This window comes from Magnolia sinica, chromosome 5, assembly GCF_029962835.1.
Source record: "Magnolia sinica isolate HGM2019 chromosome 5, MsV1, whole genome shotgun sequence".
In the NCBI taxonomy this organism is placed as follows: Eukaryota; Viridiplantae; Streptophyta; class Magnoliopsida; order Magnoliales; family Magnoliaceae; genus Magnolia; species Magnolia sinica.
In genome coordinates, this window is record NC_080577.1 from 28,256,742 (window position 1) to 28,328,830 (window position 72,089).

Here is a 72,089-nt window from a genome sequence, read left to right on the forward strand (position 1 = left end):
GCCCATTGATGTGGCCAATTTGATATACATTAGCTTTGACATTACTATATGATTGCACGTCTAGGTGCCCATGTCCAAGTTCTTTATCTTCAATATCATTTACTTCCCCTCGCTTCCTCAACTCTTCACGCTCCTCCTCCATCACAAAACATCCCCTCCATGTACGACTACATTCCTTCTCCTTAATAAACTCTTCTCTCTCATTCACTAACTTTTCCTATTTTTTGTTGTGCATGTTCCATTGTATTAATTTCCTGTTTTCTTGATGTGTGTGTGTGTGTGCAAAGAGACAATTTCGGCCGATATGAATCCTATAATCTGATACGCCCAGTATCGTATCATTTTAGGGCCTGGCTGATACAGTCACAGCATTATTTAAAACCTTCCTCAGAAGTCAGAAATCCTTCTTTATCATTTGAAGCAGCAATCTCGTGATGTGCTAGCCTGACACTCATGGAAACTTCATTGTCCAACATTACCCAATTGGACCTCCATACTCCATGGAGTACTAATCAAGTGATAAAATGGATGTTATTTACGGTTTTGGTTTAATGGAGCTAACAGAGTTGAGTCAACTCCAGTGTCTCTCCATTGCCTAATCTCTAATAAACTCAACCAATCATCGTGGCTCTTACCTACGTTTATGCTTTAGCCCCAATCCTTCCATCCCATTCATCCATCGCCACTTTCAAATATCAGCGGGGGAAACTAGGAAATGAGCGGGGCAAACTAGAAAATCAGCGGGGGAAACTAGAAAATCAGCAGGGCAAACTAGAAAATCGAAAAGAAGTGGTAGTATCAACAAGAAGATGTTGTTTTCATCTACATTTATAGTTGGTGAATTGGTCATATTTTCTTTTTCAAGAGAGTTGTCATCTTTAAAGAGGCATGCCTAAACCCTTTTATAAAAACATAATAGTCAGCGGGGAAAACATGAAATTGAGGAGGGCAAACTAGATAATCAGCGGGGCAAACTACAGATTCAGCAGGACAAATCATTAAAATCAGCGGGGCAAAGTAGAAAATCAGCGGGGGATACTAGAAAATCAGTGGGGGAAACTAGGAAAATCAGCGGGGCAAAGTAGAATATTCGTCGCCTGCAGAAATGAATTGAAAAACATATCAAACATAAAATTCATAAGATAAACATAGTGTACAAAATTGGAATCATTTCTAAAAACAATGTAGCATTTCATTAATTTGAGCAAGCTTCATATCAAATATAAATAGAAAATGAGCAAGGAAATACCAAAAATTGGACGGAGACAAACAATCAACATAAGCTATACATTGATCGGAGCTAACAAGAAATTGGAAATTGAACAGGGCAAGCTGGACATTTTACCAAGTTCAACGTTGGCCAGTTTAGTGAACATTTATAGTGGTAGTATCAACAACAAGATGATATTTGCAACTACCTTTATAGTTGGTTCATTGGTCATATTTTCTTCTTGAAGAGAGTTGTCATCTTCAAAGAAGCAGGCCGAAATCATTATGCCCACTGTTTTCATCGCAATATGTATACACCAAAGCCCCATATGTGGAAGGGAACCTAGACATTGAGGGTGGACACCTAGACATTCAGCGGGACAAACCTGAAATTGAACGGGGCAAACTAGAAGATGAGCGGGGGAGACTAGAAGATCAGCGGGGGAGACTAGAAGATCAGCGGGGCAAACTAGAAGATCAGCGGGGGAGACTAGAAGATCAGCGGGGGAGACTAGAAGATCAGCGGGGCAAACTAGAAGATCAGCGGGGGAGACTAGAAGATCAGCGGGGGAAACTAGAAGATCAGCGGGGGAGACTAGAAGATCAGCAGGGCAAACTCAACAAATAATTTCGTAGCTTGAGCCGAAAAATCTAAACATATCCAATGTTCAAATGGACCACACCACAAGAAATTTTGAGTTGAACTTCTAATGTTGATCATTTCTTAGGGGCCACAGAAGTTTTGGTTCAAGCTTACAATTGTGTTTTCTATTAATCCATATATGTATGATCTTGTGAATAGGTTTGATAACAAACAAACATCACTGTTGGGTCGGCTATGGTTTCGGTGGTAGAAATCATTATGCCCACTCTTTCCCACGGTATGATCCACTTGATCTTTTGATATGCTTCGATTTGGGGGCTAGACCCCTCAAAATAAATGAAGAATCGGATGGACTGTGTGGATATATTACATACATTCATTGTGGGCCCAACTGAGTTTACATAGTACAATGGGAACATACTACTAACTCAGTACGCAATCCGATTACGCTTGCTACGCCCCATGATGGTGTTTTATTTGTAATACATCATGTTCATCGGATTATGTAATGTCCATCCGTTTTCATCGCAATATGTATACACCAAAGCCCCATATGTGGAAGGGAACCTAGACATTGAGGGTGGACACCTAGATATTCAGCGGGGCAAACTAGAAGATCAGCGGGGGAGACTAGAAGATCAGCGGGGCAAACTAGAAGATCAGCGGGGGAGACTAGAAGATCAGCGGGGCAAACTCAACAAATAATTTCGGAGCTTGAGCCGAAAAATCTAAACATATCCAATGTTCAAATGGACCACACCACATGAAATTTTGAGTTGAACTTCTAATGTTAATCATTTCTTAGGGGCCACAGAAGTTTTGGTTCAAGCTTACAATTGTGTTTTCTATTAATCCATATATGTATGATCTTGTGAATAGGTTTGATAACAAACAAACATCACTGTTGGGCCGGCTATGGTTTCGGTGGTAGAAATCATTATGCCCACTGTTTCCCACGGTATGATCCACTTGAACTTTTGATATGCTTCAATTTGGGGGCTAGACCCCTCAAAATAAATGAAGAATCGGATGGACTGTGTGGATATATTACATACATTCATTGTGGGCCCAACTAAGTTTACAGAGTACAATGGGAACGTACTACTAACTCAGTACGCAATCCGATTATGCTTGCTACGCCCCATGATGGTGTTTTATTTGTAATACGTCATGTTCATCGGATTATGTAATGTCCATCCGTTTTCATCGTAATATGTATACACCAAAGCCCTATATGTGGAAGGGAACCTAGACATTGAGGGTGGACACCTAGACATTCAGCTGGACAAACCTGAAATTCTGTGGGGCAAACTAGAAGATCAGTGGGGGAGACTAGAAGATCAGCGGGGCAAACTAGAAGATCAGCGGGGGAGACTAGAAGATCAGCGGGGCAAACTAGAAGATCAGCGGGGCAAACTCAACAAATAATTTCATAGCTTGAGCCGAAAAATCTAAACATATCCAATGTTCAAATGGACCACACCACATGAAATTTTGAGTTGAACTTCTAATGTTGATCATTTCTTAGGGGCTACAGAAGTTTTAGTTCAAGCTTACAATTGTGTTTTCTATTAATCCATATATGTATGATCTTGTGAATAGGTTTGATAACAAACAAACATCACTGTTGGGCCGGCTATGGTTTCGGTGGTAGAAATCATTATGCCCACTGTTTCCCATGGTATGATCCACTTGATCTTTTGATATGCTTCGATTTGGGGGCTAGAGCCCTCAAAATAAATGAAAAAACGGATGGACGGTGTGAATATATTACATACATTCATTGTGGGCCCAACTGAGTTTACATCGTACAATGGGAACGTACTACTAACTCAGTACGCAATCCGATTATGCTTGCTACGCCCCATGATGGTGTTTTATTTGTAATACATCATGTTCATCGGATTATGTAATGTCCATCCGTTTTCATCGCAATATGTATACACCAAAGCCCCATATGTGGAAGAGAACCTAGACATTGAGGGTGGACACCTAGACATTCAGCGGGACAAACTTGAAATTGAACGGGGCAAACTAGAAGATCAGCGGGGGAGACTAGAAGATCAGCGGGGGAGACTAGAAGATCAGCGGGGCAAACTAGAAGATCAGCGGGGCAAACTAGAAGTTCAGCGGGGCAAACTCAACAAATAATTTCATAGCTTGAGCCGAAAAATCTAAACATATCCAATGTTCAAATGGACCACACCACATGAAATTTTGAGTTGAACTTCTAATGTTGATCATTTCTTAGGGGCCACAGAAGTTTTGGTTCAAGCTTACAATTGTGTTTTCTATTAATCCATATATGTATGATCTTGTGAATAGGTTTGATAACAAACAAACATCACTGTTGGGCCGGCTATGGTTTCGGTGGTAGAAATCATTATGCCCACTGTTTCCCATGGTATGATCCACTTGATCTTTTGATATGCTTCGATTTGGGGGCTAGAGCCCTCAAAATAAATGAAAAAACGGATGGACGGTGTGGATATATTACATACATTCATTGTGGGCCCAACTGAGTTTACATAGTACAATGGGAACGTACTACTAACTCAGTACGCAATCCGATTACGCTTGCTACGCCCCATGATGGTGTTTTATTTGTAATACATCATGTTCATCGGATTATGTAATGTCCATCCGTTTTCATCGCAATATGTATACACCAAAGCCCCATATGTGGAAGAGAACCTAGACATTGAGGGTGGACACCTAGACATTCAGCGGGACAAACCTGAAATTGAACGGGGCAAACTAGAAGATCAGCGGGGGAGACTAGAAGATCAGCGGGGCAAACTAGAAGATCAGCGGGGCAAACTCAACAAATAATTTCGTAGCTTGAGCCGAAAAATCTAAACATATCCAATGTTCAAATGGACCACACCACATGAAATTTTGAGTTGAACTTCTAATGTTGATCATTTATTAGGGGGCACAGAAGTTTTGGTTCAACCTTACAATTGTGTTTTCTATTAATCCATATATGTATGATCTTGTGAATAGGTTTGATAACAAACAAACATCACTGTTGAGCCGGCTATGGTTTCGGTGGTAGAAATCATTATGCCCACTGTTTCCCATGGTATGATCCACTTGATCTTTTGATATGCTTCGATTTGGGGGCTAGACCCCTCAAAATAAATGAAAAAACGGATGGACGGTGTGGATATATTACATACATTCATTGTGGGCCCAACTGAGTTTACATAGTACAATGGGAACGTACTACTAACTCAGTACGCAATCCGATTACGCTTGCTACGCCCTATGATGGTGTTTTATTTGTAATACATCATGTTCATTGGATTATGTAATGTCCATCCGTTTTTATCGCAATATGTATACACCAAAGCCCCATATGTGGAAGGGAACCTAGACATTGAGGGAGGACACCTAGACATTCAGTGGGACAAACATGAAATTGAACGGGGCAAACTAGAAGATCAGTGGGGGAGACTAGAAGATCAATGGGGTAAACTAGAAAATCGCGAGGGAAACTAGAAGATCAATGGGCAAACTAGAAGATCAATGGGAGACTAGAAGATCACGGCAAACTAGAAGCTCAATGGCAAACTAGAAGATCGCAGGCAAATTGAAAAATTAGCGGGCAAACTAGAAAATCAATGGGCAAACTTCAGAACGGGAGATTTTTGAAAATCAACGGCAAACATGAAAATAGTGGGGCAAACTTAACAAATAATTTCGTATCTTGTTGAAAATTTTAAACATATCCAAGGTTGAAATGGAATGTTAAAATTGACCACACCACATGAAATTTTGAATTGACCTTCTAATGGTGCTCGTTACTTAGGGGCCACAGAAGTTTTGGATCAAGCTTATAATTGTGTTTTCTATTAATCCATATATGTATGATCTTATGAATAGGTTTGATAACAAACAATCATCACCGTTGGGCCGGCTATGGTTTCGGCGGTAGAAATCATTATGCCCACTGTTTCCCATGGCATGATCCACTTGATCTTTTGATATGCTTCAATTTGGGGGCTAAACCCCTTAAAATAAATGGATAAATGGATGGACAGCGTGGATATACTACATACATTCAATGTGGGCCCAACTGAGTTAAATATAAAAGGGAAATGGATTGGCTACTCCCCGCCACTAGCCTCGTGGTCAGTGGTCGGTGCTCTGTGGGCCCTACCATGATGTATGTGTTTCATCCATTCCGTTCATCCATTTTTAAAGATCATTTTAGGTCTTGATCCCAAAAATGAGAGGTATATAAATCTCAGGTGGACCACACCACAAGAAAACAATAGTGATTGGAAATCCATCATTTAAGTCCTCCTAGGCCCACTGTACTGTTTGTTTGACATCCAATATGTTGATTAGGTCATAAATATCCAGATGAAGGGAAAAAAACAAAGATCAACTTGATCCAATACTTTTATGGCCCCAAAAAGTTTTTAATGGTCGAAGTTCATTTAACATTGTTTCCTGTAATGTGGTCCCCTTGAGACTGATATATATCTCATTTTTTGTTTATTACTATAAATTGATCTAGAAAAATAGATGGACGGAATGGATGAAAAACATACATTATTATGGGGCCCACAGAGCACCGACCACCAGCCATTGGCTGGCATTGGGAGTAGCCAATCCGTTTCCATATAGAAGGTGGGGTCCTTAATATTGCTAGGGTGGTCACGTCTCAGTAGTTTCAACTCCCGGTCAGGAGTTCGAGTGCCATGGGTGGTGAAATTCCACCAGCGTGAGTGTGCGCGGTGTGTGTGCAGCGTGAGTTTGTGCGGTGTGTGTCTGTCCGTGTGTAATAATAATAAAATAATATATATATATATACCTGTCTTGTGTACTTTCTTCGCTGGACCCACCGTTTCAAGAAGAAAAGATGAAATGCTGATAAGGGGCCGACAAAAAGGGTGTTTTTTTGGGTCTTTCTACGGGAAATGCAGTGGGGAAATGGGGGTGAAAGCAACGGCAGGGAAAGCGGCAGCAGAAAGGGAGGGGAAAAGCAAAGAGAGGAAATGGAGAGGAAGAGTCGTTTCCGTCAGGAGGAGGGGTATTTTCGTCCTGAAATTCCGACTCCGTACGAGGAGGTCCAACTGCGTATTCTAAGTTTGTATTGCTTCAAAAAAACCGCTGGATAAAAGGTGGGGTCCATAGTCGTAAATTTCTCTCGGATGAGCTCCAGGGCTTTCGTGTCGTCCTTAGGCAGGACGAGTGGGGCCCATCTTTCAATAATCATGACCCTATTCTAATCGATCGCATGATGGATGGATTATTATCAAGTACTTCCTATATTGATAGACTTTAGCCACCAAATTCTAGGCTTTTTATTAAAAAAAAATATTTTTAGTTGAATATGGACCGTTGGTATTTTTTGTTCTTAACCGCATATTTCTAGACCACAAATCAAATAGATAATATGATCTTCTCGACCATAATTTTCTTACACACTCCATCTATAATGGGATGCAACATTCCAATGGTCTGGATTACTGAAGAACGGGCCCACATATGCAAAAAAGATCAGTGGTGTACGTCCGTCCTCTAAGCCCTTCTCCATCCATATTTCCTTTCGATGACCGTATACGGCCCAAATCCAACTGAACTCGTACGTACCTAAAACGAATACGTCGAGACGTACTGTACAAAACTTTATACCCCTGGGAGCGGAATAGGTGCCGCCGCCGGCTCCCACAAAACGGCTCGGCACTTACTGTGGGGCCCACCTTGATTTATGTATTAAATATCCATGCCGTCCATCTGCTATGCTTGATCATTTTATGGCATGAACGCAAATTTGAAATGAATCCAAATCTCAAGTGGACCATATATAAAAAATAGTGATAATTGATCATTAAAATTTTTTTAAAGGTTACGAAAGTTTTATTTGAAGCTGATATTTGTATTTTTTTCTTAGATTTGTGTGACCTTATCAAGAGTTTGGATGTCAAATAAACATTAGTGCTAGTAGGTCTTTAATGGTGGGGCATTTAATCATCATTGTTTCTTATACTATGGTACCCTTGAGATTTAGATTTGGTTAATTTTTTAGGATCATCTCCTAAAATGATCCGGCGAAATAGATGGATGGTATGGACATGGAATATATACATCACGGAAAGGGCCGCAACTAATCTACTGCATGAGTTACTACATTCATACTACATGGACTAGTTTTAAATTCCGTTAATTTTTAGGATCATGTCCAAAATGATATGGCAAAATGGATGGACGGCATGGATATGGAATATATACATAAAGGTGAGCCCTACGGAAAGGGCCGCAGCTAACCCGCTGCATGATTTACTACATTCATATCACGTGGACTATTTTTGCGCGAACGCATGTGAACCCCCGCACTCCGCCGGAGAGTAAAACGGCAAAAAGCAGGTTCTCCGCGGGTTACCGGAGCGAAATCGTAGTCCTGCAACTGCCCATTCTGAGTAATGTGGATCCGTGTAAGACCCGCTTAGGAGGCGGGGCCGATATGGATTGGCAATGGTTGGATTGGGTGGTGATACCAACACCACACGGTATGGGGCCCACCGTGATGTTACAAGCCCTTTATTTTGCCAGCCAGAACTCGTGTGTACCTTTGCATATATGTTACAGGCACAAAATCGGAATGGTCAATGTGCATAAATGAAAGGAGGAAACTGTTTTCCTTTTGATACGGCTCATAAGAGTTTTGGATCAGGCTAAAATTCAGGCCATAGAAGTTTAATGGGGGTATCACATTACATGGACCGTTTAGATTTTGTGTCCATGGCACGTGTACAAAGGTGTGCACGAGCTGTGATAATTTTCCTCTCTCCATGTGAACTAATAGCAATCCATGTCTAGCCCCAACTTGCCGCCCTTGATAGGTCAATATTAAATAGAGGAACTTCGATATTCGGGTAGAGTGTGATGGATGATACACCGTTACTAAAAATTGCTTAGAACTTACAAAAGTGGAATACTAATAATTTAAATTAAACTATTTAATAGTAAAACTCGTAATTTAGATGGATAATGGACTAAAAAATTACACCTATTTTGTCATCTAATCATCGGCTTAGTGAACATTTTTTCAATAGCCTTAGATGAAATATGTCCACAAATTAGAGGTTAGGATTGCTCAACTAATCTAATATTGAGACTGTCGCTTATCAAATGTGTGGTCCACATCGTACGCGGATTTCCTGGAGAGCCTGTGCAAGGATGATGGGTGGGGCTCATCGAGATATTTATGGGAAATCCATTCCATCTATCTATCTTGCGAGCTCATTGTATATTATGTAATAAAAAATGAGGTGGATCCAAAGCTCAAGTGGGCCATGGGAGGGCATAAATTGCCAAAAGAAATTGGGAAAAGAAAGGCCTATTGCTGAAATCTTCCTCCTAAAATTAAACTTAATGTTTATATGTAGTCCAAAACACCTGGATGAAGTGAAAACACAAAGATTTTAACATATATAAAACTTTTATAGCCTTGAGAATGTCTTCATGGTACCCACTAAATTTCCTAAGTTTCCTCTCATATGGCCTACTCTAATTTTGGATCTACCTCATTTTGTACCAATGTCCTAGAAAGTAGGGATGAAGGTGGGGCTGGTTCAACCTGGCCGACCCAACATTGGATTGGGCTTGGGCAGGATATATTGGGTTTGATCTTAAGCTTGGGTTATACAAACACCAACCCAATTAAACTTGGGTCGGGCTCTGGTTGAGGTCTCGGGTTGCCCGACTTAACATCAGTCCATGTCATGACTCAAGCTAACAAGATACGTTGGATTTCTGTGTACTAAAAAGATTGTGTGCTACACAACACGACTTTTAAAGAAATAGTAGTCTTATATTTTAACTTGTTTGTTTAGAAAAAATGAAGTTTTCTTATAATAAATAACTATATATATAATTAATAAAATCATAAATAAAAAAATAAAACATGTATTGAAATATAATATATTAATGCAATAATGAAAATATTAGCCTGTATTCATTGACCAATCTGATGGAGCTAGCTTGGGTTGAGCGTGCTGTGGTTGAGTTGGGTTGGGTTGAGGCATAGGAACCGTAGATTGGGCTAGGGTTGAGCACCAACCGTACCCCACCGGCGGGGCTTTCAGCCGTACGAGAAAGAGCTCGCGAAACGGATGGACGGATGAATTTCTCGTAATGGGACCACTCAGCGTCCTTGCGCAGGAACTTCATGCTAAAGGCTGTTCCTGCATGCTAAAGGCTTTGGCAGGAAATCTGCGTCCGGTCCATATGTCGCACGTATAATATGGGAGTGCAAGCGTGTCAAGGGTGCATGAATATCCAATCTCTCAAAAGACGTTTGATAGTTACACACGCGTCTGGTGCTCCGACCATCCAAACGCAGCACACGTCGCACTATGGAATGCATGGCAAGATCCGAGCTTTTAAACAATGGCTACATCTTCTTTGTAAAAAAGTAAGCAGTTTTCACTTCCCAGGTGGGCCACAGTGTATGAAGTAAATATCTGACCGTCCATTTGTTTTGCATGTTCTGCTTCCCATGATGCTTGAAATAGTTTTATTTTCAGGTTGAAAGATCTAAAAAAGTATTCTACGTGATGAACAGATCCCATCAATCACACGTGTTGAATACTGGCAGGTTTGCTTGCGTCTGATGAATAGATTGGTCTCCGAACGCGTAGCAAATCTTCAAAAGCGCGGAATCGGGAGAGGATTAGGTGCGGCCCCGGCCTAACCAAAGACGGTGCGGCCCTTACCATGGCCCCACTTCGATGCGTATTTTATATATCCACTCTGTCCATCCGTTTTTAAAGATTTTTTAGAATATGATCTCAAAAATTAAGAAGATCAAACTCTCAGGTGGACCACACTCTAGGAAATAGTGTTGATTGAATTATTTACCATTAAAAAAATTACTAGGGCCCACCAGAATATTTTTGTAATGTTTAATTGTAATCCAACCAGTTGATAAGGTCACATAAACATTAATGAAGGGAAAAAATAAATATCAGCTTGATACAAAACTTTTGTGGCCCATTAATGGTCATTAACAACTATTTCCCATGATATGGTCTAATTGAGAATTTTATCTTCTTATTTGGTATGATTATACTATAAAAGGCTCTTTAAAAACGTATGGACGGTGTGGATATAGAATACATGCAGAAAACGTGGGCCCCACGATAAGTGACGCACCAACTTGGGTGAGGCTGGGGCCGCACCTAATCCGCTCCAAGAGGAATCCGCGTTCTTCCTCTCCCCGTCTTTTTTCTCTCCGTCCTTCTGTTTTCAAACAAAAAGATCATTCCCTTTCTTTTCCACGCGCCTTTTTTTTTTTTTTTTCCCTTTGATTCAGTTTATTAATTCCTTCTTCTCCTCAATTTCGTGGAATTTAATTTCCTCAAAATTCTTGGGAATTCGATACTTCTCTTCAAAATCTCCGTTTCTGCAGAGAAGATCCAACGATCGAAGATGAACATCTTCGCGAAAAAGCCCACAGCAAAAGGCACGTGATCTAAGTCTCCCACTCTTTCTCTTCTTTCAGATAATAATTCTAGAATTCCACGTCTTTTTTTCTTCTTCTTTTTTTCTTTCAAAAATTCCATCTCTTTTCATGCCCTCTTACATTTGACCTTCATATTCATTGAATTTTCGGTTCTACTGGTTTTGCTGAGATTTGTAGGGTTTTTCACTAACACATTCGATCGATTTGTTCTCCTTTTCTTATTATTATTATTATTATTTTTACTTGATTTCATTTCAGAGGCGATTCGATCGAGCAAGAGAGAGATGGCAAATGCAACGAGAGGTATCTTCTACTCATCTTGAAATCCGAAATTCAGATTTTTTTCCATCTTTTGGAATTTTCTAGAAGTAGATTTTGATATGTTCTTTTAAGTGCTAACGAGTCTTTGGGGATTCTTTTTTATTTAATGCTTGATTTGTGTATCCTTAATTTGCTGCGAAATAGATTTGGAACTTTAATACAGGGGAGTAGAGAGGTAGTTCTCAGGTGGGGACCACCCGGTAACGGTGCTCGCATGAGTAGGATTAGAATCTCACTTGTGGGGACACACACAAACACACACACACACACACACACACACACACACATGTTAGAATCGAATGTGTGAGTGTGATCAGGTACATTCATCAGGTGGTTCCCATCATATGTGTGCCCTGGCCAAAATATCAGGCCGATCCATTCATCTAGTAGGCCCCACTGTAAATGAGCCATGATGGGGAAATCTCATTGCTAGGACAATGTTAATAATCTGATCAGTTACCTTCAAATTGATGATAGAAAGGAATGTTTTAGCAACAGAAAACGTTACTGGAAAAGCCCACTGATTGAGCTGGCAGGAATGTCAAAGCCATCCGATTTTCAGGGAGTGGCCCATCCAAGATGGGACCCACCCAATGGCATGCATCATGTTCTGTCGACGCGCAAAAGATATAAGATCTACATACTGCCGCTCACAGGCTAGAAAAGCTCTTGCTGATGACTCCTCCTCTGAGTGCTTACTGCTGCATAGTGGAGCTCAAGCGATGACAAAGCCTAGTTGTTGCTCTGGTGAATATCCTTACAATTCAAGTGGGCTCATGCAAAATCAAACTGAGATATATTTCTGTTCATTTGGAGAAAAAAAAAATGGTTTCTCATGAGAAGGGAGTTCCAATTTGCGGCATTTGGGTATTTGGGAAGGCAAGTTGGTCATCATTACATCCTTGATAGGGGTTGATGGCGAGTTCTGACATGGGATCTTGAATGGTTGTTACAGCTCGTTAAGGTAGATAAACAACCAATGGACTATGGTAATAATATGCTTGCTTAGAATCAACAAGAATTCCTGGCAGCTTCTATCATTTTCTTCAGGTTGGGGATTGCGGCATCACACCATATTTCAGTTTGACAGAGATTGTGCATGTTGCATGAATGAATACATTTTATTAACCATGTTGAATGAATGGGCATATTCTTTTCTATCGAGAAATAGACTTTTCTGGGAACTTAAGTGCATCATTGTCTCTGTTATTCTTGCTGCCGCTGATGGCATGGCGTGTTGTTTTATTCTAATTTTCGTTGTTGTTATTATGCCCATTCATCTCAAAGATGTGATATTTTATGGAGAAGAATTTGCAAAGAAATTTCTTCCAACCCTGGAATTCTTTTCTTTTTTTTTTCTCTCAAGTCACTACGCTTTCATTAATTTTGGATGTGAGGCAAATTCGATGCTCATCCCAAGTTTCTTATTTTTTGTCATGTTTCAGGGATCGAGAGGGAGATTGGAGCACTGCAGCTAGAAGTATGTTAAGAACTTGGAATTGAATTTTGATACAATGTCATGCATTCCTAGGATACTTTTAGATTGGATTAGATTTAATTTAAGCTATCATCGTGGCAGGAGAAAAAGCTTGTTGCTGAAATAAAGAAGACCGCCAAAACTGGAAATGAAGTAGGTTTTTGTTTATGTTTGCTTGATTAGTAGATTGTGTTTCTCCTTTCCTAGGAGGCGAGGAGTGTCCATCATTGAATCCATTGTCAATGGTTATGAAGTACTCTTGTTTCAAATGAAGGATTACTAACTGTATTTTTGTTTCATTTACAGGCTGCGACTAAAATTTTGGCACGTCAACTTATCAGGCTTAGGCAACAAATTGCTAATTTACAAGGTAGTCGAGCTCAGATGCGAGGTATAGCAACTCACACACAGGTGAACCAACACTACCTCATTCAGTGGGTTTGTTGTCAGATTGACTCCTTTTTCTTTTTTTTTTCCTGGATGTGATTGTTTGCTTAAATTGTTTTGTTTAATCCATTGCAGGCAATGCATGCCAATACTTCAGTTGCTAATGGCATGAATGGTGCAAGTAAGGCGATGGAAGCCATGAACAAGGTCTAGAAACTACACACACACATTAATTGAAGGCTACTGTTAGATCTCTTTAATATTCCGTGCTTTATGACTCGAAAGAAATTACCTTTGTTACAATGAACATGTCTAGTGGATATTTCGTTGGTGTCTAGGCTTCAGTTACCATAAAGATCTGGCCTAAAGTTGTAACTTCATCTGGTTTTTCTCGTGTCTCCTTTTTCCTTGCACCTGACTAAACTATCTAGAACTTATTTTCAGCAAATGGCACCTGCAAAGCAAATGAAGGTGATTCAAGAATTTCAGAAGCAATCAGCACAAATGGATATGACGGTAAGATATTATCTTTTATTTCAATTGCGAAATACTGTGGTGTTGTTACTGACAAATGACAATGTCAAAGTCCCATGGAAGTTTATTCTACTGTTCTGTAGCTGTTACCATTCATTGGGTTACATTCATGTGTGAGTGGAGTCTCTAAAAAACATGTGTGGGTGGAGTTGTCTTCCCCGCTTGCCAGTTCATATTAATTGCCTTTGCACAAGATAACCAAACTGAAGCTCCATGTCTGCAATTTCCTTTTGCTGAAGAATTTTTCTTTCATATTGTCAATAACTTCGATTTTTTAATTTCATGTTTCTGTGACTAAGCCATCCTTCATATCTTTGTTGCTTGCATGGGCTTCTGTTAAATATTTCCTACATTTTTTCCTTGCCTCGAGAGGCGAGCATTTTAAAAAATCTTTTTGGCATTTTCCATGTATGCATGCATCTTCTGGTGGTAACCTGTTCCGTTAACCAATAAAAAAATGAATTTTTATGAGCAATTTAGGCAAGCCAAATTGCAAATTGCACCAGGGCATCGAACCTTAGGCTATTGGGCAGAATTTCTTACATTTATGTTGATTCATTTTGGCTGCTTCTTTGTAAATCTGTAGAGCATCTATTGTTCATCTTAAATCTTTACTAATACCATTTACTCTCTCTCTCTCAAAAAAAAAGAAAAAACATTCTATCAAAGAGGAACAACATTATTGCATCAAGGAGCCACGGATCCCAAAAACAAGTATCTGCTCTTGATACTCTCTCATAAACATGATAATTGCAAAGCCAACAACATCTCTACCCACATGGTTAAGTGAAGTATCTAACCCGGTTGAGGAACATAAAAAATTAAGGCCCTGCTGCCATTGAGTTGACCTTCAATGACTTGCTCATAAAATGCTATTTTCACAGTTTTAGAGACTTCTTTGTCATGATGGAGGAAAATGTAATGTTTGTTTGGTTTGTGAAGTTACGATATTTACCTGTTTTCCATTCCTATATGCAGAGTGAGATGATGTCAGAATCGCTTGACAATGTCTTAGATGATGATGAGGCCGAAGAGGAAACTGAGGAACTGACTAACCAGGTAAACGTCGCCTTTATTTAATACCGGAATCTGCTCTATGGAGCTAACCATGTCATGAGTGTTTCAGAAGTAGAGGATGGGATTAGTAGTTTTAATCAGTACACTGCATTGATTAACAATTTATTCATTGTTGTCTTTAGATATTCTGTCAGTAATTTCATGCTTTGCTGGCCCCAAATATCTGGGACGGGCTACAATGATAATCTTTAACTTCATTGCTTACTCTTTCTCAGGTTCTAGATGAAATCGGTGTTGATGTTGCATCACAGGTAGGCTTCAGCATTTGTCTAGGCTCTTTTGATATTTGTTTAGTTTACAATGTTTTAACAAAGCTGACTCCGGTTACCTTGAAATTCTTAACAGTTGTCTTCAGCTCCCAAGGGAAGAATTGCAGGGAAGAAGAGCGAGGATGTTGGAAGGTATACCTACTTTGTAATTTCTTATTTGTTTCTTTGTTTTGTTATTGAGGAGTCTAGCTTACAATACTTGCTGGGAACTATTCCTCTGGTCTCAATAAGCTATGGTGTGCTAGTGATAAAGAGATTTACTTTGGTTTCAGCACAGCCCTCAGTTAGGATTAGTAAATTATTAAATGGAAGTAATTCATAATTATCTGGTTAGGATCGATCTAAACCAGCCCTTTCTGTTTATGATTTAGCATGCTGACTGTTAAACAATTTATTAGAAACACAAGGCAGCCGATAAGAAGTGTTGCGAAGTCTGCAGCTCTTTGAGGATTTCGTCAATGTTGAGGAATATGTACGACTCGTTCAGATCATGAGCTATAACAAACGAGACAATTTTCCCATATCAATGTCTGGTACCAATAAATAGGATAGAATGAAAGAACTCCATTCACTATCAATAAAAAAAAATTTATCTTATACCTCTATAGTATGGAATTTATGGTTTCCACTGGTGCAAATCCAATCACGTTGATTTGAGATGAAAAGCAATTCCCCATTCATAGCAATGGTAATCCATTAAGCAGGGAAAATGGTATTTAAGAAAAGGAAAGTTCATGCTTCTACTCTTGCAAGACCAAACTAACAGGGTTATCTACCTAGCCAACCTTGATAATTAAATGCCGTCACTGTATGAATAAATCTCATTGTGAAAAGACCTATGCAACAATAAGAAGGAAAAGGATTTGAATTGAGGAACTCCTGAGCATTTGGTGATCTTAGATGTGTCCATCTCAATGGAACGGGTGATTCATTATAATTGAATCATTTCTAGTCCACTCAGCCATCTCTCCCAGTTACAAAAGGATAATTCATATGTGATGTGTGAGGTAATGATTGATAAAAGTCATTCTTTATGCTCTCTCTCTCTCTCTCTCTCTCTCTCTCTCTATATATATATATATATATATATATATATATGAATTTTATCAGCAATTCCATTTAGATAACAATTTGAAAACAGATATCCTAATAGAAAGAGTACCTCTTTGATTTTGTACGAAAGGTTCTTTCACTCCCCCGTCTCATTTATATTGTGAGTCTGGTCATGAGGATGCAGCCTGTGTTACTATAGTATATAACTGGGTTGTGAATCTTGTCATTTAGGGCCTGTTTGGACCTCTGGATTAAATGGTATGGAATTAACACCATTGTTGCACAACGATTATATGTCTAGGAATACCATGGTGTTTTCACCTTCCAATCCCACGTTTGGGATCAAATTCCTCCCTTGGGAAATACACTGGATTAAGTGAAGCCCGTGTTTGGTGGACCATGGAATTGTAATCAACAGACCACATTTCACAACTGATGTTGGTCACCTATACACATGCAACTTGAATGTCACGTGTAAAGGGCACATATGGATGGATGATGTGGATAAAACACATGCGTCAATGTGGGGCCCACAAATGTAGTGGATCTCAAAATCCACCAGAAATCCAACAGTATCTACTATTGGCTCTAGATGATACAATACCAGGATTAAGCCAATCCTTCCCATTGTTTTCGAATGCCGGATGAAATTTACATGGGATCCAAATGTTCCACACCACCTAATTCCACCTTATACCACGCACCGAACAGGCCCTTAGGAATGACCTCCACACCAAATATGTCATTTTGTGCATGTGCAAGCATCACCTTGATGGTTTGTTTCATTGTCTTTGCACTTCTTTTAGATTAACTTCTTATTTGTAATAAAAAAATCCATGAATATTAATAAAGAAATGGACAACAGATAAAAAATGCAGCACTAGTTTGATAGTGAAGGACTGGTTTATGATTTAGCTTCAAAGAACCACTGAGCTACTTGTCGCAAAGAATGACGCCTTTAGGTAATAATGCAAAAAAGTTAATATTGGTTCAAATTCCTTGTCTCCAACCTTCCACAAGACCCTTGTAAAAGCAACTTGAAAGATCTGTTCAAAGTAGGGCTGTCAAGGGGCTGGGCCTGGGCCTAGCAAATGCATAAAGTTTCAATAGGTCTGGTTTGATGGTCTGGCCCAAACAGTTCAAAATCCAGGCCTAAGATCCCCGTAGGCCTTACCCGTTTACAAGCCTAGTTCAAAGGTATTGGGCAGATAGGGGAGATCATGATATCAAGGGACAGATTCTAAGAAGTTCATGGTTTTGCATTTGTTACGGTGAGCACAGAAGAAGCTACATTGGAGTTCTTGGAAGAGCTCGATGGCTTCAAATGGGGAGGGAGGATTTTGAGGATCCAATAATGGGCAAAGTTTGCACCGGAGGTGTTGCTGAAGGTTAGGCAGAGGGGCATCCTGGAAACGGGACGACCGAGGATCCTCACAATTTCATCTTAGTGGTCCTTTGTTTGCAGGGCCTCGGCTTTGTTGCAACTGCTGGAACCATCCCCGTTCTGTTAGTCATGTCCCTCCTGAATTCTTCGGGTTTTAGGTGCTACAGTGATGTCGTTAAGCTTGGTGCAGGGAAAACAAAGGGTGTTTGGGTCATAGAGGAACATGGTTCTAAATCAACAAGGATTGGGATTGCGAAGGAGAGAAGGAAGTGGTTATTGTTAAGTGTGGTGGGGATCCTTTCTTGGTAGAGAGTCATTACAACCAAAGTAGAGAGGTGGATCACGGATAGATGGGGATCCAAACCCTTAATCCAAAATTGAAGAAACTAGGGAAAATGAAGGCATGGATTCAATTATATCATATGGTGTGGTAGAGGACGAGCTACTCTCTAGGGGAGGGAGAATCTTTGATGTTCCTTAGTTTAAAATTCCTTGATAGTTGGAGATGGAGAAGTAGGGCAAGGATCAGGCTAGATGGCTCCGCTTCCATAACACCCCTCTCATCACTTGGGTTGGGAATCAATCTCATCCCTAAGTGAATGCTTTAGGGTAGTGGAGGAAATAAATCCAAAGTCTCTAGCAATGAAGAACTCAAATTTGCTATGGTTAAAGTTCACAGCAACTTGGTGTGGGAAGGTAAGCGGAACATCAATCTTTGGATTGAGGATCACTCTGTGTTGTGGAGTTGCAGATCAAGTAGGATTTTGGTGTTGATTCACAAGGTTCTCGGTGAGTGGAGGAGAAGAACAGGGCTTCAAGCCTCACCAGCTGCCATGGTGAAGAATTCAGGGGAAGAAGCCTGCTGAAGCCTTGGAGGAGCCGGAGATCATTCATATTGGCAATGTTGATTAAGTTTGAGCCTTTCGAATAATGGTTGCAAAAGGAAAGATGGCGGTGGACTGAAAGGCACTGAGGAAGATTGACCAGCAGTTTTAGTGATCCGTGAACTACTAAACCCTGATGGAGGAGGGATGACCACATGGCAAGTTGGCAGCAAGGCAGGGCATGGTTAAAAGGTGACGGGACAATTTCAAATTTTAGAAGCTACAACGACCTTCAATTGTCAAGCATATGTCAAGGTGGCATGGGGTTTTGGGGTTGGAATTATGTGGCAGGATGATCAGGCTTGTGCCTTGTACTAGAAGTGTGTGGGTCCCATTTTGCAATTATTGGAGGTGTTAATCAAGAAACTGGGGACACGTGCTGCACTAGCAAGGAGGGCAATACAGTAAAGGAGGTGTAGAGGCTGAGGACCTTGTGTCATTTCGTAAATTCCAAGCTATTATCAACAGGTCTTTTATTATAGACCATGCAAGTCGATGTTACTAGGAGAGAAGCTTAGCTTTTCAAGTTCAGAGGATTAGTGACTGGGAGTTTGGGTGTGGGGAGTGCTGATGTTGGATCTAATTCAAAATTATCTTCCCAGAGATGTCCTGAAGTTCCACCAACGGTGAGTGAGCACCGAACACACCTATCAACCAATGCATTTCTGCAATAGCTTCAAAATGTACTAGGTTGGTAACAAGAAGTGTGGTGGCAAACGAGAACACTTATAGATTGTAACGAATTTTAGATGGTGAGGAGGAATGTAGGATGTGTTGGATTCATCAGTCCACAATCAATGTTGGGAAAGCAGTCGGTTTGTCCTTTGGAGAAGAGGATTTCTATTCTCTGTAAAAACTGAGGATAAAGAGAGGTAGAGACGCTAGAATGAGGGCTTTCTCTCAACCAAGAAACAAAAAGTTATGCGGGAGCTTTTGAACTGGAATTCCTCAAATTAATTACATGGCACAAGAGGGAAACTAGGGTGAGTTTAATAGGCTGATTTTGGGTGGAGTTTAGTAGGTGTGGTTAATAAGGGATGCCCTATAGTGCAGTGGTGGTGATTTTCATGCGGCCTGTTTTTACTTCGAAAAAGGGGTGATGGTAGAATCATCCCATGCATGTGTAATTTTTCAAAATGGGTCGATAAACGTGTTAGTTGATCTTTCCTTTTGGGTGGATGTCATTTCATCTAGTCAAACAATCAAGTTAATCTAAGTATGTCTTGCCTCGACAAGTTTTTGATTTATTTATTTATTATTATTATTTTTATTGTAGAATGGGAAGAACACTAGCGTTAACCATTGGTGTTACTAGAACGATAGGAGCAACCGAGTGTTGCTGTTGAAGCTTCTATAGTGAGAAGCTTTGCCTTGGTACCAATGGCTTTAACTTCGAATTTCCATGCTCTCCACATTTCCCCTCATCTTAAGGGGGAATCCTTAGTTGCTTGAACAACTCCCGGTTTCTCCTTCTAAACACAATGTTCTGAGACCAATTTTGGATCATTGCCCAATAACCTTGGAGCTAGTGGAGTCATCTTGGGTATCCATTCCTTTTTGCTTCAAACTCATGTGGCTCCAAGAGGAGACTTCATGGAGAAGGTCAAAGAGTGGTGGGCTTCCTTATCGGTTGGAGGCTGGAAAGGGCATAGGCTAATGGTAAAGTTGAAAAGAATAAAATAAAATTTGAAGGACCTAATTAAAGACAGGGAGAGTGACCATTTTGACCTTCTCAAGAAGGTCAAAGACAATCATACAAAACATTCATGATCTTTACTATAAGGAAGAATTAGGCATGCTAACTTCTTCTCTTTCTTTTTTTGAAAGATAGAATTAGGCATACTAACCATGGAGAAAGAGTTAAAAGGGATTCCCTCAAACTTCAAAGGTTGGCAAGGTGGGGATCAAATGGCAAGAAAGATCAAGGGCATATTGGTAGGGGAATGGACGATAGTTTTCACGGGATTGCAAATGCAAGAGAGGAAATAATAGGATTCAAAGTCAATGATTGATGGGAGAATTTTGACAACCAAATAAGATATTTGTTGATGCTACTGTGGACTTCTATTCTAAGCTTTTGTTGATTGGCTTAATCTTGATAAGATGCAGTTTGATCATATTGGTGAGGCAAAGGCAGATTAGCTGGAATATATGAGGTGAGAAGGTATAATGTGCCTGGTCTAAATGTCCATCTTATTGTTTTTTTTTCCAGTGTTTCAGGAAGAAGTCAAAGGAGACATCAATAGTTCATTTTTGTCTTTTACTTGAGGGGAGACCATTTGAGGATTTGGGAGCTTCCTTCATTTGCCTCGTACCGATGGTTAGAGGAGTTAAATGATCATAGGCACATTAGAGTCTATTGGAAGCCCCTACTAGATCTCATCGAAGGTGTGCTTGTGGGAAGGCTAAGGTCAGTTCTGGGTGGAGTGATTCCCAAGGCCTAAGATGCTTTTCTTCACAGAAACAGATCATGGATGGAGCATTGATAACTCATGATTGTATTGACTCTAGACTAGAGGATAAATCCACATAATATGCAAATTGGATATGGAAAAAAGCATATAACCCTGTGAATCGGGATTTTTTGCAGTTTATGTTTTGTTGTTTAGGTTTCATGTGAGTTAGTGGATGTTCGAATGTGTTTCCTCTGCTCACTTGTTGGTCATTGTTAATGGATCCCTGAAAGGCTTTTTTGAGAGACTATACATGTGTAAGAGTGTGACCCTCTCCATGCAACAGCTTCTGGTTGTGGTCGAGGCCCTAAGTAGGATGACAAGCAAAGGTCTCGAGAGACGCTTGGTCAGCGGTTTCAAAGTGGGTCAGGATGATATGCATGTGGCATGCCTACACTATGTTGATGACACAGTTCTGTCTATGAAGCAAATATTGATTAGGTGGCTAACTTAAGGGTCCTAAGATATTTTGAAGCCACTTTTGGTTAGAAAATAAACATGTGCAAAGTGAGATGATTGGGTTCGATTGGGGGAGGATGGGATGAGAGCCTTGGCAGACGTATCTGTGGCTTTAAGGTGGGCAAACTCCCATTGCCATGTCATGGGCATTCTCTATCTTGGAAGGCCAACTAAGTGCTTCTACTAGGGGTGCACACGGTTCGATTTTGGGGTGAAATCGAAACCGAACCGTTCCCTACGGTTCTAGGATTTTTGGAACCGGAACCAGACCGTTAGCACCCTAGAACCGAACCGGAATCGGACCGTGAAAACCGGTTTGGTTCCGGATCGGCTCCACGGTTCTGGTCGTAGGCTTATGCCATATATGAAGAGTCTACACCCTATGTTAAATGGTGGTAACCTAACAAAGGAGGCTTATCCTAGCAAGTACTTAAAAATCGGAGACACCAAAGGAAGGAAGAGAAGGGAGATGGTGGACGCGGTTTGGCTAGTGACGCTGCCACCAGCCTGGTGGCTAGTTGTCGGCGCTATGTGGACCCCACCATGATGTATTTGTTTTATCCACGCCGTCCATCCATTTTGAAAGATAATTTTAGGGCTTAAAGCCAAAAATGAGGTAGATCTAAGTCTCAAGTGGACCACACCATGGGAAAACAGTATCGATTGACTGTCCACCATTAAAAACCTCCTAGAGCCCACTGTAATGGTCATTTGACATCTAACCTGTTGATTAGGTCATACAGACTTCGATGAAAGGAAAATATATATATCAGCTTGATCCAAAACTTTTGTGGCCCCCAAGAAGTTTTTAACGGTGGTCGTTCAATCAAAACACTGTGCGGTCCATTGAGATTTGGATCAACCTCATTTTTGGGTTCATACCATAAAATGATCTGGAAGAATGGGTGGATGGCATGGATGAAAAACACACATCATGGTGGGTCCCACAGAGCACCGACTACTAGCCATTGGCTATTGGCAGGGTGAGTAGCCGATCCATTTCCGGAGATGGCACAAATGCATGATAGAGCTGTCACTCACATGCTATGATGATCAGTCCTTTCAAAGCCCACGTGGCAAGGTAAACTGTGGATCCAAACCATCCTTCTACGGGATCCTACCCCAAATGGCCTATTTTCAGAAGTTCCGCCAAAAAGCATGGTGCTGAGTATTTTTATGCGTGGCAGCAAATAGAGTTAACGGTCACAATTTAGATTGGGAAGTTGGGAGAAGCGGATGGCTAGGATTCTCCTATCGATGTGGTTTTTTGTTCATGGACCATTTGGGGCACAACCCACTAGGTGGTAGGATTTGATCCATTATCTTCCCTTCCACGTGGACGGTGGAAGGGAGCTATGTTTATCATTAACACGAAGGAACGGGGACTACAATCTCTCGAGTGATCTCGGCTCACGCACGAAAAAGAACTCTTTTTAAACTCTAGCCCAATTACGGTGGGACCTAGGAAGTTTTTAACGGTGGGTGTTCAATGAGAACTGTTTCCTGTGGACGGCGTGGATGTGCAACACATACATAAAAGTGGGCCCCATAATGAGGGAAACACCCACTAACGTGTTCCTCGGGTGCCACCTAATCCGCTTCTTGATTGGGAATAAACGTCCCACCTTGATTTTAAAATAGGATCTTCCTACGTGAGAGCATCCATGAAGGGTTCCCATCATCCGATCACCAAACATGGGCCCCACTTTTACAAACTCAAGGACCTAACTTCCGACGAGAAGGATCTTAGATTCTACAATCTTGTTCGTCCAATCTCTTGCCCTTTTCAGTTCAATAAGGACCATTGCTACACTTCTCCACAGTTTGGATCCATGGTTCGTGTCACGGTTCGGATCTACAGTTCGTGTAATGGTTCGATTCTATGGTTCGGTTCAGTTCTACAGGGCCCTAAACTGGAACCGATCCGTAATCAACGGTTTTGGGAATTTTGGAACCGGAACTGGACCGTTAGCACCCTAGAACCAGACCAAACCGGACCGATCCAACGGTTCCGGTCCGGTTACACAGTTCCAACCGTTCAATGTGCACCCCTAGCTTCTATGCTCGGTTGTGGAGAGAGTGGAGCATAACCTTTATGCATGGAAGAGCCAAGTGCCTATCCTCTTATTAAAGCCGCTTTGCGAAAGATGCCCCATTTCGTACAGGTTTTTATTCCAGTGCTCGTTGAGTGTTAGCAATCAAATAGAAAAACTTCAAAGAGATTTCCTTTTGCAAGGAAGGGAGTGAAACAAGTGCCACATAGTGGGGTGGAAGGAGGTGAGCTAAACTCAATCTTAAGGGGAGTAGGAATTATGGATATCAAGATTATGAATCACATGATTCTCAGAAGGTGGTCATGGAGGTTTTGGAACAGAGGAGGATAGCTTTTGGAAATGGATAATAGCTAGTAAGTATGATGTTTAACAGGGAGGATGAACTACACTTGTGTCATCAATCTATAGGGCTTTGCAATTTTGAAGGTAGTTATCTGTGGGATGGGCAAGTCATGGAAGGGGTGGAATTTTATGGTTGGGGGCAACTCCAAAATCAGGAAGTGGGTGGGTTTGGTCTCAAAGATTTCATAGGCACCGGGGGTAGGGAGAGAGTGAAGAGTTCCCTTTTTTTTTTTTTTTCTCAGTTGAGTGGGGATTTTCTGTCCCTCTTTAGATAGTGCAGTTGGTGGTGGAAACTTGAGCCCTCTAGCACCTTTATGGTGAAAATTTTCTATTAGCTCCTTTAGAATGGATTTAATAGGACATATCAAGCTTAGTGGCCTTGATTTGACAACATTATTCTGGGCCTCCGAAGGTGATAGCTTTTGGGTGGCTCATTGTGGAAAAGAAGATCCTCATAATTGACAACTAAGGAACATGGTATTTACAAATGGTTGCAAGTAGCTTTGTTAATGAGGGCGAATCTATTGATCACGTCCTTGTGCATTTTGAGGTATCTTCTGAGGTTTGGAGAAATTCCTGGCCCTTCTAGGCATGAATTGGGTCTTACATGGATGTACTGGTGACTTATTTGCTGCCTGGAAGTGGAGGCTGTTGGGAGAAGAAAACTTATGGCAGCTTGCTCTATTGGCAGTGGTGCGGTCGATGTGGAAAGTGGAATAATTGCACACAACATATCAGCTTCCTTCCAGGACATCTTCCTTTGTGCTAAGGGTAGAGTCATTTCCTGGGTAATGGACCATAAGCTATTTGCGAAATGTAATTGGGAGGATCTTCTATGCTATTTGGAGAAGGTGCTGTAATTTTGTTATGTGAGCGGAGAAGTTGGATTGCCTCACTTTTCCCTTCTCCCTGTTGGTTACTGGATAAGGGTAGGGCCGGTCAAGCCCTTCGGAGACAGTTGACGTTGTAGCTGCAGTCTGGTCTAGAACATCAAATCATATCAGTTGTGTCAGGATGCATTCTGTGATTACATATGATGAAACCAAACGAGTTACTTCTGAGTTATGGTTCTGGAATACAGGCATTGAGCTTCCACTGATGAGAACTCTGAGTAGTAAGGCTTCGTCTTCTGCGTAAGCATGAAAGTGCTTCTGAGTAGGCTAGGCCTCCTTTTTTAAATAAAAGAGGAGTTGCAGTAATCTGGTAGATGTTGTTTGTTTGGTTTAATAACATTTCTACTAAAAAGAAGAAAGAAAATTAGACATGAAAGCAAGATTAGGATGCACAATAAAAATCAACGTAAAATTTCTTTTTGAAGGATTAAAAAAAACAACATAAATAAAAACGAAAAACATTAAAAAAAAATGCGATAGCTTGTGTGGTCTTAGAGTGAATATGGACAAAAGGGCGATGGTAGGTCATAGGTATGGCTGTGAGCGAGGAGGCGGTCCAAGCTTTGGCTAAGGGCTTGGGGTGCAAAAGTATGTCTCTTCCTTTCTCTTATCTTGGGCTTCCTCTAGGGGTTTACCCTAAAACAACCTACTTTTGGTATCCAATGATTGAGAGAATGAAAAAAGAAGTTAGCCAAGTAGTAAGGGTGGTCATATATGTCATTAGGAAGGAGAATTACTGTTGTTAAATAGGCTCTCTCAAATCTTCTGATATATTTTTCTAAGTTTAAGATCCTAGTGGTGATGGTCCAGAAGACTAAATCAATCCTTTGTAAAGGAATTTCTTTTGGGAAGGGAGAGGAGAGGGAATTAAATTCCATCTGAAAAATTGGGAGGGCGTCTAAAAGCTGATAGAGGGAAGGGACGGAGTCAGAGAAATGAATTGAATGTTGTTGCCTAAATGGTGGAGGAGACATGGGGAGGACTCGAATTCCTTGTGGAGGGGGGGACAATGAACAGGAGTACGGTGAATCATTGCGGGATTGGCTCTCGAGCTTACCCTCAAGGAGGTCAGGATCGGATATTTGGAAAGCGATTAGCAAGCTAGGTAAAAATTTTGGAGAAGCAGGTAAGACATTCTCACAAGGTGGGTGGTGTGGAACAGACCGGCAAAATGCACCGAAAGGAATGTGGCAAAAAAGATTTTTTTAAAAACGGTTTATGGAGTTGCCACTTTCCAAAATCGCAGAATCTACGGTAAGCTAGATGTCATAGAACCATGATGACCCAAGGAATCAAGATGTGCGGTTTTGATGTAAATAATTCCACGTAGTCTGCGTCCATAGATGCCGAGTAAGGGCCTTGATTATGGGGAAGGAAGGAGTGAGGCACTCTTCCCCCTATACAAATGTATGGTCTCTAGTTTATGGGATATGAGATTATCGGGATTTTAGCTCTAGATTATTGCTTATAAATAAGTGAAGTAATAAACCAGAACTACAAGCGGGGAGTGTATAACAAGGGAAACAAAAATCAATGTGAAGGAAAGAAGTAAATGAACCTCTAGGATTAGCTGAGGGTCTAGAGATGTGAGTGGAGAGGGAAGAACTTTGACACTCCTTTGAGAAAGAAGATGATCGGAGCTCTTAAATCTCCAACTCTACTATGCAAAATCTTTAATTGCAAGATGGCCGACCCTTATCAAAGATGTGAGCTGGGAAGGAAGAACAATAGCACTTCTTGATTAGAGAATATAACTAGAGCTCTTTGATTCACTCCCTACCCTTATGACCCTCTCACATGGAACTTGAGGGAGGAGAATATCTCAAAGCGAGGAGAACATTTCACCCTTTTTCCAAAGCTTCCTCACCTAGACTTGGAACTTAGGAACCTAGGATGCCAGTCCTCAAAGAGAGGAACATTTCACCCTTTTCTCTAAGGCTTCCTTCTACCAAGGCTTGTTGGTGTGTGGAACTAGGAGAGGAGGGATATTTATAATTGAGGGTGATAGCATTTTGGTTATTAGTGGGCAGGTGAGGGGGCAAAACACCGCATGGCTTGTTGTGATTGGCTCTTGGAAGCTCTTGGATGCATGTCACCTTCTCATTGGAGACTTGTAATTTTGGTGAAGTTTGTGGGTGGAGATGTAAAGTGATTTTTTTATTTTATTTTATTTGGGGGGGGGGGGGGGGTTGGGATGGAATGACAAGATTGGAACAGTCAATAAAATGGACCCTAATTCATCTAGAACTGGAGGTGTATGCTCCAGTCTGGTATGCTTTCACCAATTTCTAAATGATGATAATGCAGTCACAATCATCCAATGGATTCCATTAAGCAAATTGCTTCCAACAGTTAAGAGGACCAGAGTCTGCTGCAATACAGAAATAATAATAATATTATTATTATTTAAATTTTTTTTAAAAAAAAAAAACAAAGTCTGCTGTCTGCATAAAGATTGTGACATTTTAGAATTTAGAATATTCAGGGCATTTAGGAGTGGGGCATGGCTAATTATCGATGTCAATTAAAGGCATTTCCGGTATGTTTTCTTAAAAACATGCTTTCAGAAAAGCAACTCCTGTCAGTCGATTCCTAGTATGGACTGCTAATCTACACTGTCAGTTCCATGAAGGTGTTTGCTTGTCCTCTCTGTTATCCACCTATTTCATTCAGTGTTTGGAAATTTACTGAACTGACCTGTTTGTATAATACAATTAGACAACATTCTGCTGGAACTGCTGTGCTTCGGGAGCCATCCAGTGGGTTTGTGTTCTTTTTTCCTTTTTTGTATGATCTGAACTGTTCGTTTTATTACCATCATCATTGCCACCTGCTTCTTATGATACTGTCTCTTTTGTTTTTGCATCTTTGGTTGTTATCCGACTCCCATCTTTTATTGCTTTTGATTTGCAGTTCGGACGTGGATGAGCTTGAGAAGAGGTTGGCAGCCCTTAGAAATCCCTAAGATGAGTTTCTTAGTAAGGTGACCATGTGATTTCAGTAACAACGCTCTGTTACTGTTGGATCTCCTCAAGTTTGTATAGAACAATCTTTTGCATATCTACTTCAATTACACATCTCCTCTTCTGGTTTGTTTAAGGAATGTATGGGTTTTATCTTTACTTTTTCATTCTTTCAGTTTGGTCAACATGTGTAAGATTTTGTAGAAATGATTCAAAACAATATGAATGTCAGGTCGTTGATCAGTGTCTCCGAATTGCAAATGGGCGGTATCAAAAGTAGTAGGAAAAGGTTTGTCTGATTGGATGGTCTGCATTGTCAGATTGGATTGACTTACTGCTGTACATGGGCACCTTCATGGTGGGGTCCACTGGATGAACATGATCATGCTAATTTCATGTTGGTGATCCCAATAGTTGTGCATCCGACCACCGGCTTTCAGTGAGGTGCACCTCATAACCACCTTTCCCTATATAACAAATGAACTATACCCCTAGGGTAGAATGTTGTATCTGATTTGGGAGCATGGCAGGTGCATGCATGAGCAATGACTCGCTATGAATGCTTCTCGACCTTGTTCGGGTGCATACTCTCTGTTGGTCCCACGTGGATTACTTATGGCCCCAGAATCATCAAACGCGGATTGCTTACTGACTAGGGGTGTACATCAAGCTCAGCCACTGGCTGACCTCAGCTTGAACTCGGCTCGGCTCGGCTCGGTCCTTGAGCCTGACTGGCCAGCTCGACTTGGTTTGGTCAGCAGCTCAGCTGAGTTTGAGCCAAGATTGAGCCGAGTTCGCCATTTAGGCATTTCCACAAACACCTGGACTGCACCTTCAAAATCCATCCATGTGTAAAACAAAAGCAATGGTTTTACAGGTAGTCCCTTGACTCTCATGCATGAAAGATTCACCCAAGTAAGTTCTTCTTACACATCTTCTTGGTAAGGAAATCCTCTTGCATGCTAGCATGTTGAGTCATTTTATCAAACACTTGGTGAGCAACATCAATGGCAAAGTAACCGAGTCACCGAACTGGTTCTATCTGAGTTCGATTCGAGCTGGATTGATCCGAGTTGAGTCGAGCTGGGGCCTGCTCGAACTCGGCTCAAACTCATTTTCGAACTAAAAAAATCAGCTCGACTTGGCTCGAACGCAAATCGAGTCAAGCGAGCTAACCAAGCTAGCTCAGTTTGTGTACACCCCTATTACTGACACTGCTGGTAGCAACTCGCTACTGAACAGTGCTGTGGGCCCCACCATGATTTTTGTGTTTCTATCCATGCCATCCATCCATTTTGGATAATTACTTTAGGCCATGAGCCCGAAAATGAGGGTTGGAGCACACCAAAGGAAACAGTGGTGATTGAACACCCACCATTAAAAACACAGATCATTGGAGCAGTCCAGTAGTGGCATGGCTACAGGCAGTGTCAGTTTGCAATCCGTTTCTCTAATCATCATGGTTGACGAGAGCCTTGACGCTCTTTTAGTAACCATAGCTGCTATCAAGCTGACTTTGTTAAATTCCCATAGTTGGGTTAGCACTTTGGGTAAATCTATGATAGAAGTGGGAGGGCTGGCTGACTGGGTTGGGATTGGTCCTATTCCGGTTGGGTAATGTATAGATGATTCCCACTAAATACTTCATCAATTCACCAACTCGGTTTTCAGATACCAGCAAGAGCTGAGTCAGGACTCATACCTTAAACCCGGTCCACACCATCACTGTTGCTAAGAAAGTACATAAAGTTAAAAAGGTTTTTCGGTGGAGCCCATGGTTCAGTGATCCATTTCGTTACTATAATGGGTCCATCCTCAATGGCACATGGTACATTGATGCCCCAGACTGAAAGATCCTAGCTATTGAACGTTTAATCTTTTTCTCCATGAATGTGAATCACTACCTTCTTATCTGCTGGGCCACTGTTTGACTAATATTTTCCATCTAGATGATTTTAGGCTAGTTATCCAGGCCAAGTCCTCGCATCAATTGGGTGGATGGTGGTAGGTTCATGCAGCTTGCACCCACCCATATTGTGGTTCATGGGGCATTGATTTCTTTGAAACGTGGGGTCAGGAAAGCTAATTAACAGGCATTCAATAGGTGGATATTACCAATAGCTGACCTGAGGAGCATGCCTGGGCTTGACCCACCATGATAACTGGTGCCAAAAAAATCAGGAGACCCACTCACAAAGAAGGGCTGCATGTGAAAGTAGAGTCAAAGCTGCAAACGGTTTGATTAGAACCTTTCATTGCTTTCAAAGGTGACTTCATCCATCATCAATTGTCTGGACCATCTAAGACAGGACAGGTTGGCCCGTGTGCTGGGATCATCCCTCATTACGAGTAACATAACAATAGAAAAAGAAACATGTTAGTCACAGAAGAGAATCAGTCGATCGAGCAAAAACCAACAGGTATTTATTAATACAAGGAATAAAAAAAAAGATGATGATGATGATGATGATGATGATGAAGTAACAAGAAGGTTCTCATATATCAACAACAACTCCTCCAAGTGAACTCTTCCTTTTTGCTTCCTTGAATGAGTGTCACTCTAAAGCACACCATATAACAGTGCTCAAAGCCTCAGAAAGAGAGATCAACTGGAAATGTTCTTAAAACCTGACACTTCCTATATCATGAATTGATGATACTAATGCCAACTTCAGCTGTGATGAAGAGTCGCAGAGAGATTGGATGATTGCATATACATGTATTACCACCATCTGGATTTTAAGGGAAAAAAGGGGGTGCTGGAGTAACAAATGCTGAGAAGGAAAAGCTCAAACAAGCAGTGATGGGATATGTGTTTCCCTTTAGAGAGCAGCAATCTCTTACCAACTGCCCTCTCTGTATTCTTCCTTCTCATTTCACTTTCTCTTCTCTGTGCCGATGGATAAGAACTCAAAGCTCCGAAGTGGGTCATCACGGGAGCTTCTCATGACCCCAGTGCGGGTGTGGGAGGACCTGGAGTCAACTACGGGTTGGACCCTTTGTGCAGAAGATGGGCGACCGATGGCTGTAAATCGGCTTGTGCGGCCAAGCTGGTCACCGGGCTCGCCAGAGGAGCTGGGCCGGCTGCTTGAGACGACAGCCCTCTTTGACACGCTGCCATTCCGAGAGGAAGAACCATGGCCTCGATTAGAATCAGGACCCTGCAAAGGAGTGTAAGAAGCCATGTGAAAATTCTTCGATGGCATAGTCCCAAAACAACATTAGTTTCAAGGTAAAGATGGAGGCGTAACAAGGAAAACACATTTTGGCACAAGAATACCAAAGTTTCTTTCTCCATTTTACAGACATCACCTATCTATTCATAGGAGACTACTGATTTCTCAAATACCCAATCACTTAAATTAAAAGAATATCAGAGATATTTAATAAATTGACTATTCTGCTTGTTCAAAACAAACACCTCCGGTATTTCTACAACCCAAATTCCCGCCGATGTCTAAAACTTAACATCATCTGTTAGGGTGCAAGCACGTTGCTGCAGTTTAAGGGTACATCTGAAGAAAAAGATATGCCACATGGGAAGTCACCTTCCATTTTCTGTCAGAAACCCTTGCATAATGCACAAGGCCAGCTTAGGATGACGAACACAGGCCCATGCCGCATGGCACTGATGACAGAAAAAGACTACGAAGGTTTCAAAGCCAGAAAGTAGTGGAGGCCAGATGGTGGACGAATATTGACCTGTCTTGAGGCATAACAGATCACCAAGCAATTCAACAAATACTAGTGAAGCCACAGCATGCACTATAAGATGACTATAATATACACGTGTCTTTCAAAATGTTTCGAGTACCTGACTTGCCAGCGTTTGTTTTTTACCTATAACAAATTTTCTGAATGGATTTTTAGCAATCAAATGATGATGATGATGGATTTTAACAATAACTTACCTACTAAAGCAAACTAAAAATACAACAAGGAAATACAGAATCCTGAAATGTGATGAGGCTTAATCGATCCTTCTGTGAGACTGAAATACAAATGAGATCATGTTTGCAGCATGCATTTGAATGCAGTTATCAGTCTAACAAGTGGGAATAACCAGATTGTGGTTCTTTAGCATTCCTATAGAGGGTTTGAGCTCCAAGTTAGAAGTGGAAGGAACATAACTTCAACTTGAAGACTAATTCTCCTCGTTATAATAAACACTAGGAAATGTCACTATTTTCTGTCATTTCCTTCCAATAAACTTATTGTTTGCAAGCATTCCTCTATAGGAACATAACTTCAAATGCCTGACTAAGAAAAATAATTAAAATTTAAAAGCTCAAGACAGAAGAAAGAGAGGCCTTCAATGAACAAGCGTACTATATTTGTCATTGAAATTTCATACCGCATCCTTGGATGATGCAGCTGGATCCTCCAAACCCTTGTGCTTGTAGTGATCGCCATGCAAACCAGAACCTGAAGTATTTCGTCTAGCAAATGCTTCAACTGCACCTGAGAATCTATCCCGAATCTCTTGTCCCACTAAACAAACAAGTTGGGTTTAAGCACTGAAGAATTCATAGTAAATGAAAAAGAGGCTGCCTCATAACTGGAATTTTGAGTAGGAGGACAGACCTGAGGTCCTTTCTGGCCTTTCTGCAGTTGTGGCTGTTTTTCCACTAGGCTGCTGAAAAGGTGACAGAAGAAATAGAATATGAAACACTAATGAAAGGAATAAAGTTTCTGCAAAGATGAAAGTACCCAAACATTGTAACAAGGAATCTCCATTGACAAGTCAAATGAGCTACGACATGACAAGGATGATAAGGGAGAGAGGGAAGAGGGACAAGGACAATCCATTGACAAAGTCGAATGGGAACTGCCATGACTAAGATGAATCTCAAATTTTATCTAGGTATATTTTACCATATGCTATGCTTTTCAGAACAAATATTCATTTAATGATGCATAATTTAGTACATTAAAAATGGATGAGCATTTTAGCATGTCTAAAACCCATGTTTTTGTCCAGGACTTCATACACATCTGTGTCCAAGTTACATACTTTAAAATAACTAAAACACATGCAGTAATGAAGTCCACACCGTAGAGGTAACTTAAAATTCTTACCCGTGCTCTTGAATTGGCACCAATCTGAGGGTACTTCAATATAGTCCAGTCAAATACATAGTCGAATTGATAACCTGCAGTTTTCAGGAGACAAATGCAGCTAGAAAGTTTTAAAGCTCTAGAGTAAGCTCACACACCCGTCTCAAAATCTCAATACGTGAATTTCAAACAATTTCAACAAATAAAGGGAATGAAGATATCCTAGGAGTTAAGATAGAAGTGCCACTTGAGTCACAGGCTTATTTCAAACGTACACACTAAAAGAAGGTAAGGGGCAGTTTTGATTGAGGCATATGGATGACTTAGATACTTCAATAACAAGGTATTGTAATATCCGTGGATTGTAATTGTAAAAGCATTTCCGTATGATGATCCTCAATAGCTAGGGAAACGGACAGGCCATATTGAACATACTACAAACAAACAATCTGGCCATTGATCTAGACCACCTATCACATCATCTCACTATTGATTGTCCATCACTATAAAAAATAACTTTGGTTAGGTGATCCAGACCATCCATCTGATGAGTAGGAAAAAATGAACAGCCCATATTGATTATACTATAAACAGTTAGAAAATTGATCTAGACTATGCATCATGTGGGCCCCACCCTTGATTGCCCATTACTATAAAAAATCACTTCTATTAAATAATCCTAACTGCCAATTCAATGGTTAGGGAAATGAGTGATCCATATCGATCATGCTACAACCCTTCAATCATTACCATCCATCATGTGGTCCCACCCTTGATCAGTGTTCGGAATATTGACATTATCGGCTGATATTATTGTTATCGCTGGCTAGCGACACAATATCCGTCAGAAACCCCTCAGAAATTATTTTAAAAAAATCTATGTATCGTGCAATATATCGCACAATTTTTTGCAATATCACAGATATTATCTGCAAATTTATCCCTTTTATCCACGGATTTTATCCCAGACTCACGGATCTACTGTAGATTCTGTTACAGACTCACGGATCTGCTGTAGCCAACAACCATTCAACGATAAAAGGGTAGATAATGCCGGGCTTGCATAATTACCAAAAAAAAATAATTTTAAAAAAAATACAAAAATAAAAAGAAGAAAAAATAGGGAAAAACTTTCAATTAAGAGGAGATTTCGGTACCTATAAAAGGAGATTGCGTGATCGGAAGTAGAAATTGGTGGGTCACTCGATTGATCCATAGCAGTGCACCGTAAGTTCCACAATCCCGATTTCCTTACTCTTTTTCTTCGAATAGAAGCTAGATTCAAATTGGCCGAGAGATTTCCGCAAGAAATCTGCAAAAACCCCTAGATATTTGCGTTTGATTGAGGGAATTTGGGATTCTTGGAGAGATTTTAGGGTTCCGGTCCTTCCGGAACACTTTTCTATTTCGAAAATGGGAAGTGGATTCGCTACTAAAGTGACGTCACCAAGTTTGTGGGCTCCACCATGATGTATGTGTTGTATTCACATCGTCCATCATTTTGGAGATCATTTTAGGGCATGAGACAAAGAATGAGGCAATTCCAAAACTCGAGTGGACACCACCACAGAATAAGTGGAGACACTAATGCCCACTGTTGAAACCTTCCCAGGGCCCATCATAAGATTTATTTAAGATCCAACCTGTTAATAAGTTAACACAAACATGAACGAAGGGACAACATAAATATCAGCTTGATCGAAAACTTTTGTGATCCCCAATAAGTTTTAATGGTGGGCATTCAATCCCCACTATTTTCTGTGGTGCGGTCCACTCGAGCTTTGGATTTGCCTCATTCTTTGGCTCATGCCCTAAAATGATATCTCCAAAATGATGGATGGTGCGGATACAACACCTACATTATGGTGGGGCCCACAAAAGTTGGTGACGTCTGTTGCGGGAAGCGGATTGGCTGGTGTACGGTGTACCACACAGCACCAACCTGGCTGGTGTGAGTATGTGTCATGCGAAGACAAGAAGCGGATTGCGTACTGAGTAGTTGTACTGAGTAAACTATGTGGGGCCCATTGTCATTCATGTATTTTATCCACTCAGTGCATCCATTTGAACAGATAATTTTAGTTCTTGAGCCAAAGAATGAAGCATATAAAAATATAAAGTGGACCACACCATAGGAAACAATATGAATTGAACATTTACCATTGAAAAATTATTGGGGGCCACTGAAGTTTTAGATCAAGCTAATATTTGTGTTGTACCTTCATCCATGTTTGCAAGATCTGATGAACAGGTTAGATGACAAATAAACATCACTGTGGGCCTTAGGAAGGTTTCAACGGTGGAAATCATTAGTCTTACTGTTTCCTGTAGTATGGTCCACTTGAACTTCTGATATGCTTTAATTTTGGGCTCAGCCCCTTAAACAATCTAGGAAAACAGATGGACGGCATGGATAAACCACATGCATTCACAATGGGACCAAAAGAGCTTACTTAGTACGATAAAAGCGTACTAAGTAACTCAGTACGCAATCCGATTTTGCAAAGATGAGCGCTGACACTACTCGAGCTTTGAGTTGTAAGAATGGTCCAAAGGAGATCAAAGTAACATGGGCCCCAAAATGATGTATTTATTATATCCACACCGTTCATCCATTTTCCAAGATCATTTTAGAGTAGCAGCCCAAAAATGAGTCATATCCAAAGCTCAAGTGGACCACACCACAAATAGAAGTGGGGACAATGATTCTCACCGTTAAAACATTCGTAGGGCCCACCATAACGTTTATTTTCCATCCAATCTATTCATAAGGTCACATAGACCTGGATGAAGAAGAAAAACAAATATCATATTAATCCAAACCTTCTGCGACCCCCAAAAGGGTTTCAATGGTAGACGTTCAATCCCCCACTGCTTTTTACAGTGTGGTCCACTTGATCTTTGGATGTCTTATTTTTTGGCTCAAGCCTTATGACAAGCTCGCCAAATGGACGGACGGTTTGGATATAACACATACCTCATGATGGGACCCCCAAAACTTGGTGACGTCAACACATCAGCCAGATCGGTGGTGTGTGGTACACCTGCCAATCCGCTTCCTGTTGTGTCGCGTTAGCTCGAGACAAACAGTCCTGTCACGGGCTTTAGGGGGTCCACTTAATGTATATGTTTTATCCAATCCGTCCATTCATTTTGGAAGATCATTTTAGGGCATCAATCCAAAAAACGAGACCTTTTTAAGGCTCAAGTGGACCACACCACAGAAGGTTTGGATTAAGGGAAAATACAAAGATCATCTTGATCCAAAACTTCTGCAGCCTGGATTAAGGGAAAATACAAAGATCATCTTGATTCATAACTTTTGTCGCCCATAAAAAGTTTTTAATGGTAATTCATCATTGTTTCTAGTGGTATAATCCACCTGAGATTTGGATCTTCTTAAGGTTTGGGATCATGCCCTAAAATGAGATGGGAAAACATATAAATGGCGTGGATATAGAAAAAGTACATCGAGGTGGGCCCCACATGTTAGAGTAACACTCACTAAGGTATTATCCAAGGGGTGTGATTGAATGCCCACCATTAAAAACTTTTGTGGGCCCACTTTAAGTGGATCGATAATGTTTATTTTCCATCCAACCTATTGATAAGGCCAAAAATACTTGAATGCGGGTAATGTACAAAGATCAGCTTGATCTCAAAAATTTATTGGGCCCACCATGATGTATGAGAATATCAAATAACTCCCAAGAAAATGGCTACTTGCATGAGACTATCCAACTTTGGTGTCATATAATATATTGCATGTATTTTTGTCTTGAATAGCTTACTGCCTATGGATAATGCTCTATGGCCCCACCATAATGTATGTGTTTTATCCACGCCATCCGTCTATTTCCCGGTAATTTTACGCCATCCATCGATTTTCCACGCCATCCAAAAACTGTTGTGGACACTAGGAAGTTTCTAATGGTGGAAATCCCTACTGTGTGGTCCACCTGAGATTTAGATAGATCAAGTTTTAACATAATGTTCTTTTACACATAAAATATGTTGGGAGGAAGACCCATTCCCGATAATCAATTCGGAAGTATATGTAATTTATGTAGCCTTCCTTTGAGGAGTGAGGGGGGAACCCGCTTGAATGAGCATTTAGCGGGAGGTTATCGCAATGTTGTGAATTGTCCCAAGTGCCTACAAGATGTGTGCGAAAAGATGAGAGCTGTATTGGAAAAAAAAAAAAGTGTGAAGACAAGAGATGAACGACATACATGGGAGATTGAGATTAGGGAGAGTTGAGGATATCTTTGTATATAGTGGAGGAGGATGTAGTGGATATCGATGACGATGATGATCCTGATTTTAGACATACAGTTCATGAATCCATGCGGGATGATTGGGATGGGGAGCAGGAGAGTAGGCCTAGATTTGAGGAGTGTCCTCATGAGCGTGGTAGGGGGAGTGGGGCAGGAGGGAGATATAGGGGTATGGGGAGGAGTAGTAGCATGCAGGTGCCGGATTTACCGTCAGATCCGATGATGTAGAAAGAAGGGGGAGGGATACAAAAAAAATTAAAGGGCATGTTTAGTGGAGGGGATGTAAGGAAAAAAGTTGGGAAGTTTATTGTGAAGTTTTTCATATATGATCAAATCCCAGCGAATGCAGCAGCGAGCCCACACTTCAAGAATATGATAAATGAAGTGCAGCGTGGGGGTGAAGGTGTGCAGCTGCCCACGCCCTTTGAGATAATGGCCATGTATTTTGATGAAGAACATGGCAAGATGAAGAAATATGTGGATTCACATAAGCAGTCATGGGAGATTTACGGCTGCACTGTCATGTGTGATGGTTGGACCGAATCGACGTGGATGTCGGTCATAAATTTTATAGTTTGTTGTAGAGGACGGGTAGTTTTCTTAAAGTCCATAGATGTGAGCGATAAGATTAAAGATGCAAACTACATTTATAAATTAACATACCATGTCATCAGTGATGGTGGGAGGACGAATATTGTGCAATTTGTTAAAGACAATGGGAGCGCATTCGTCTATATAATATAATATGTATTGGACCCCTTGCTCAACGCATTGTATTGATCTCATGCTAGAGGCAATTGGGAATAGGACGTCAGTGAAGACCACTATTACCGATGCACAACTCATCACGACCTTCATATATAATTACACATGTTATTAGCCGCAATACGCGAGAAGTATGGTGGGGATATAGTGCGCACTGGGGTAATGTGATTTGCCACATTATATCGCCCAAAATAGCCTCCTCAAACACAAGCAGAGGTTATGAGAGTTTTTCATTTCACATAACTACACAGTTTGGGCTAAGAAGGGGAATAGAGTAACCTGGAGAATCAAAGAGCTCGTGTTGCGCCACTTGTTCTAAGATCGCTTACGCGGTGTACTTAGTATTCTGGAGTCCATTTATGTGGTGTTGAGGATGGTCGACAATGAAGCGAATCCATCGATGGGGTCATTGTATTCCTCCATACAATTGATGAAAGAAGCTATCTAGGCTAAAGCCCCCAATGCATATAAGTGGGTGCATGCAATAATAGACGACTGTTGAGAGAGGACACTTTCCAACCCACTACATGAAGCTGGCAAATACTTGCATACTTTTTTCGTCTATATGCTCCAATACTTTGCTATTAATGTCTAAATATTTGAATCATGTTGGTTTTCAACGTATTTCCTAAATCCAAAATACCACTACAACTAGAGGTGGGCATGTTGAACCCGATCCGACCCGACTTGGTACCGTTCCGAACAGAACCGACGGCCTAGATCAGCCCTGATCGAGTCTGTCCATCCAGATCCGATCATTTTTCGGTTCGGATTCGGATAGTGGTGTATCCGGACAGAACCGATCCGAAAACCCGGACCGAAATGATCCGACCCGACCCGACCCGGAATGTAAATAGCCCTCTATTTTACAAAATATCCCCATATCTTTGGCTTTTCATTTGGTGCCAAAAAAAACCCGCCCAATATACACTTGAGCCCCCAACTCTATCTCTCTCTCTCTCTCTCTCTCTCTCTCTCTCTCTCTCTCTATCTCTGTTTATCTCTCTCTCTCCCTTTCTGTTGAAGATGAAGGCAAGAAAAAAACTAGTTAAATATCCTACGGTAGATCAAATACCTTTCTTTCTGCAGTTGAGTTTCGGAGATTTCTCTGTCAAAGAGATATACACTGCTATACGGTGGATAGCTGTGTACGGAAGAGAAAGAGAAAGACCGACGCATCAGAGATTGATCGAAGAAGAAGAAGATTGGCATACGGCTGTTTACAGGCGTGACGGTCAGATCCAGAGACGGAAGCGGACGTTAGCAAGTTCTGTGGGTCTAATCACGAGGTATGTGTTATATCCAAACCGTCCATCCATTTGGCAATATCTTATTAAGGCTTAAGACAAAAATAAGATAGATTAACTATTAAGTGGACCCCACTACGGAAAGCCGCAGGGGATTGAACGTTTACCATTGAAACCCTTGTTGGGTTCATAGAAGTTTTGGATCAACATGAAATTTGTTTTTCCACTTCATTCAGGTCTTTGTGACCTTATGAATAGATTGGATGGAAAATAAACATTATGGTGGGCCTACAAATTGTTTAACGGTGAAAATCATCATCTCTGCTGCTATTTATGGTGTGGTCCAGATGATCTTTGGATCTGATTCATTTTTTTGGATAATGCTCTAAAATGATCTCTAAAAATAGATGAACGATATAGATATAATAAATACATCACTATGGGGCCATGTAACTTTGATCTCCTTTGAACCGTTCGTACAACACAGAGCTCAAGGACCGTCAGTGCTCGTCTTCGCACGACACGTACCTAAAGCAGTTGTATAGCTGGCGTGAGCTATAAGACCATAGGCAGTACTTGTTGCCTTGCGTACTGAGTTACTCATACGCTCTTATCGTACTGAGTAAACTCAGTTGGGCCCATCGCGAATGCATGTAGTTCATCCATGCCGTCCATTCGTTTTGCCAAATCATTTTATGGGTTCAACCCAAAATTGATGCATATACAAAGCTCAAGTGGACCATACCACTAGAAAAAGTGGAAGTATTGATTTCAACCGTTGAAAATTTTTTAAGGCCCTCAATGATGTTTATTTGTCATCCAACCTGTTCATAAGATCACAAAGACATGGATGAAGGGAAAACACATATATCAGCTTGATCTAAACACTATGTTGTCCCCAAGAATTTTTCAACGGTAGATGTTGAATTCACACTGTTTCCGGTGGTGTGGTCCATTTGAGGTTTGGATATACTCCATTTTTGGGATAATGCCCTAAAATTATGTTTCAAAAGAGATGGACGGAGTGGATACAATGCATGAATGTCACTAGGGCCCACTGAGTTTACTCAATATGCTTACCGTACTGACTACGCAATCTGCTTCCCTTCATGTAAAGCTTCTTCAGGAAGCTTTCGCAGTGAGATATTTTATCCCATTGGGTAAACTACGTGGGACCGTTTTAAATCTTTTTTTGGTTTATCCACACCGTCCATTAGTTTTTTCAGATCATTTGAGGGGTTGACGCTAAATTTTAAGTATATCTAATAATCATCACACCATAAGAAATAGTGAGAATAAGGATTTCCACACCGTTGAAAAAATGGATGATCAAACCTCGCCCAATCCGATCCGACTCAGTTTTTCTGACCGAGTCGGAATCGGATTGGTTCAGACTAGTAGGGATTCGGATCTGTTCGAGTTAGATGACTCGAATCCGGTACCGGATCTGCTCGAGTTCGGGTCAAGCTATGCAGACTTCGATTAGGGTCGGGTTGGACCGAATCCGATCCGACTCGGTCCGATGCCCAGCTCTAACTACAACAACAAGAAGAATCTCTATGCTGACAATGACCTGAAGAGAGTTGTACATGAAGTGTGCGAGCACTTATTCCCTGACTGACTGTTCAGGGAAAGGCACATTCGGTGCTAAGGTAAATATATTCTGCACCTAAATTCTCCATATTTGTAACTTAATGATTCCATACTTACCCTTGGCAACTATATGCAATCAACAGATTGCTAAATTTCACGATGCGACCAGAATGTTCGGGTGTCATGCCTCAAAGATGTCGAGGACCACCATGATGCCATGCGAGTGGCTACATTTAAAATTACTTTCCACATTATTTTACAAAATTAAAAGTAATGAAATAACTTTAAAATTTGCAGGTGAATGGTGGGCCATGTATGGGACTGATTGCGAGGTTTTACAGCGGTTAGCTGTCCGTGTGCTCGCGCAGACAATCTCCTCCTCGCCCCGTGAAAGAAGTTGAGAGTAGCAATGATGGCGACAGAGATGGCGGCGGCGAGGGTGTGAGTCAATCTCAAAGGCCTCTTAGCCCTTTCACTGGGGAGGGGGGTTTCAATCATGCTACATAGTACCCTGACCATGGTTCTCGTCCAAAACTACTACGGCCCCGTCTTATCTACAATAAGACATATAAGCGCCAGATGTTACAAAACAAAAAACAAACACAAAAGCTTTCTGATTTTGAGGAGCTATTGGCAAAATGCATGATGGATACAAGCGTTCATGTGAAGCGAAGTGGCTCTAGTTCTGGTTCACGGATGAGGGAAAGGAGCTTGAGTTACAGGCTACAACATGGGTATGGATCACAGACACATGAGAGTAGCAAGTGGATGTGGGGAGCGACTCCAATAGTTATAGATCATCATTTTTCGACTACGGTAAGGACTTCACTTCCACATACGAGCAATAGTATGGATATGGAGGGCAGTATGGATACCAAGTAGCTCCATCTATGCCAATTCCATATCCATATCAGCCACAGATGATGACTATTACACTGTACCCACGAATGGGCGTGTTAGTTCAATTTGGAGAGGATGAGTAGCAACGTTCTGTCAGGGAGTATCTTACTTGGTACTATTCTACTATGACCTGTGCACAGTACCGTCGATTTGTGAAGAAGCAATATTATTTCCAACCCTGTCAAGGTGGAGACAATGATTACAAGCCACCGTGTAACTCTGTGGGTCTAGGCCATAGCCATTCACATCAATGGTAGGTATGTTTTATAATTTCTACTATATCTTTTGCTTTTGAATGCATTGGCTGTGTTTTCATACATGTCTTGATACATTTATAAATGTTATGCATCATATTTGAATATAGTTGTTTTAGTTCAATTGGATAGTGCATAGCTTAGGACTCTATGCAAAGGAAACCTATTATGTACACTTCTTTTTTGAGATTTTATTATTAAAAAGTGTGTATTAAGGTCTTTTTAAATAATCCTTGAAGTTCCATTGAAAAATTCAACCATTTTCCCAATGTTTCCCCATGTTTCCCAAAAAGTGCGATAAATTACGCGATACAAACGATATATCCTGTGCGATAACCAATACGTATCTGTATACCAAGGGTGCGATACATTGCGCGATACCGATATTTCGAACATTGCCCTTGATCACCATTAAAAAATCAATTTTATTGATCCTTACCATCCATTCAATGGTTAATGAAATGGATGTTCCATATTGAATACATAGCATATGTTCCTCTTATTGCTCTAGACTATCCATCATGTGGGGTTCCACCCTTTATTGTCCATCCCTCTTCAAAATTCAATTTTGTTGGATGATCCTAACTGTCCATTCAATGCCTAAATGGAATGTCCACATTGATCGATACTAGAAATAATTCAAGCATTGATCTAGACCATCCATCATGTGGTTCCCACATCCTTCTCAAGAAGTCACTTTGGTTAGATGAGAATAATATTCCAATCTCATGTCTAAAGAAATGGATAGTCCATATTGATCATACTAAAAATGGTCCAATCATTGATCTAGACGATCGTGTGGTCCCACCCTTGATTTACCATCCCTCTCAAAAGGTCCCTTTGGTCAATGATCCTAACCATCCCATCAATTCCTTGGGAAATGGGCGGTTCATATTGATCATACTACCATTTCTGGTCATTGATCTAGATTCAAAACCATGTGGGTCCCAACTTCGATTGCCCATTCCACTCAAAATCATTTTCATTGTGTGATCCCAGCCGTGCAATCAATGGGCAGAGAAAATGGCTCATCCATATTGACTAGACTACAAACAGTGATACTATTGATTTAGACCCATCATTATGCGACTCCCACCTTCAACTGTTCATCCCCCTAAATAAATCACTTTGGTTGGATGAACCCCAATTAAAAAGCTTAGATGATGATGATGATCCTAGTGTTTCCCACCTGAGATTGCTCATCCTTTCTGGTGGAAACTGGGAGTGAAAAAAATCCTAGTTTATTTTTTATTTTTGGCATGGTGATTCCCTGAGGCATCTGAATTTGGGGTATTTCAAAGTCCAACAGCCCCAAATACAGAAATGGCACCCCAAGTGGAGGTTGGGACTCTCCAATAATCCATACGCCCCCAATCCAAACAATTCCTAAAAGGTAGTAAGTTTGCAATGTACCTTCACGAATAAAGAGGTCACGAAAAAGCCTCTTCAAATATGAGTAATCTGGCTTGTCCTCAAACCGCAAGGATCGACAGTAGTGGAAGTATGAAATGAACTCTGATGGGTATGATTTGCATAGCACCTGTAGAATAATTGGCTTAGTCTGCTCACTTGTACCATACTAAAATGCCAAAAAGGAAAAGAAGAAGCTCTTGACGAGTGAAAATGAGGAAGTGATCAGGACATCAGACTTAGAAGCACATTGTCTGACATCAACTCTTGTTGGGACCTTATAATGAATATATAAGTTTCTAAAATGCTTTTTTACTGAAGAATGTTAAAGGGAGACTGTTGTGTTTGCGATGACAATACCTCTACAGGGGTTAACATCTTTTTTTCGCTGATTTTGTCATACTTCTGCTTTTTAGTGCCAGCTTTCAAACCCTGCCAGGGAAGGCTGATACACAGTAACAATGCAACTTAAGAAAGAGAAGGATGGAAAGAAACTCCCAAACTGAGAAATACAGCATATCACAAGGAAAAGAGGGGAAATAGTGAAGACAACTAAAGACAGCTCAGCTATATATTTGACCTTCCTCTTAAGAAATACATAAGCACATATCCAAGAGACTCCAGATCATCTCTCCTGCTTTGTTCTGCAATGCAAACAAGGAGAGGAACTCTGATCAGAGTAACTAAAATGTGGAGGTCTGAATTGGTGGCGGCAAGAACATCAATAAGGCATTTCAGTAATCAACACAATGCTGTACTCACCAACTCCAAGGTGGGTATTTACACTCGCATACCGAGCTGTTCCTGTGAGATTCTTGTTTTCCCTGTAAGGAAAGTAAATTTGATGAGCATTCACATTGTGAAAAATAAGGAAGAAGCAAAAGCATGGAAACAATAGCAGAAAGCAGGGTCTCGATGCATGGCTCAGTGGTAGGTGCTATGCATTTCAACACTGGATTCCCAGTTTCAAGTGCCTGTGTGGGGTGTGTGCGTGGGTGAGTGTGTTATATATATATATATATATATATAAAGAAGAAGAAGAAGAAGAAGCAGAAAGCAAAATGCAACTGAAAATGTCAATTTCCACAGAAGGTTGAATTACCCTAATATATGATCCACAGAAGGACAAAATGAAATCAAAATGTCAATTTCCATATGTGCCCTTAACTACATGATCCACACTGCTTACATATGAAGTTATGTCTGTGTGATATCTTTTTCTGAATTTGCAATTTCAGCAAGTTTTGCATCAACGATTCACAGTCCAACAAGTATGGGCATTAAATCATATGGAATTTAAGAAACAAGCAGATAACAAGATGGGATCCAAGAATCCAAGCAATCGGAAACCAATACTTCATTTACATGGTGTAACCTTCTCTTTTCAAGTGCATGCAATTGAAGGCAAGATGGTTTATAAATTTATCTGTTTTCTACAGAAGTAGAACTGTTATACTTCTTTTGGCCAATGTTTTCAGTATTGATATCAACAGATGTATCACACCCTTGGAATATGAAAACATATTGGGTATAGCATGGGAAAAATATCAGATATATTGTGTAATGTATCACCATTTTTTGAGGAAACATAAGGAATTTGGTTGAATTTTTCAACGGAATTTCAGGGGACGTTAAAAAAGACATCATTACGCACTTAGAAATCAAATATCACAAAAATAAGTGCACATAATAAGCTTACTTTGTATAGGGTCCTAAATTGTGTTGTATGAATGAAGTGATACAACTATATTTAAAATCAGTTTATATCATTTATAAATCTAAAAATGTGTATGAAAATGCAAGCAATCATTCAAAAGCCAAAGAAAAAGTAGAAATGTACATGTGGCATTTTCAATTAATTGTTTTTTCAAAAAATCCAAAAACCTCTGTCAATCTGGAGATTCTAACATATCCAACGTGATTTTTTCCATATTCTAAATTGCAATTTAAATGAGCAAAATGAGGAAATTTTTGGATTTTTCCCCAATATTCCCACATTTTTCCCAAATTCACAAATCGGAATATAACTAATATTAAGATTAGCCAACACCCACAAACACTTGCAAATTAAGGCTAAATAAATGCAGATCAATCTGAATTTTTTGAAAAAATATAAATATTTAATATTAGTTTTTGATAATTTTTTATTAAAAAATAATTTTGTTTAAAAAAGATCCAAAAACCTCGACTATTCTGTAGATCAACCTCCAACATGTCCAATATGATTTTTTCATACTCTAATTGCAATTTAAAAGGGGGAAATGGGAAAAATATTTCCCCAAATTTTCCTAAATCCCCAAATCAGAGGTTTGAAATCCATCATTAAGTATGCAAAACATGCAAAATCATGGATTTCCATCTTAATTCTAGTGATTCCAAGTGATTTACAAGAAAAAAAATAAAATATTTCTCACCCTTTGAAAATCGGGCCCACCCTCTGTCTGATCTCGATTTCCGTACAAAATCAAATTCTCTCCAAAAAATGGAAGGGGGTTGGTCGGAAATACCTAAAAAATGGATTACAAGCAAAAGATTTAAGGGAAAATTGGATATTTAAAGATTTTTAGAAATTTTTTTGAGGAGAAATGCGAGGAGCTTGTTAGTGGGAAAGTATCGATTGATACCATCGAATGTATCGCTAATACCAAGTAGTATATAACAGATGATATTTTTTTAAAATATCGTTTGTATTGTACCAACATATCGCTGATAAAATGCGATATTTGTCAATATTTTGTGCAATACCTGGAAGTCCATAGACTTCTGGGATGTTTTGTATCGGCCAATAGCATCGATATTACAAAAACTGCTTTTAGCACAATTGAGTATGAATAGGCTATTAATCATCAACCATGACGCCCTCAACCTAGAATATGGGAATTTTATTAGTTAATGTGGTTTAGTAAGAATAAATTTCCTCTAGTTCTCCGCTGTCTGACTAATGTTATTTATATGAATAAGATTGTTTAAGCTACCTTTTTTGCAGGGTGCAATTTGGGAATTCCCCCTCCCTATGTGCCCTATTCAAAGTTTGAAAATTGTTTGAGACTTCTCTTACAGGCCTAACATGTCAATAAGGATGATGAAAATCCTCTAGCCGATTAGGATCCCCTATGCCTATTCCAATATGTTTCAAGACTGCCCTTGATGGTTTCAAAAACGGGTTGATGGGTGCATCTAGTAGACGAAAGCATGGGACTTGCCAATATAATTAAATGCCCAACAAGAGTTGGCACGCATGATTGATTATGAAAGATCATCCAATGTGCATGACTGAAGAAATGCATGGAACATGCTGTTTCGACAAGAAACGAAGTTTATTTCGATAGAGGAATTATCATTCAATAATAACGAAGAAAATATAATAACATTCATCATCATAGATTTCATTAATTTTGAGTTCGTTTACATCCTCTTGTTTCCCTTGATTCTGAAACAAAGTATAATGAATCAACACAATGACATGAAAAAGTAGTCCAATGGCAATTTCGGCAACATTTCGACTTGTTTTGCATCCATCGGAGCGACAGAGAGGTTGTGCGGGTCCAAGATCCTTGCTTCAAGCCAACATTCGATGAATATATACCATGAAAGAATCCACAAAACTGCAAAGAATAGAGCTATGGGGACACTTGTTGCGCCTAAGGACAATGTACCCAGTTGCACAAGCGCGCGCAACACACTCCTGTTGCGCTCGCAACAGGCAAGGCATCTTCCCAATACCTACTTCTTTTCTCTCTCTCCTTGCTCTTGGCACCTCTCTGAAACTTCTAATCTTCCAAATGAAAAGGGGAAGGGGTATTTATAGGCTATCACGCGTCTGAAGCCTCGATCTATGTGCCACGAGCCCATTCTGCGCAACAAAACCTCCATACCCACGCAACAGATCTATCCGCGCAATAGGTCTGTCCACATAACAAAACCTCTTGTGAAGTCTATTTCCGCGCAACTGTCATCTGTGAAGTCTGTTTCCACGCAACTACACTCTGGACGTATGTTTTTGCACAACTGTCATCTGGACGTCTGTTTCCGCGCAACTACACTCTGGATGTCCATTTCTGCAGCAACAGGGAGTGGAAAGTCTATTTCTGCAACAACAGGGACTGGGAGGTCTGAAAATGCTGCAACAGGGACTGGAGGTCTGAAAATGCATTTTTTGTACACCAACACATGCCTGCCTCACTCCTTTGTTGGTACTATTTTATGACTAGTGAGCTGGTGACAGACACCTATGCTTGGTGAAAGTTAGCACAAGTAAATGCCAAAAATAATAATAATAATAATTTTTTTTTAATGTTTCTGAATCACCAATCCACATGCAAACTCACCAATTGTTTATATCTCAGTGTGCAAACCCTTTCTGCCCTAAACTGCTCACTGAACATTTCCTCATGTCCCTCATCTCCTCATTAACTCTAATGCAATCTAATGAGTGATTCCATGGCATCTTCTTGTGGAGGCTAGCTAATAGGGTGGAGGTGATACAGGACATGAGCCATTACAAGAATTTGTTTTATCATGTCTTTTGGGGGTTTTTGTGTGTGGGTGTGGAATGATGGGGGATTGCTGTGAGGCCAAGACTCTCTATGAAGGGTATTGCGAGATCATCATTGTATTTTGGGACCTCCTTGACAATGTCCATTTTTTGTCTGATTTTCTCTCAATATCATTCTCCTCTTTCACAAGATAATGAGTGTCACTTGGATGCTAGGTTGCATGGGATGCAATGAGAAATGGAGGGTGGATGAGTAAGTGCATTTAGTCGGCTAGATTTTTGTCCTAGTCAATGGGTCACCCAAAGGATTATTCGGGAGCTCCAGAGGCATTTGGCAGTGAGATTTCCCTCTACCCTTTTCCTATTTGTGGTAGTGGCTGAAGTTTTGGCCAGAATGCTGGAAAAAGGGTAGGAAATGGGTATTTTTCATGGCTTACGGTTGACAAAGGCAGCTCCCTGAAACTCCCCTCCAGATTGTGTTTCTAAGAGTGGCTTGTTTGGTGACAAATATTGACATTTTGTTCTTGCGGTGCTACTTAGCGATAGTTCATCTACATGGCTGCCTCTGCACCAAAGAAATTTATTTGACAAGGAGATTCAATATCTTATCAAGTTTCTAGACAATATCCACCCTTATGCTCTATCTGAGGGTGAGAGGGACCAAATGGTGTGATCTGAGGATAGGTCTAGAAGCTTCTTCATTCACTCTTTCTGTAAGATGCTGGGCTCTTCATAGGAGGATGGGGATCCGGTGCATGCTGTGGAAGTGGAATTATGGGCTCCTCCAAAAGTGGGGGGTTTTTGCATGGCTAGTAGGGAGGAAGCGGGTGTTGACTGTGGACAATCTCCAAAAAAGAGCAATGATCATTCTTAATGTACATGTTGTGCATGGGACATGTGGAATCAGTGGATCATTTGTTTGTTCATTATCTGGTTCAGTTCTTTCATATCCTTTGGCATGTCATGGGTGCTGCCAAGTTCTAGGGAGGTGTTGTTTTCATCCCAACATGGGTTGAGCCTTGGAAAGCAAAAGAGGACATGGTGTTGTTTTCATCTCGGAAGTGGAATTATGGGCTCCTCCAAAAGTGGGGGGTTTTTGCATGGCTAGTAGGGAGGAAGCGGGTGTTGACTGTGGACAATCTCCAAAAAAGAGCAATGATCATTCTTAATGTACATGTTGTGCATGGGACATGTGGAATCAATGGATCATTTGTTTGTTCATTATCCGGTTCAGTTCTTTCATATCCTTTGGCATGTCATGGGTGCTGCCAAGTTCTAGGGAGGTGTTGTTTTCATCCCAACATGGGTTGAGCCTTGGAAAGCAAAAGAGGACATGGTGTTGTTTTCATCTCGGCCTTTGGACCTTCTTTTTTTTTTTTGGGGGGGGGGGGAAGAATGAACGATAGATGCTTCAAGGACTTCAGCTCCTCGGTGCCTCAAGCAATTCGCAGGGCAAAGTTCTGCTTATTGGGGTGGATATCATGTATAGATGCTCTAACATATTGTAATTTTTCATTTCTTTGAGTGGGGTATAAGCTTTTGCACCATCTTGGTGCTCGTTCAATAAAAAGTCATTCCCTTCCAAATAATAATAATAATAATGTGTCACTTTTGACTCAACAAAGATACAAACATATCATTATAAAAAATGACAACTTATTCCGAAGAATAAAACTTGATTCAAAAGGCATGATCAATAAATGACAAAACAAAGAAGGCTACCGGAGGAAGGCAAACAGCTATGCACGGATGGGAAACTTAAAATAATCCTTTGGGTGATAGAAGAAAATTAGAGACTAATCATGATTTCACTTGTCTGCCAAAGGAGGAACTTGATCATAAAACCCAAACCAAGAACTTGAAAAGTCTTTAAGCAGTCTACATCCTATTTCCTGGTCCAAAATGAATGTAATTTGGGAGAGAGCAACAGGGGGAACCCACAAGAGAATAGGCAAGCCGACTAAATTAAGATCCTAGTAGCCTAGACATATTTTGATTGGTGAATATAAATAACAGGACAATAATCAAGTTCAAACACGGATTATTGAAGTCTCATTACTTGATGTTGTAATAACTACTGGAAACAGGGAATACTATTACATTCCTGAATGGTCCATTCCAACACAAAGGAATAAGAAACAAATTTCCTGAATAGTCCATTCAAGCAACAATTAGACTCAAATGTCTGAAGTCTCAAAAGCAATGGCTGCTGGGAAGCATCACTGTTTTTTGTTTTTTATTTTTTATTCATGAACAATGGTTTGTGAATTTATCATAAATGGTCCATTCATAAATTTGTCTGTGCATGAACCAATTGGACTCCTCAATGGCCCAGAAATCAGATGTCTCAAAAGCAATGGCAGCTGAGATCCGTCCTTGTGTCTGGTTTTTTTTTTTTTTTTTTTTTCTAACGATCAACAGTTTACAAGTTGATTCATAATGAAGTGATCATCTACAACCAGAAGCACAGTACAACCCCTCTTTTTATGCCCTGAAAATTTTTTGTTCACACTTTCAAGGGAAAATGCCATAAAAAATAGCTCACAGACAAAGTTAACCTGCAGCCGTTTGTAGGGGATCGACCCCACATGCACACATCTTTTTATAGGCAATATTTCCTCTTATTCATATACCATTTTTTAAAGCCAAGCAGATCCAGCAAATGGCTGCACCTATTCTTATCCAGATTCATATGCCGAAATGCACTTGGGCTAAAGGATATGTTGACTAATCTACCCCTTGCGAATTATGTTGGGCTACAACGGCAAAGCTAGCTCAAATACAGATGCCTGAGTGGAATTTAATAGTAGAAAGATGTGTCACAAAGTGCAAAAACTGCTCTCATATTTCTTATGTACAATGCAGCTAACGATGTACCTGTATGGTATGTGCTTATGAGTTTGGAGATCCCTATACTTTTTTGCAAGGCCATAATCGATGATATATACCTGCAGTAAAGATGCATCAGGAATAGATGATTTGACACTATAAGGATACAGGAATTCCTCTCACGTTATAAATCAAGAAATCACTCAAATGAACAAAATTGATATCTCATCCTTGGACAAATCCAATCGAAAATATATCATCCTTAGAATATGAAATTTCAAATCAGGATATCATTGCTCAAAGTCTCAAACTACAAAACTAACACCTTATAAAAACAAAAAATAAAAAATCCCAGCCTTAAATAAGTTACACATACTGAACCACATGGGCAATATCTACAGCAACTAAATATCAGTTTGACAGTAAAATTACAGAATTGTCCAAAACAAGCAAGGCTGATCAAATGTTCCAACATCAACTCCTTTTATTTGTTGAACATAGTGGGGTTCGGTCTGAGGTGGTGAAAGTGGATGAAAGCATGCATCTCTAACTGGTTTTCCATCCTCATAAATGGGATCACCAAAGGTTTCTTTTAGACTTAAAGAGTGAGTGCAGGATCCAGCAGGGTGACCCGCTCTCTCCTCTGCTTTTCTCTATTGTATATTGAAGCCTTATCCAGATTACTTGAAAGGAAGTTGTCTGCTGGTCTTGTTAAGGGTATACTGGTTGAACCAATTCTACGGCGGGGGGGGGGGGGGGGGTGGTTACTCGTGTCCAATATGCAGGTGATATCCTCTTGTTTGGTAATGGCCAGCTGAGGGAAACATGCTCTTCAGAGATACCTCAACTATCTTTAAGGTTGTTTCTCACTTAAAGGTTCTAGGCAAAAGCAGCATCACTGGTGTCAATCTTGAAGAGGATCTGGAGTCTCTGATTGCAACAGAAATTGGTTGTGTGGTCTCTGGTTTTCCTATTAATCTTCTTGATATCCTAGTTTTGAAAGGTCATGCGGTTGAAGAATTCTGGGATGGGATTATTGAAAAATAGAACAGAAGGCTTACACAATGGAAAAGTAAACATATTTCATTGAAGGCACTAGGTCATTATTTCACCATCATCATCTAAGCCTTATCCCAACTAATTGGGGTAAGCGGCTAAAGGTTCCTATCCAATTCAGAACTCTCATTGCAATTTGATTGCATCATTGGTGATCTCCACAAGTTGTCTCACCTTAACATTTTAGCATAAGGCATTATCAAACCAATACCACTGCTCTCAAGCCTCAAGGCCACAAAAGTGGCAGATACAAAGATGAGCATGAGAATTCATCTAACAAAGGCAAAATTTTCATAAATAACACTGAATGGCATAAGAATCCCCATTCCCTGATATTCACATGCATATACCTACAGAAGGAAATGATCATTAGCATGTGCTAAACAAGTACCTGATTAGCTTTACGCCCTAAACCCATAAGAAAGTTGTCGGGCTTTATATCGCGATGAAGAAAACCCCTTGAGTGCATATACTCGACCCGATTAATCTACACAAAGACCATGAAAAGCAGCATTGCCATGGCAGTCAAACTCACTACACATACATTATTCTGTAACAAGGATATTTCCACTTATCAATTGGAAACAGATCAGAGAATTTGGGAAAGATGGGTGTACTTACTAACTGATCTGCAAGCATAAGCACAGTTTTTAATGTAAACTTCCTATTGCAGTAGTTGAACAAGTCTTCCAGGCTGGGACCAAGAAGGTCAATAACCATGACATTGTACTGGCCCTCCACTCCAAACCACTTCAGATGGGGAATTCCCGCTTCATTTAAAAATCACAAATCACATTCAAGACTAAGCTTCAATTAGGAAATAGTAATACTGTATCTAGTAAAGGACTTACTCCCTCCTTGAAGAAGCATATACAATTTAGATTCATAATGAAGCTGAGGATGCTTAGTTTTCACAGGTTCCTGCAAACCATAATAAATTGAGTATTTTGGCTGAAGATGGACACTCAAGATGGTAAAAAATTTAATTAGAAATGCACTCTGGTAGAAACCACAAAAAGAAAAGGAAAAAGAAAGAAAATCCACACAACCAACAAGACCAAGCCAAACAAAATCACAGGTTTGTACCAATTAAAAGTTCTGTTTTACATCATAAAAGGGGTCATTCAATGTTCAGTAAAGATGTGGCAGCTGCATGAAGGATTCAATAATGTTTTATTTGTATGATGGAACTTTAAAGAAAATTGTATATCCCTTTCCTTGATATTGTTTCTCCAAAACACACTAGAGTGATATAAAATTCATACAATATTAAGAACCCAAGTGAAACTCCTATGATCTTATCTAGGATGTGGAGTAAGGATGATGCAGAACAATTAACCACTTGCTTTAAAAGCTTGAACTAATAGAGTACGGTGAATCAATCCATTTATCTCATAGCCTAGAGCCCGTATCACATGGGTTAGGACCTTCGCTGAACCCCCCTCGTGGGCCCTACTTCACATGGGTTCCGCCTCAAACGAGCCACCTGCTTCACATGGGCCGCCCACCCCAAGTGTACCCTTGCATCCCACAGGCCACCCCACTCGAGCCCGGTGTGAAAATGCTCCTGCATTGATCACCCCGGTGAGGAGTCTCGAACACGAGACCTCCTGCTCTGATACCACTTTGATGCAAGACAATTAACCACTTGCTCTAAAAGCTCAAACTGATAAAGCATGGCGAATCAATCTCTTTATCTCATAGCCCAGGGCCCACATCGTGTGGGTTAGGACCTCCGCTGAACCCCCTTGTGGGGCCCACTTCACATGGGTTCCCCCTCACATGAGTCACCCGCCTCATACGAGGCACCCACTTCACATGGACCGCCCACTCCGAGTGTGCCCCTGCATCCCACAGGCCACTCCACTCGAGCCCGGTGTAAAAATGCCCCTTCATTAAAGGAGACAGTTGGCGAATATTATAGCACCAATTTATCTTCAAGGAAGAAACTAAGAACCCAGTTGCACTAGAAGTGGAGATAGGTGATCCACTCAAATGGAAGATCAAAGACGAAACACACATTGTTGAGGATCAAATGATGGAGAATTCAAAGCGTTTAGTCACTTGGGGCAACAAAAAGAAAATAGGCATCAGTGCTTTGAAGATGGAATGTAATAGAGTCTTGTCCAATGAAGAGAGTTGTATGCAAAATACAGACCAGACACGCAGCTATTACAAAAATTCACCACTATCAAACTACATATTTTTCCCCCTGAAAGATGGCTATCAAACTACATGTTAAAATAGACAAAAAAGAACAAATGAAAAACCGGTACAAGTTTTACCCATGATAAACGATGCATAGCTTCAAACACAGTAGCAAACAACCAACAGAAGCAATTTAACAGATTTCCTTCAAATTTCTTTTGCACCGAAAACACATCTTCCGCATAGTAGAATCCACAATAAAAAATAGATGTTTTAATTGAAGAAAGCTGTGTTCACTAGGGTTTCACAAATCCAATTTGTAATCATTAAAACAATTCAATAACACAAGTAAATTTCCATGGAAGATGAAGGCTACAATATCATACCAGCTTAATGGCCACTTCCTCTCCACTTTGTATATTAACGCCTGAATCACGCCGAAGCCACAGAGACATGAGAATAAGTGTACATGAAAATACATGGTCTCAGTCCAAAAAAGATAAGTAAAAAGGAAATACCAGTGAACATTGGTAATACGGCGTACCTAGATAAAGCTCGCCAAAAGATCCGCTCCCAATCTTCCTTCCGAGATTAAACTTTCCACCAATGACGTGCTCCATGATCTAATCCAGTTAAAAAGAAGCTGAATCCAATCGGATCCACAAAGGATTGCCACCAGATCCTTCTCTTAGTTGATTCCAACCTAATCCACGAATAAATCTCCAATTCCTATCTCAATAAATCCCTAAACTTCCCTCACCAATGTAGAAAATACCAGAAAAATCTCTCAGTTCAGCGCCAATTAAAGCAAAGACCGGACCTTTCTCCAACTATCCACCCAAAAATGCTCCCAAATCCTCCCAATATACCAGAAAAGACCCGTCAAACCATGTAAATTTCACCCCACAGCACTAAACAATCAAAAACCTCACTAATCACTACCTTCTACGATAATCAACCAAAAAAATCCCAAATCTCCAAAGAGAAACGCACAAAACCTAAAAATCTCGATTCCAATCGAAAAAATACCAACCACTCTTCGATTGTCTACCCAAAAAAAAAAAAAAATCTCCAAACCTCCAAATGTTAAAGGAAAAAAACTGAGAACCCTAATAATCACCTTCAGCTCTCATTTAAAACCCTAAATCAACCAATTTCCTAATCATCCGTCAACCTCAAATCGAAAACCCTAAATCTAGAATACCGAACGAATCGACACACCAAATCTCCGGCTACCGCCGTATCGCTATCCCTAATTCTCAGAAAACAAAGAGAAATTCGTAGAATGCGATGGAACGGATTCTGAATCAAGATGCTTCGATCCAGAAGAAAAATGCAGAAAGAATGAGAACTTTTTACCGTGAAGAAAGACAAAACAGAATCAAATGCGGCGAATTTCAAGGGGAAAAGGGTGTGGAAATTTCGATCTCTCTGTCAGCAGATCTGAAGACGAAAGGAGACGATTTCGCCTCTCAAATTTCGGAAAATTTTCAGGGGTTTTATCGGAAATGAATGTAATGAGAAAGAGAGAGAGGAAAAGAAGAAAAGAGAGAATGATGAGGGAAAGCTGGCGAGATTTTTCTTTTTCCCATTCTCCGTATTTTGCTCTTACAAGGATTCCCAGGGCCCACAGGCAGCACCTTTACACGCGGCGCACGTGTTAAACATCTCAGCCGTGCATGGCATGGGACTCACCAGATGATAGGCCGTTTTCAGTTTTTCTTGAATCAACGGTTTTGATCTTCGCATTTGGCCGGTTAAACAACCGGGGCCGTCTTCATTGGACGGTGCGGTCGACCTCGGTCTTGCGCTCACGTGCTCAACGTGTGAAGTTACGCGTAGAAACGTGGTGGAACTTTCGCGACGCGGGTTGTCTGAACTCACTAGTCACCACGCAAGAGCGAGCTGAGTAAGCACTGTGGGGTCCACCTTGATGTATGTGTTTTATCCATGCCGTTCATCCGTTTTTTCAGCTTATTTTAGTGCTTGAGTCCAAAACGGAAGAACATCAAAAGCTTAAGTAGACCACACAATAAGAAACAGTGGGAAGTGAATACCTACCGTTGAAATCTTCCTTAGGCAGAAGTTTCGGATCAAGCTAATATTAGTGTTTTCCGTTCGTCCATGTCTGCTGACCTTATAGCACGTTGGATGATAAGTAAATATCACTGTAGGCTTTAGGAAGGTTTCAACGAGCTTCGTGTGGAAGAGATTGCATCCTATACCGTCCTTGTCTGAAATCCGTTCAGTTAGGGGCTACCATGGTGTATACGTTTTATCGACGCCGTTCATCCATCTTTTCAGATCATTTGAGAATATGAGTATAAAAATGAGATAGATCCAAGGTTCAAGTGGACCACACTCAGGTTAACAAGGTCATGTGTACTAGGATTAAGTGGAAAAACAAATGTAAGATTGTTACAAAACTTGAAAAACAAATGTCAGATTGGAACAAAACTTCTGCGGCCCGAGTTTAATCCCTACATAAGCCTAGAATGGAAAACTGATTGGCTACTCCCACCGCCACTAGCCCCGTGATTGATGGCCGGTGCTCTTCTGGCCCCACCACAAAGTACGTCTTTTATCCATGCCATTATCTATTTTTACGTATCATTTTAGAGCTTGATTCCAAAATTGAGAGGGATATAGATATCAGGTGAACCACATTACAAGAAAATAACAATGATTGGATATCCACTATTAAAATCCTCCTAAGGCTCATTGTATTGTTTATTTGACATACAATATGTTGATCAGGTCATACAAACCGAGATGAAGGGAAAGAACAAGGATCAGCTTGATCCAAAACTTTTATAGCTCCCAAAAAGCTGTTAATGGTTAATGTTCAGTCAACATTGTTTCCATAAGGTGATCCACTTGAGATTGGGATATACATCATTTTTGGGCTCATACCATAAGTCGACCTGAAAAAATAGATGAACGGCGTGGATGAAACACATATATCATGGAGGGGGTCACAGAGCACTGACCATTAGCCATTGGCTAGTGGCAGGGGGAGTAGCCAATCGGGTTTCCTTAAAATAATCTTCCAAATATATGACACGGATAAACAAAGGGGAAATGGATGAACGGCGTGGATATTTTATACTTAAATCATAAAAAGCCGCATGAGATCAATCTACGTCTCTTTATATGTTCCCACATGAGTTTGCAATCCCATGGTATCTTTTCCAAACATAACTTTACTCCAATCCTGCAAGATAAAAGTTAATCCCATATCTTTCAAACATGACATTAAAAAACATGGGATATACTAAATCCATAGACAATACCTTACACATGCATTAATTGCCACCTTTTCAATTCCTTCCACTTTAATACCACCTAATGCAAGTGGCCAAACGGACCTTAAAGTAGGCCCTATAGAGCCCCTGCTTTGACTGATGCAATTTTGCTGTTCGCAAGACGCAATCCACTTCCATTTATTGTGGTGGAACACAGATTGTGTCTACTCTTGGCTGTCGCTCGCATCGAATGGGCATTTCTGTTGGTATGCCCATTGTGATGTTTCTGTTTATCCACACCATCTATTCTGCCTCTCATCTATGTGCACAAAAATAAGATAGATTAGTGTCAAGTAGACCACACCAAATGTTAACCTTAAGTTGTATTAAATGCACAAATCATAAAAGATGGCAAATTTCCTGTAAAAGCCTTTCCTAATAAATTTATGCACTGGAAGCTTAGATGGGGCCATTATAATATTGGTGAGAAACCTACTCCAACCATCCATTTTTTGAGCTCATTTTAGGATATCAGCCCAAAAATGAACCGGATACAATAATTGAGTGGACTGAAAACATAAGGATTGATATTCGCCAGGTTACATTAGTTTTGAATTAGGGTACTATCTGTGTTTTCAATTCATCCCAATATGTTATGAATTACTATTGACAGGGATTTTTCCTAAACACTTTTCACCCATCTGGGTCTTGGATTCTTCTCACTTGTGTTCTAAAGTCCTAAGATGATATAAAACAAGGATTGCAAGAGTGATTTTTTATTTTTTAACAAAAATCATTAATTGACTCACTTCGTTTCCAGCACAGGAACTCTCCTAAAGGAAAAGGGATTGCCTACTAGGTAAGCCCCGTTAGGTTTACTATGATTTATGTATTGTATCCACTTCGTCTGTTCATTTTATCATATAATTTTAGGGCTTGAACCAAAAAATGAAGAATATCCAAATATCAAATGGACCACGCCATAGTAAATAATGTGAATTGAACTTTTACCATTGAAAATTTCTTGGAGGACACTGAAGTTTTGTATCAAACCTATATTTGTTTTTTTTTTTTCCTTCATCTATGTCTGTATGATCTTATGAATATATTGGATGACAAATAAACATCAATGTGGGACCTAGAAAAGTTTCAATTATGGAAATAAATGTTCCCACTATTTCCTGTGGTATGGTCCACTTGAGCTTTGGATTTACTTCAATTTTGGTCTCAACCCTTTAAATGAGCTGAAAAAAATGTACGGACATGGTGGATAAACCATATACATTCATGGTGGCCCAACTATGTCCACTCACTACAATAAGAGCCTACTCTAGTAACCCTTATGCAACTCGATTTCTTTTCAAAAAAAGGCTTTTCCAGTGAATCAAGTCCTGCAAATTGCATTAAGTGCGATAAATTGGTGTGATCCACTAGTCCCTGTTTGGCACATGGAGTTTAGTTGGATCCGTCTTATTTTTGTTCTCATACTAAAAAATGACACGACAAAAGATAAGAAAGTATGGATGGGCGTGCCCTGCCCGTTCGTGGCTATAAACGGGCGGGATAGGACACAGTCGGCATCCACTGTGATGGATGTACTTTAATGACTCATGCGTAAAATGATTTGGAAAAGTAGGGGCGCAGCTGGGTGGATCTCTAACTATGGGGCTGCTGTGATGTACATGCCTTACATCCACACCGTCCATCCTCTTTGACATTTTATTTTAGATCACAACTCTAAAAGTGAGACAGATACATTTCTCATTTGGACCACACCCAAGGAAACAATGGTAATTGATCATTAAAAACTTCTTATAAGCTACATAAATTTTAGATCAAGTTGATATTTATGTGGCTCTTCTTCATCCATATCTTTTTAACCTTATCAACAAGTTGGATGAAAAATATTTCCCTATTACAAACTTTCGAAACAAATTAACAACATACATTTAAAGTAAGTTCCACAATCAAGGATCCACCGAAGCCACACGCAAATGGACAGTGTGAATAATGACACGTATCACAGTGGGCCATACAGAGTTTACACTGTGAGTTACACTCAATGCAGGCCGAACTTTTATGGCCCGATTAGGCAGGCATTTCTGCACAACCTTTTCAGTACTAGTGTTGTGGCCCAGTGTGATCAGTGGGGTTAGCAACACCCAAAACGTTCCTGTGGTCAGGAGCTAAGTAGAGCATAGAAATCCACTCCGTTCATCTGTTTGCGGCTTATGATGGAACATGGCTCATTTTGTGAGAAATCCACTTCGTTCATCTGTTTGTGGCTTACAATGGAACATAGCTCATTTTGTGAGAAATCCACTCCGTTCATCTGTCCGTGGCTTATGATTGAACATGACGCATTTTGTGAGAAATTCATTTGTTTGCCGGCTTATGATGGAACATGGCCCATTTTGTGAGAAATCCACTAGGTTCATTTGTTGGCTTTCGATGGAACATGGCCCAAAAAATAAGGCAAGTCCAAACTCAAATAAGACACGTGATGGGAAAATATGGGCATGGAAAAACTGTGGGTTACTGTAATGCTTTATGCCATTTATATGTTTTATAAACTTAAAAATAATAGTCTCATTGAAACCTCCAATAGCCCTACAAAGATTTCAACGGTGGATATTAGCCTTATTGAAACCTTCAATAGCCCCACTTTAGTTTTAGACGTGCCTCATTTTTAGTTTATGCATTAATATAAGCTAGCAAAATGGATGGATGAGGTGAATTTGCCGCAAATATCATGGTAGGCTTTACCTAGATTCTTACCAGGGGAACATTTGTACAGGGTGTATCAAGCAATCTGCCTTCCCTGTCAAAGATGAGTATGAGCTTGACCGTCAACCTTGCTTCATCCAGTACAGTGTTGTCCTGACCATGGGTCTACCTTGATGTGTATTTTGTATATCTACATTGTTCTCGTCTTTCAGCTCATTTTAGGGCATGAGCCAGAAAATGAAGCGCATCCAATTTTGTACTAGACTATGCCATAGGAAATAATGAAGAATAAAGGCCCACAACCTATTGATAGGAAAGAGTGTTGATTGAACGTCCACAACCTATGCTTACTGAAATGTTTACCATAATTTTTTTGCCATCCAACATATTGACGAGGTCACAGAGACCTCGGTTAAAGAAAAAATAAATATCAATTAGATCTAAAACTTTTGTGGCCCATGAGAAGTTTTTAATGGTAAATCACCACTATTTCATGTGTTATTGTCTACCTGATATTTAAATCTGCTTTGTTGTTTTTTTTACTGTACCTTAAAATGAGCTAGCAAAACAAATAGATGGTGTTGATATTCAAAATATATGTCAAGCCGGCCCTACGGTTATCGTGTTGGGTGATCAATCTGTGAAAGATAACGACCCCAAGTGCAAGGCTGTGATGTAGTTCTAACTCGGTGAGGCCGATATCGAATCCTCTGGACTTATATTAATGTGTTCTCAAAATACTTTTGAGCTATAGCTAAAACTAATACTAACTATGGAATTTGAATTAGAAAAAACAATAACGAAATTTTAAGTAATATAGATAGAAAATTAATCAAACAAAACACTATAATGCCAAGGATTCACTTATAGCCATTCTCAATACTTAAATCAATTGATTTAATTAGATAATACAACTGAAATTTCAATCATATCCTATCCAGTCGGATAATAGAGCGGTTAATTCAAAATTCACAAACCAAAACAAATATGAACTTCAATTGATTCAATTCTCACATGAAGCAATAAGTTATTAATCGCATGTAATCTAAAGTATTTATTGTGCTTGTAGTTTATGATAAATCCATGAATTTTATGGATTAATCCCTTGCAAAATAGATAAGCCAATAATTTTAGTCTTCCTAAGCATCCAAAGTTTATAGAGTTGATAATTGTAGACACCCCACTCAGGCTAGCAACTTGATAAGGCATGGATGATCCTTAGGAACTGAACTTGAACCCCACCTCCTATCCCAAACCTCAGCCAAACCAAACCTACCCATTACCCAAAAAGCCCCAAAACCCAAAAAGCCCAAGAAGCCCAAAAGCCCAGAAAGCCTAATAGATACCCCAACCAGGCTAGCAGCTTGATAAGGCATGGATAATCCTTAGGAACTGAACCTAAACCCTACCTCCTACCCCAAACCTCAGTCAAATTAAACTTAGGTTACCCATTACCCAAAAAGCCCAAAAACCCAGAACGCCCAAAAGCCTACACCCAGAGCCCAAAATAAAGCCCGCCAGCTGAAGTTTGGAGTCAACAACATCTGGGCGTTAATCGTACTACCCCCGGCGGTAATCTGATTACCACCCTCTCTCGACAAATGTGCGCTCTAAGCATACAGTTGTTCCTCCCTCCCAAAGTCAACTCTTCCATAAAATTACCACCAAAATTCACCTTATTTACCATATACCAAAGCCCAGGGACTAATAAGAGAGTGTCATGTGGCATTACCCTTCCTTCAACCAATCTCAAGTTGTCACGTCATCATTCACTCTTCAAAACCCTTAGAATTACCAAAATGTCATCCCAAAAGGCTATATATAGCATTCACTTCTCTTCATTTTCAAAAATCACAACAATCAATCAAGAATCAAGAGAATGAGAGGGAGAAAGAAAGAGAGTGAGTATAACATCCTGAATTTTCATGGCCAGAGTTTATACTTGTGCCTAAGAAAACCGTGTGTTAATAATGTACAACTTGGATGCTTTGAAAATCGAACCATATTTTTTTCTTCATTTAGATCACATCCAGATACATTTTTAAAGGTAACATTAACGAGAATAAAATCAAATGTATTGATTATTTCATCGGAGTAAAAGAATTCATTAAATAATCAAATGTCTTCTTAATGTAAGTCATTACATTATCAGAGTTCGCAGCGAAAGTATAAAACTAAATTATAGAACTGTCTTCTTATTCTTTCAGTATAATCTTCCATAGGGAGATAGTCTTCCAGGTCTTCAATCTGTACATCACCTATATCATCTATATGGTTGGAGAGGGTCAACGCCCTACTCATAATGATGGTTATCCTTTAAGATTAACATTAGTTCAAGATATTCATAAAAGTATGTAAGGGTTCTGATATGTCCCGTAGTCCACTAATACGAGGATATCAAAATGCGCAAACAACCTACATAAGATGATGCCTAGCAAAGTGTGTGGGGCTCATCATACGTAGTGATCATCACAATGTGAAAATACGATTTATAGAAAACCTGGCTCGACCAGCATCCCATAACTATGGATATTCGCCGGCATGGCCAACGATACCATGGATTTACGTGAACTCTTCAAGGCGCACAACACATGAGATATGTAAATTACGTGACACAATTTAATCATGAAGTGACTATTTGCAACATCCGATCCTGGAAGTAATGTGACATTGCATTTACGAATTACACACATCGATTTGTGCACCACTACCCAAATGCCCATGGAATTACGTGATGACCAAGAGGGTCTCTACCCATAACGCATTATGTCCACGATAAAATAATTGAATCACTAGTTGTAATACCTCTTAACATATCATTGCACATATAGAGAATGTAAACTGAATCACGAAGGTTCTGGAATATCAAGACACATGCCCAGGCCTTAAAGATAAATAACACAAAGCCAATATAATAAAGAAAAGAGTGACAATGGTCAACTCGAAAAATGGCAATGGCCAATATAACAAATAGGAGAGTGATAATGGTCAACTAAATAGAAGGAGAATAGCAATGGCTAACTCAACAAATAGACGAGTGGCAATGGCTAACTCAATAGTAATGAGAGTGGTAATGACCAACTCAATAAAGAGGAGAGAGGTAAGAGCCAACTCAATAAATTGATAAAGGCAAGGGCAAGGCTTGTATCCAAGGCCCCACATAAATTCATGAAGATCATATGTAATATCAAAATTCCCAAAGGATAAGTAAATGATGGTAGTAACTAAATCAATTGAAAGGATAACTTTCATAAACATGTAAAAATGAAAATGTGAGATAATTCATATCAATTAAATCAAAGTAAGCTTAAAGGATAAAAACACTCACCTTTAGTCAGCTGATCATCTACAACTAGGGCTAAATGTCCAGAAGCACATCTTAAGATCAATTTCTTTCATAAACCACATGTTTTGAGCAGTTAATATTAAACTAGGGCTTGGTTTCTTGATAATGGCAGGTTCGACTTAATAATCAATACGAGGAAACCCTGATTAAGACATGGTTTAGAGGTATCACATACGTTATTCCGGTCTAGTAACCCTTAGGTTCAGCCTATTCATTCACCGAGTCAACTCAGATCGACTTGGTAAAATTCTATACATGATTTCTAAAACTTAAATCACAAGGATTATAATAGAGATTGCTTTGAATAATCCACTTACCTCTAACAAGTTAATTCGAACCTGGACTCGAACCTGTGACTCAACGAGTTACCGCACCACCCTCGCCGCTCGGCCTCTCTCTCTCTCTCTCTCTCTCTCTCTCTCTCTCTCTCTTTCTCTTTCTCTTTCTCTTCTTTCCTTCCTCTCTCTTTTTCTTTCTTTCTTTTCTTCTTTCATTCTTTATTTCTTCCTTCCTTTCTTTCTTTCTTTCTTTCTCATTCTCTTTCTTTCTTTGTTGCACTTTCAAGGTGATGGAGTGGGTGTTTTTATAGGGCGTGGGAGTCACTAGGTCGGTAGTTGCTTTTACATCGACTTGTTTACGCAGCGAGAGAGAATCGGGAAATACCTTATGCACCTCCCTATTCACGTGCCAGAAAACGGTGCAGGAGTTCCTGATTTTCCCATCTCCCCTCATGATTCTGTTGTATGCTTAGTCGGTTAATGGTTTGAACGTCTCAGATAGGTTTGATGTTATTGGTTGGCCCACCAGATCAAAGATGTCACGCCCCAAACTCGAAAACCGGACTCACAGAATTCCTGATCACCGAGTCCGGCTCCGACAACCTCCGTAATACCCCATTCTCGGCTCCCGACACCCATATGCCAGGTTCCGATCCTGGGATCCTATAAGGAGGATTTTTAGCTTGAATTTTTTTGTAAAGGAGCATAATCACAAGCATAACCAAGTTATAAACAACATCACCACATATCAACTATAACAAAACATTTGAGTACAATGTAGAAAGGGAACAAGATGATAAAAAAGCTCCAAATGATCTGCCTGCGCTCTTACCTCAGCACTACTGCGATCCAACGTCACCTGCACGCAACGGTCGTGCATAAGCTTATGAAAATCTTAGAGAGTGTGTGCGTGTGTGCACAATACGTGAACCAAGCATGCAATATTAAAGTAAGCAAAAATGCTGGTAAGTCCATTGTAAGACCAGTATCCTAGACCATACCGTTCCTTAGGCTTCCGCGGTCCTTCCAGTTGAATTCCAGCAACCCTCGACCTATATACAACGTTTGCATACAATCATAAGTTGAGTCCTGCATACCAAAGTCAGCTTGACCCGAAACTTGTACCCTAGCGACCGCGCCGTCGCCGCGGTTCTAACGTCGCGACTCGCGTACCGATCCGATACCCAGGCCAGGAGATGTGGGCCGGCGTCCATTGCCGCATTGCGAAGTCTGAGAGAATCTTTACAACATGTCACATCAATCAATTAATCAATTAAGTCAAGTACATTCCATACCACAAGTATAAGCAACCTATCCCCTTCCCTTTCCCAAAGTCAACTCTCTCTCTCTCTCCACCCATCCCTTTTTCACCCAAATTTTAACTAAGCCCATACCCTAACTATCATTTCCTTACAACACCCATCCCATATCATCCCATCACTTCTCTCTCTCCCTCATTTCTCAAACACTCTCCCAAGCAACAAATTCCAACGTCCAATCACTTCCAAGAGCAATCCAAGTGTGGCCCATTTTTCCTACACTCTCATCTCTCATCTCAACTATTCATTCATCATCAACCTCCATCAAGATTGAAGATAAGGAGCCTAGGAGTCCAAGGAGCTAAAGAAGGAGGCCTAAAGTGGGTGATCCACCGTTGATTTCAATTTTAAGACCCACTTGATGCATGCATTATATATGGGAGGGCCCATTAGTGGCGGGGACCCTCCCCTTTTACGCTTCTCTCTCTCTCTATATCTATCATGATGGAGTGGGCCCCACAAATATGTGTTATATATAAACTGTCCATCAAACGGTGTGGCCCATCCTATTGCAGGCGGAGGTCCACACCATCCATTGTTGGGATGGTGGAGATCCTCACACCAGGATGTACTAACCAGCTATCTAAAAAAAAAAGGGAGGAAAGTATGATATATGTTTATATATATATTAATATATATTATACATTATATATATATGAGAGGTGGACCACACGTGTGGACCCACCACATCATATGCATCAGATATGCACCGTCCAGAACATCAGACCCTCTGGACGGTGGCTCTTTAAAGTGTGTGTATATATATATATATTATATTATAACATAATATATTATATTTATTATATTATAGTACACATATATCTAAACCCTCTAGAGGTGGGCCACATGCGTGGGACCCACCATTGATGTATGTATTGTATTCTACCGTCCAGCAAACTAGATGGGTGGAGCCCACCTTTGATGTATGTGATAACCCCGCCATCCATTCGTTGATTTTAGGGGTCCCGCCTACTGCAGAGAGGCTGTGGATTGGCTAGATACTGCACACCAGCATATAGTTGGTGTGTTGATGCCACCAAAGTTATGTGGGTCCCACTGCTGACGATGTCAGCAGGTGGTTGTACCCCACCTTAATGTATGTTTTGTATCCCACCATCCAGATGGCTGGACGGTGGGCCCTTCATGATATATATATGTCATCCAAACAATCTATCCATTTGACTAGCTTGTCTCAAGCTTGAGACCAAAAATGAGACAGATTCGGTTATCAAGTGGACCACACTGTAGAGAACAGTGGTGTTGAATGTCTACCATTGAAACCCCATTTTGGGTTATAGAAGTTTTAGACCAACATGAGATTTGTTTTCCCCTAAGATCAGGTCTTTGTGACCTTATGAATAAACTGGATGGGAAATAAATGCTATGGTGGGCCCACTAGAATTTAACGGTGGATATCCTTATCACCACTATTATTTATGGTATGGTCCAGATGATCCTTTGGATATGATTCTTTAATGTTCTATAATGACCCCTAGCAATGGATGCGTGGTGTATTGGACTTGGCTCATTTAATTTGGCCCATGTGATTCGACCCCTTTGAATTGGCCTATTTGACTCGGCCTATTCGACTCGGCCCATTTGATCAGCCCATTTGAATCGGCCCATTTGATGTAGCCCATTTGATGCATGGTTGACCCATTGGAGCGACCCACATGATGCGGCCCACTTAGGGTATATGAGGCCCAATAAGACGTATGTAAGGCCTTTGTGTGGGTCGACTGTGATGTATATGAGGCCCGTTGCAATGTGAGATTCCACCACGATGTATGTAATGATGTTTTGGTGGCCATGCCTTGGGAGCAATGATGGTTCGACGTTCACATTGTAAGAGTAATGATGGTTAAATGTCCGCATTGTAACTCTCCCTAGGGCCCATTGATAGCCCATACTTGTAGTGTGTAGGCTAGGCCCCTCTTCGTTATGAACAGGATCCATCACTACATAAAATGTTTAGTATAGTTCCATGATCCATGCTCATGCGCATCATATGTATACTTAATATGAGGAGTAATTGATCATAGCGTATGCCTTCGAGCAGATTGTTTATGGGCTCCCTAATAGGCGAAATTGTCTTTCATGAGCGCACGGTACACGCAAGATTGTTGAATGATTGGTAGTGTGATTCATGCATTTCGCATTTATATGACATGATTTCTATACGCCTTAGCAACATCAGGGCTATGACCTCCATATGCACATTGTGGATGGCAGGATCGGATACTAGAAATATTGTTACTAAGCATCGGGGCGCCATAGATGTCCCTGGGTGAAAATTTCCAAACCTGATGGTACTAGAGGATGACCTCAGTGTCGAGACCGAGTGGATACATGAGTGCACGAGGGCTGAATACCAGGAGGCTGCGTCTCCCACTGTGTCGTAGACGGTTGGAAAGGGGTGTGACTTTACTCACCCAAGGGTAGGGGCATTACTAGGCTGAGTATGACCAGCTCGTGAATAGGTCCGCTATCGACGTGCCGGATAGGTATTGACAAACTATTGGCCAGGTGGATAGTGAGGTTTCTTACGCTCACTTGGACTGCGCGTCTGGGAAAGGGGTAGTGCCATTTGGAGTCTATTAAACCCTAGTGATTATCCAGAATGAGAACTGTACTGATATTTGATGCTTTAGAGAGGAGCTGCATTGATATGTGGATGAGGATTGGCATGCATGAGTTGCATTTCGCATCGCATGGCCTTGATATGGCCGATAACATTCATATTTTGCACCGCATAGCCTTGGTACGGCTGATTGCATTCATGTACTCATCAGCATGATTCCACATTACTCGGTAATTGCATTCTAAGCATGCTCATATTGCGCACACACTTACATCGCCCACTAAGCTTTCTATAAGCTTATGCACGATTGATGTGTGTAGGTGACGTCAGGACGCAGCTGTAGCTTCATCGCAGTAGGAGTGTGCAGTCGAGCTTCAAGAGTTTTCGTTATCATTATCTTGTATTTCCCTTCATACGCATTATACTTTAAAAGTTTTTGATCATAGTGGATTTTGTGATGGTGTTCTTGTGGTTATTGTTCATGGGTTATGCTTATTACGAATCAAATTAATGTTGAAAATCCTCATTATAGGATCCTAGGATCCGAACCTTGTAAATGGGTGCCGGGATCCAAGAATGGGGTTCTATGGAAGCTGTCGGTACCGGATTCTGCGATCAGGAATTTTGTAAGCCCGGTTTCAGAGTTTGAGGCGTGACAGAAGTTGGTATCAGAGCATAACTTAAGAATAACCAAGAATAACATCGCATGTTTACTATGAGTTTAGGACGATTAAGTTCTGATTGCGTAACCTTCCAATTTAGTTCCCTAAAGTGCATGTATTCGAGATTTTCAAGGTTGATTGACGTCCTTATTCCTTCCTATAGGACATGTCGCCAAGGAGAGTGACCCGAGCGACTCCCGCTCCACCACCTGAGGCTCCCGCTTTACCACCTACGACTCCTGTTCCACCCCCAAAGATCCCTGCTCCCCAGCCTGAGGATGTCGTTCCTCCACCTGAGACCAGTGTAGATCCGACTGTACCCGTGAGTGCCTCTCAGTTATAGCAGATGTTGCAGGCTATAACGGCTGTGCTTCAGGGACAGGGCAGGCGCCTAGTTGTTTCACCAGCACGGGCAGAGCAGGAGCGCGCCAGAGCCCTTCTTCAAGAGTTCCGATAGCTCGATCCCCACGTTTCTAGGGCGAGCCAGATCTAACTGCAGCCCAGAGATGACGCTCTGATGTGGATAAGATTTTTGATACTATGGCGTGTACGACCTAGCAGCGGGTTCGGTAGGCAGTATTTCTTCTCTAGAGTGAGGCCGAGCACTGGTGGACCTCCGTTACTCGTGTTGTAGGACTAGATTTCGTCTGGACATGGGAGGATTTCGTAGACCGATTCGAGCAGCAGTACTTCCTCGACCACATTCGACGGTAGCTAGCGTTAGAGTTCAAGAAGTTCGTGTAGGGAGACATGTCTATGGTATAGTATGCGGCTCGTTTCGTAGTGCTATTGAAGTTCGCGCCATATTTAGTTGATGATAAGGGGCGGAAGGCCCGTCGTTTCGAGAACGGCTTGTGTTACGGTCTTCGAGGCTGTGTTATTGGGCATGAGCTCCCGACTTTTCAGGTGATAGTGCGGAGGGCTCAGATTTATGAGACTAAGTGGGCCGACGGGTAGAGCGATCGAGATTAGAGGATAGGTCGGAAGAGGCAGTCCCCCTTTAATAGCTCGTAACAACATTGAAGGTCATAGAGGTATAAGAGCAACCCATCTGCCAGAGTACAAGCAGCACCAGCGGCACCTCCAGCGTCACCCCAACAGCCATTTATAGGTACTTATTTTGGATGTGGTGGGACAGGGCACCGCGTGTATGAGTGCCCCCACCCTCATCTGCAGCAGCCGAGAGGGCCACAGTAGCCTCCGGTGCAGCAGCAACCCCATCAGTAGTGACCGCAGTCACCGAGGCCCCAACAGCAGCAGAGACAACAGTACAGGCCGCCGCTGAGGTAGTAGCAGCAGCAGGGACCTTAGAGGGGACAGACACCTTCCCAGCTAGCTCATGCTAGGTTTTACGCGGCTCAGAAGGATCCACAGTCTTATAGAGGAGTCATCAAGGGTATACTCCCAGTCTCTGCATGCATCGCCTGAATATTATTTGATTCCGGTGCATCATATTCGTTCATGTCCGAGAATTTTTGTCATTCGACTGGGTTACCGACAGAGTCTTTTCGAGAGGGGTTGATCGATCGACACCCTTGGGGAAGACCACAGTATTAGGCCATTTCTATTCGTCTTGCCCAATTCTGGTCGATGATATCTTTTTGCCCACCAATTTATTTCTACTGCTGATGTCATATTTCGACGTCATCCTGGGTATGGTTTGGCTTGCCGAGTACCACGCTGTGTTGGACTGTTCCGCGAGGACAGTCACGTTCTGCATATCAGGCTTGTCACAGTTTCAATTTGTTGCCGAGCCCAGAGGAGAGTCATTGTCTTGTCTCATGTCCTGCATAGTTGAGGAGCCCGTTGCCTTGTGTATCGACCAGTTGCCAGTGGTTTATGATTTTCCCGATGTATTCCAGGAGATTCTGGGATTATCGCCGCGTCGGCATATTGAGTTCTAGATTAATCTCATACCTGGTACAGTGCCTATTTCGAATGCCCCGTATCGCATGACACCGATGGAGTTGAGGGAGCTGCAGCGTCAGTTGGACGAGTTACGTGAGTTGGGATTCATTCGTCTGAGTAGTTCACTTTGGGGAGCGTCGGTACTCTTTGTCAGGAAGAAAGATGGCTCATTGAGGCTCTACGTTGATTACTGCGAGCTCAACCGAGTCACGATCAAGAACAAGTACCCACTCCCGAGGATAGACGACTTATTTGATCAGTTGCAAGGCGCACAGTTCTTTTCAAAGATTGACCCGCGTTCGAGTTATCATCATATTCGGGTCTAAGAGGAGGACATCTCGAAGACAGCTTTCAGGACGTGTTATGGTTATTTTGAGTTTCAGGTCATGTCCTTCGGACTAACTAATGCGCTCGTAGTATTCATGCAGTTGATGAACTTGGTCTTCCGTCCGTATCTCAATTAGTTTGTTGTGGTATTTATCGACGATATTCTAATATATTCGAGGACCCGTGAGGAGCATGAACAGCATTTGAAGATTACATTATAGACCCTCCGTGCCCACCAGCTGTATGGGAAGATGGAGAGGTGCGAGTTCTGGCAGGAGGAGGTGAAGTTTCTCTGTCACATGCTGACGAGGGAAGGTATCGCAGTGGACTCCTCGAAGGTTGAGGCAGTGCGTCAGTGGGATCAGCTCATGACTGTGTCTGAGATCCGTAGTTTTCTCGGTTTAATGGGCTACTATCGGCATTTTATTGAGGTCTTCTCCTGTATTGCAGTTGACTTGGAAGGGCACAGAGTTTGTTTGGAGCGACGCCTGTGAGCGAGCATTTTTGGAGTTGAAGGATCGCCTTACGTCCATTCTTATCCTCACTCTTCCCTCTGGGAGTGATGGATTTGTTGTATTTACTGATGCTTCGCGTATTGACTTAGGTGTTGTCCCGATGCAGCACTGGAAACCTGTGGCTTATGCGTCTCACCAGCTCAAGGTCCATAAGCTGAACTACCCCACACATGATTCGGAGCTGGCAGCAGTCGTCTTTGCACTGAAGGTGTGGAGGCACTACCTCTGTGGGATTAAGTTCGAGCTCTTCTCCGACCACAAGAGCTTGAAGTATCTATTCTCTCAGTCTGAGTTAAACATGAGACAGAGATGCTGGATGGAGCTCCTGAAGGACTATGATTTTGATCTCCAGTACCACCCGGGCAAAGCGAATGTGGTGGCGGATGCCCTTAGCCGACAACCACGAGGCCTGGTGGCACACATGATGATTCAGGAGTGGAGGATGCTCGAGGATATAGTAGAGTATGACTTCGATTTTGGTCTGCAGTCTTCTATCGTTCATCTATTGAGCCTGTCGATTCAACCCTCTCTTGTCGCTAGGGTGATCGAGACTCAGTAGACAGACGAGTCATTACAGGATTACCGAGCAAAGGTAACAACTGGAGTCAGATAGATTGACAGATTGGTTTTGATGGTGGACTTTGCTTCAGAGGCCGATCGTGTCCCGGATATTTCTGAGTTGCACAGAGATCTTATGACCGAGGCATATCGATCGCGATTTTCTATTCACCCTGGCTCGACGAAGATGTATCGTGATATGGGGTGACAGTATTTTTAGGCCGGGATGAAGTGCCAGATCGCAAGTTTTGTGACCGAGTGTGACACATGCCAGCGTGTTAAGGCCGATCATCAGAGACCCCCTAGTCCATTTCAGTCGTTGACCATCTCAATGTAGAAGTGGGAGCACGTATCGACAGATTTCATTATGAGCTTGCTGAGGACTCAGCGCGGTCATGACATCATCTGTGTTATCATGGATCGTCTAACGAAGTTGGCACATTTTCTTGCGATTCGTGAGACTAGGCATGCGGACCAGCTCGCCAAGCTGTTTGTCGATGAGATCGTGAGACTGCACGGTGTTCCTATCTCGATCGTTTCAGACCAAGACCCGAAGTTCATATCTTAGTTTTAGGAGAGCTTTCAGGGAGCAATGGGCACTGATTTGCACCTCAGCACCACATATCATCAGCAGACCAATGGCCAGACAGAGAAGGTCAAACAGATCCTTGAGGATATGCTTCGGACTTGCGTGATCAACTTCTCAGGTAGCTGGGATGAACATATGCGATTGACTGAGTTTGCATA

At 40.9% G+C, this 72,089-nt stretch overlaps 2 protein-coding genes across 3 annotated transcripts; one reads left to right on the top strand and one right to left on the bottom strand.

Moving 5' to 3' along the window:
- The first annotated feature begins 11,057 nt into the window (after nucleotides 1–11,057).
- LOC131245858 (vacuolar protein sorting-associated protein 2 homolog 3) lies at nucleotides 11,058–28,143 on the top strand. Its single transcript, XM_058245592.1, has 11 exons — nucleotides 11,058–11,294; nucleotides 11,553–11,597; nucleotides 13,061–13,095; nucleotides 13,195–13,245; nucleotides 13,399–13,503; nucleotides 13,615–13,686; nucleotides 13,924–13,995; nucleotides 14,992–15,072; nucleotides 15,306–15,341; nucleotides 15,436–15,491; nucleotides 27,795–28,143. Exons 1-11 carry the CDS (start codon nucleotides 11,261–11,263, stop codon nucleotides 27,844–27,846), a joined length of 639 nt encoding a protein of 212 aa, XP_058101575.1. The 5' UTR covers nucleotides 11,058–11,260; the 3' UTR covers nucleotides 27,847–28,143.
- Nucleotides 28,144–30,246: 2,103 nt separating this feature from the next.
- LOC131245859 (casein kinase 1-like protein 10) lies at nucleotides 30,247–55,466 on the bottom strand. 2 transcript variants are annotated; one of them, XM_058245594.1, is made up of 14 exons: nucleotides 54,421–55,466; nucleotides 54,263–54,303; nucleotides 52,580–52,649; nucleotides 52,350–52,498; nucleotides 52,120–52,215; nucleotides 50,721–50,791; nucleotides 44,111–44,172; nucleotides 43,929–43,992; nucleotides 43,709–43,793; nucleotides 43,352–43,478; nucleotides 32,924–32,997; nucleotides 32,429–32,477; nucleotides 32,199–32,335; nucleotides 30,247–31,005 (listed from the first exon to the last, which is right to left on the bottom strand). In XM_058245594.1, exons 1-14 carry the CDS (start codon nucleotides 54,494–54,496, stop codon nucleotides 30,721–30,723), a joined length of 1,386 nt encoding a protein of 461 aa, XP_058101577.1. In that variant the 5' UTR covers nucleotides 54,497–55,466; the 3' UTR covers nucleotides 30,247–30,720. The 2 variants fall into 2 exon arrangements, with proteins under 2 accessions (XP_058101577.1, XP_058101576.1); XM_058245593.1 differs by having other exon boundaries at nucleotides 32,429–32,480; nucleotides 54,421–55,465.
- Nucleotides 55,467–72,089: the final 16,623 nt, after the last annotated feature.

Excerpts from the sequence above, each read along its gene's own strand:
- LOC131245858 (XM_058245592.1), top strand. The coding sequence starts at position 11,261 with ATGAACATCTTCGCGAAAAAGCCCACAGCAAAAG. Across the intron at positions 13,246-13,398 it reads CCGCCAAAACTGGAAATGAA|GCTGCGACTAAAATTTTGGC; the intron begins GTAGGTTTTTGT and ends TTTCATTTACAG. Across the intron at positions 15,492-27,794 it reads AAGAGCGAGGATGTTGGAAG|TTCGGACGTGGATGAGCTTG; the intron begins GTATACCTACTT and ends TTTGATTTGCAG.
- LOC131245859 (XM_058245593.1), bottom strand. The coding sequence starts at position 54,496 with ATGGAGCACGTCATTGGTGGAAAGTTTAATCTCGGAAGGAAGATTGGG. Across the intron at positions 52,499-52,579 it reads TATGCTTCTTCAAGGAGGGA|CGGGAATTCCCCATCTGAAG; the intron begins GTAAGTCCTTTA and ends TTTTAAATGAAG. Across the intron at positions 44,173-50,720 it reads CATAAGCACATACCATACAG|GGAAAACAAGAATCTCACAG; the intron begins GTACATCGTTAG and ends CTTTCCTTACAG.